This window comes from Megalopta genalis, chromosome 7 (assembly GCF_051020955.1).
Source record: "Megalopta genalis isolate 19385.01 chromosome 7, iyMegGena1_principal, whole genome shotgun sequence".
Lineage (NCBI taxonomy): Eukaryota > Metazoa > Arthropoda > Insecta > Hymenoptera > Halictidae > Megalopta > Megalopta genalis.
Genome location: NC_135019.1, coordinates 2,102,255 through 2,174,343, shown reverse-complemented (window position 1 = coordinate 2,174,343; position 72,089 = coordinate 2,102,255). Strand labels below are relative to the sequence as shown.

General features: G+C 41.1%; 1 protein-coding gene across 1 annotated transcript; it reads left to right on the top strand.

Moving 5' to 3' along the window:
* Positions 1-31,750: 31,750 nt before the first annotated feature.
* On the top strand, positions 31,751-71,613 carry LOC117218593 (uncharacterized). The gene is made up of 5 exons (XM_033467108.2): positions 31,751-32,260; positions 47,759-48,000; positions 64,341-64,481; positions 65,504-65,641; positions 67,636-71,613. Exons 1-5 carry the CDS (start codon positions 31,888-31,890, stop codon positions 67,846-67,848), a joined length of 1,107 nt encoding a protein of 368 aa, XP_033322999.2. The 5' UTR covers positions 31,751-31,887; the 3' UTR covers positions 67,849-71,613.
* The last annotated feature ends 476 nt before the right edge of the window (positions 71,614-72,089 follow it).

Sequence of the window (72,089 nt, the reverse complement as noted above, 5' to 3'; positions counted from 1 at the left end):
ATCGGTCGGACTAGCGATTTAGTTAACGATTTCCGAGGGATGTTCGGCGACCTCGCTCCTATCGAATCGCAGTTAATCCTTTCCGTACTTTGGCGCGTCCGACTCGTCACGAAAATTTCTAGTAATATTTTAGTAATAATTATAGATATATTAGATATAGATATTATTCTGTTAAATTGGAATTTCTTATTCTTAAAATTGGAATAAAATTCTAGTCTGTTGTCATCGATATTTAAGCATTCAAGCAAATTCAGGCACACGATAAGCATATTATTCTGTTCTAAAAATAGAACGAAAATAATCATATTAAATTCATATCATATTCAATTCGGATATTTGATATAATATTATATATCATATTAAATTTGGATTTTATATAGTTTAATATTATATTTAATATAATATTATACTATAATATAATATTTATAATATACTATATTATACCATAATATAATATTTATAATATACTATATTATACTATAATTTATATACTATAACTTATATTATACTATAATATAATATTTATAATATAGTATATTATACTATATTATACTATAATGTAATATTTATAATATAGTATATTATACTATATTATACTATAATATAATATTTGTTTAATATAACATTAAATATCATATTAAACTAAATATTATATACAATTTTATTATAAATAAAATAAAATTCTGACCCAGACACACGATAAATATAAATCGTCTCTCCCTTCCAAGAAATAATTGCGATCGAAAAGCGTCTGATCGCAGTAACTGCGAAGAAAACGGTGTGTCAAGGGGTTAACGGTCGCCGATACATGGGCCCACATAGAGGAACCGATCGGTCGACGCGGTCCACCATAAGTTCGCGTTGCCGCGGATCGTGGCCGCGATTTTCCAGTAGCTCGGCTCAGCTGATCGAAGACTCGTGCCGCGAGAAAAGACGCGGCAGTGCGTGGTTGAGTGTGCGATCGTGCAAACGACATTCACGGTCGGATAACGTACGTCGAGTGAAATGCTCGAACGTGATCGCGACGTGAATGTTCCATGGCGTGGGACTCGTCGTTGCCTGAGGATCTACGCTGCAACGGATCGAGGAATGCCACCCGTGAGTCTTGCAAAACGATGACGATTCTTTGTTCACCTGGCACTACGGGCGCGCGAACGAGCCACGTTCGGTGAACCGGAGTCTGCCGAGGATTTCCCGGCGAAAACGAAACCAAACCAGCCGCGCCGCGCCGCGCGTTCCATCGCGTATTTACCTGACGATTTCGTTCCAGAAATAGCAGCGATCTTTGTTATCAATCTTGCAGCAAGCTACGTACATTTGTATCCGCGAGAGAGAGAGAGAGAGAGAGAGAGAGAGATGCGGAAACTGTTACAGAGATTTAGCAAGATTTGCGATTTCGAACGGTTCCTTCGGATGCCGATAAGTTTTCAAGTAGATCATTTAATGGAATATGGCTGGCTTCGAGATATTATTTCGCAATATTATGCGAAATGTTATTGGAATTGTTATTTGATGTGTGCAGGTTGCAGGTTTAGAAATATGGACGATATATATAAATATATAGTCGATAGGTTTTAGTTATTTATTGAATAGAATGTAGATAGCTTTGAGTATTATTAGGCAATATTATTGGGCAACATTATTCGAAATATTATTAGAATAGATAGATAGATTATTAGAAATAATAGGTTTAGAAATATATAGTCGATAGGTTTTAGTTATTAATTTAATAGAATACACAGATAGCTTTGAGATATTATTTGGCACTATTATTTGCAATATTGTTGGAACTATTTTTAGAAATATATAGTCGATAAGTTTTAGTTGTTAATTTAATAGAATATAGCTAGCTTTTTGAGATATTATTTGGCAATATTAGTCGAAATATTATTAGAGCTATTATTAGAAATATATAGCCGATATATACAGAAATATATAGTCGATAGGTTTTAGTTATTAATTTAATAAAGTATAGCTAGCTTTGAGATATTATTAGGCAATATTATTCGAAATATTATTAGAACTATTATTAGAAATAATAGGATTAGAAATATATAATCAGTAGGTTTTAGTTATTAATTTAATAAAATATAGATGGCTTTGAGATATTATTAGGCACTATTATTCGCAATATTTTGGAATTATTATTAGAAATATATAAGCTATAGGTTTAGAAATATATAGTCAATAGGTTTTAGTTATTAATTTAATAGGATATAGCTAGCTTTGGGATATTATTTGGCAATATTTTATTCGAAATATTACTAGAACTATTATTAGAAATATATAGATTATAGGTTTAGCCGATTATAGAATTATTATAGATTAGAAATATGTAGCCGATTATATAGAAATATATAATCGATAGATTTTAGTTATTTATTTAATAGGATATAGCTAACTTTGAGATATTATTTGGCAATATTATTCGAAATATTACTAGAACTATTATTAGAAATATATAGATTATAGGTTTAGCCGATTATAGAATTATTATAGATTAGAAATGTGATTTTAGTTATTAATTTAATAGGATATAGCTAACTTTGAGATATTATTTGTCAATATCAGTCGAAACAGCACTAGAACTATTATTAGAAATATTAATAAAAATATCACACAGTATCATTAGAGATATTATTAGGCAATAACATTAGAAGTATTATCGAATGACTATGTTACGTCTGCGAAAAGACCAGTACTTTGAACCCAAGAGGAAGTTACTCAATTATATTGCTAAAAATAAACCGTTGAACTGCGAACAATGTTGCTGTCACTATCGAACTTACGAAGAAATCCTGAATAATCTATTCTTGATATTTTACAATGCAAACTTTGGTGACTCTTTCACGGGAAACGTTCGAATAAATTACACTACTGCGGCAAGTTTAATAATAAAAACACAAAATCTAAACGAACTCGATCTTCTCGCTTCCACAAGGCCAGTACACACGTTTAAACAACCGCTAATATTTAATTAGGTCACGCCAATAATTACGTTGTCTCGGTAATCACAGTTGTAATATAACTCGTGAACAAATTAGAAGGAGAACGCGCGGCACATCAATGGCATAGTAAGCTCTCGATAGTAGAACACGCGAAAACAGCCGATGTTTGTGTAGATACCATAATTCAGTTGTGACAGAGAAGATCCATCTCGACCTTGTTACTATTTACGACGCCGAGGCTCGTCGTGAATTCGAAGTAACAACATCAATGGCTGTTATAAAAGCATCGGAATCGCATACGGAAACGGGCGGCCGGTCTTGTAAAAATTTAATTTTTGATTTCGTTGCCCTGTTTAGTAAAATTCGATCGCGTGGAAATTCCGAGCGAGTCGAAAATTTGGAAATCGGCCGTAAAATTCAAGCGATAATTACAATTCTGAAATGAACTCGCGAGAGAAACGATAATTACGCGCAGCGACGTAATGTTTTCGGGAGAAAACAAACATTCGATTCGAAATCGTTATTGAGAATTTTTAACGTGTACAGGAATATATTTGTAACGTTCTGACACCTTGTACGGTCCGGCAAGGTTGATCAAATTATAATGAAAATTGACTTCGAAGTCGTGCAGCAAAATAAAATTGTACCAGTCATACATGATTTACGTTAACGCTAAATCCGTTCACAAGTTGATTAAAAATTGGAATCGAAACGAAGTTATTTTCCTTAACGAAAAAATTACTCGTGGTAAAAGTAAAACAAAAATACCATTAGACTTCGTTAATTTACAAAGTCCAAATAAATTTGATCTTGTCGTTTCTATAAACTAACACGCGTCGGTCACTTCAGTGCTCTGTAAGTAAGTTTAGTATGAAATGACGATCAAGATGTCGACGATGTTCATCGAAAGCGTCGCAACAATTCCAACGATTAAAAAATAAAAATCGGAGAACGATCGGTCGGACTAGCGATTTAGTTAACGATTTCCGAGGGATGTTCGGCGACCTCGCACCTATCGAATCGCAGTTAACCCTTTCCGTACTTTGGCGAGTCCGACTCGTCACGAAAATTTCTAGTAATGTCTATAGATATGTTCTAGTAATATATTTTAGTAATAATTATAGATATATTAGATACAGATGTTATCCTGTTAAATTGGAATTTCGTATTCTTAAAATTGGAATAAAATTCTAGTCTGTTGTCATCGATATTTAAGCATTCAAGCAAATTCAGGCACACGATAAGCATATTATTCCGTTCTAAAAATAGAACGGAAATAATCATATTAAATTCGGATATTTAGTATAATATTAGATATCATATAAAATTCGGATTTTATATAGTTTAATATTATATTTAATATAATATTATACTATAATATAATATTTATAATATAGTATATTATACTGTAGTATACTATAATACAATATTTATAATATAGTATATTATACTATAATATACTATAATATAATATTTATAACATAGTATATTATACTATATTATACTATAATATAATATTTATAACATAGTATATTATACTATATTATACTATAATACAATATTTATAATATAGTATATTGTACTATAATATATTATAATATAATATAATACTATAACATAATATTTATAATATAGTATATTATACTATAATATACTGTAATATAATATTAAATATCATATTAAACTATATATTACATATAATTTTATTCTAAATAAAATAAAATTCTGACGTGTACACGTGATAAATCTAAATTGTCTCTCCCTTCCAAGAAATAATTGCGATCGAAAAATGTCCGATCGCAGTAACTGCGAATTAAAAACGGTGTGTCGAGGGGTTAACCCTTTCCGTACTTTGGCGAGTCCGTGACTCGTCATGAAAATTTCTAGTAACGACTATATATATAATCGGCCGTAAAATTCAAGCGATAATTACGATTCGAAACGAATTCGCGGGGAATCGAGATCGCGAGAGGAACGAATAATTACGCAGCAACGTAACGTTTTCTCCCGAAAACATCCGATTCGAAATCGTCGTTGAGATTTTTTAACGGAGAATAAACTGCGCTTTTCGTGGACCAACGGTTTACAATTTATCGGCGAATGGTGCGCGAGAACGACACGATTCTGCTCACGCCTAACTGTCACTGGCGCTCATTTGTTCACCATCTTCCCCGTCCGCCGTCTTCATTGACACATGCCCGCACGAGCCAGTGTCAATTTGTCGTCCCTTTAATCCGCCCCGTCGTGGTGTATCACTGCACCGCCTCAAAATTCACTGATATAATAATCCTGCGCGGGTACGCGTCCCCGAATTTCGTTCTCCAGCGGCGGCGTCGCGCGCGAAACCGTATGGTAAATATATCCTCGGACGGCCGACGAGGGAACGGCTCGCTGACAGGAACACGCCAATAAATGAATGTTGACTTTACGGCACAGAAAATTTTTAAGTCGCCGCTGCCTCGATGCTAAACTCTCCTCCCTGCTCCGGTAAGCTGTTCTTCATTTTTTCATCGGCCGTATTACGTGCGCGCGTGTGTCCGTGAGCGCGCGCGCGCGCTCGCTCGCGACAATGTCTCGATGTTTGCGATCCCGTTTAGCGACGGATTCTCTTCGCTCGTCGTTTTCCCAAAAGTATTGAAAATCGTCGACGTCTCGAATCGCGAGGTTTCATTTCTGGCCGATCGCGATCGATGATTAATTGAATCGCTCTGTTCGTCGGAACAGAAAAGTCTCCGACGAACGACGTTTCGCGGAGGATCGCGCGATAATTAACCCTTTGCACTCGAAGCCGAATTAACGCAAAGTTTAATATAGTTTTTCTGACCCATGGTATTTTCATTTTATGTAACCTGGTGCATTTTGAACGTATGAAATCGAATTTTGTGACTCGTACAGCAGTTACGATTTCGACAGTTCTTTAAATATAAACGAATTTGAGTCGAGTGCAAAGGGTTAATCTGTTAGGTGATTAGGGTTATAGGCGATTTTAGCCGATGTGAAAAGCCGCGTTCGTGAAAGCGGCTTTTTTTAATATAATATATTATATATAATATATTATATTTATTATTTATATGTATTATATATTATATAATATAAATAATATATTATTATATATTATTTATATTATAAATATTATATATTATATAATAAATATTATATTAATATATTAATAATAATTAATATTATATTATAAATATTATAAATAATATATTACTATATATTATTTTTATTATATTTTAATATAATATATTATATATAATATATTTTTCAATATAATATATTAAATATCGTGCGCAAGAACGTAATAATTAATACGAAAATACCACAAGAGAAGTAAAAATCTATATCGAAAGTTCAATTTTTCCTCGAATTAACGATTAAACAAGAAAAACAGTTCTCCACAGCTCGCGTTGTTCTTAAAAAAAGCTTCGAGTAGCTCGATTCAATTACCTGTCGCAGGTTTCTTTTAATTTAACATTCGAAAACGAAGTTGGACAACACAATTAATAATAATAATAATAATAATTCTAAGAACGTTGTTAACAACAAACCATACATATAAAAACCTTCATCGAATCGTTCGTCGTCGCAATTTTCTCTCACGTAATTCCTGAAAGCAATTCGTGCGGGTTGCTGTGTCGAAGAACAAAAACAAATGATTTCCTACAATTCGGGGCGAAATGCCAAAGGTCCCGGCAAATAATCCACCGTAGCTATCTCTTAATGAATTCTCGAAAACGACGTCCCCCGTCGTCTTTCCAGCAACGTCAATCCGATCACGCGGAACAAAAGCAGCGGAGGTGTACTTTTATAATTAATTGGACTGATTAACCGACCCGCGTCGAGCCATGCGCGGCCGTTCTTGTAACGAACGCCGTCCCGCGCTCAGGCGATTCCCTATTTTTAGAAAGTCGTTTTTATAAAAAGATCTAGTCGCAAGTCGAACCTTCTAATGGCTATCGAAAACCGTCGGCGTCGACCGGCGTTACGACCTCGCGTGTCGTAAAACGCACGAAAGTTATTAACCCTTTGCACTCGAGCGGTGACTCTGAGGCACCACTGAAATTCGTTACGTCACGTTTTAAGATAATTTTTACGTTAACAAAGTTTAGATTTCAATAATTGCGAACAGTGTAACTGTTGCGTGGGATGCGCAAAATGCACTTTGTCATATAAAATAAGAATACTACAAGTTAGAAAAATGACTTTTATATTTACAGTTCAAGTAGCTCCGAGTGCAAAGGGTTAATTATTACCCGTGAATTATCACGGAAAATTAGGGAGAATTAACTGCATTTTTATAGCGTGCCAACAAGGCGTCCCCGGTAACATCACGTCCATCAACCCTTTGCACTCGAGCTGTAACTCTGAGGCACCATTAAAATTTGTTACATCACGTTTTAAGATAATTTTTATGTTAACAAATTTTATATTTAAAAAATTGCGAACAGTGTAACTGTTGCGTGGGTCCCAAGAGTCAATTTCATATGCGCAAAATGCATTTTGTCATATAAAATAAAAATACTATAAATTAGAAAAATGATTTTATATTTACGGTTAAAGTAGCTTCGAGTGCAAAGGGTTAATTATTACCCGTGAATTATCACATAAGAAATGATCGCCTCGATACCTAAAAATCAAACGTTCTGTCGCTGATACTCGGCGATTACGATTAATATACTCTTGCAATAAATCTTAATTTCCTTTCTCGCTTAAACAATATTATTAACGGCAGAGAAATTCTAGCGAACGTAGCTGCGACGGAAATCGTAACGAAACGGTGGGGTTAATGGTCGAAGAATGCGTCGATAATAGCGAACGAAAATATTAGGTTGGAAACTATGAAACGGACGTTTTTGTTTAGTCTGTGTTCAGCCGCGACTGTGTTCATCGTAATGTGCGCTCGTTATTTTCATTTATAAATTTTATCCCTTTGCGCTCGAGTGACGACTCCGAGGCATCACTAAAAAATGTATATTTCACATTCCAAAATAATTCTTACTTGCATCAACAAAATTTAAATTTGAAAAATTGTTAAAAGTATAACTGTTGTATTGGGTTGGCAACTAAGTAATTGCCGATTTGTTCAATGAAATAAAAAATTTCTTTTTACTTGGAACGAAGTTTAATCTGTAATGTATTTTCCATTTTGTTCGATGACCTTTTGCCATCTCTCTGACAACTTGAAAATCCCACGCTCGTAGAAAGTCTGATCCTTTTCGGCCAAAAACTGAGTTAAGTGAGATTTTACAGCGTCGTCGTCGTTAAAAGTTTTACCACGAAGGGAGTTGTCCAGGGATCGAAATAAGTGGTAATCCGATGGCGCGAGATCAGGGCTATATGGTGGGTGTAACATCAATTCCCAAGCAATATCCATGAATTTTTGCCGAGTGGACAAAGACGTGTGCGGCCTAGCATTGTCCTGCTGGAAAATGACACCTTTACGATTGACCAATTCTGCTCGCTTTTCCTTGACCGCTGCATTCAATTTACCCAGTTGCTAACATTCACGGATAATAAAAAATAACATAATAATAATAATAATAATTTTATAATATAACATTTACGGATATCATAAAAATGGGAGCGAGAGTCATCTATAACTGAAATCAGCAATTACTTAGTTGCCAACCCAATAAATAATCGGAGCGCCAATTAGGGAGAATTTACTGTACACGGTATATGTATTCGATTTGAAAACGGTTCTCGGTCTCTTGTAAACGAGTATAAGTAGTTACAGTAATGTCTCTCTAATTGACGTTCAGATTGTCCATAAAAAATAGACAGTTTGGGAAGAGGAGATACGATTATTCGAGCCTTGCTGTTCGTTTTTAAAGTTACGAATTGTCAACAACTATAAAAACGAGCTGCAAGGCTCGAATAATCTCGTATCTCCTCTTACCAAATTGTCCATTTCTGTGCAGAATCTGAGCGTCAGTAAGGGAGACATTAGCAATATTTTAACTTCGAATCTGTGACGCGAGATTTTAATCGAGCGTTCGCAGAAAAATAGAACTATGATAAAATAACGATGTAAATACATAACCGAGATGATGGGATAGAGAGTATTTGTGAGAAACGGTTTCAAATATCATTCTGAAAGGGACATTTACAGGAGCAGCCTGTTACGTGCTTTTCCGAAGATAATAAAAAATAACATAATAATAATAATAATGATAATAATAATAATAATAATAATAATAATTTTATAATATAACATTTACGGATATCATAAAAATGGGAGTGAGAAACATCTGTAACTGAAATCGGCAATTACTTAGTTGCCAACCCAATATAAGCCACAAGACTCAATTTCATACGCGTAAAATGCGCTCTGTCGTATAAAACAGAGTCAACGTAGGTCAGAGAAATTATTTTAGTTTTACAGTTAAAGTAGCTTCGAGTGCAAAGAGTTAAAGATACTCTTCTTACTCATTTCGTAAAATTTTCATCGCGTTTGCATCCCATTTTCATTTGATTTCTCTCCGAAACCAGATGGAAACAAAACGCGATTTACATCGTTCAACGACCGTTCCATAGTATTCTATAGTTTCCAACGTAATTCTAGCGAAACGGTGAACAATTTATTTGTCGGCGGTAGAATTTATATATAAAATTTAGATGTGAAAAATTGTTGGAAGTATAACTGTTGTAGAAGTCGCAAGACTCAATTTCATACGCGTAAAATGCGCTCTGCCGTATAAAACAGAGACAACGTAGTTCAGAAAAATTATTTTAGATTCACAGTTAAAGCGGCTTCGAGTGCAAAGGGTTAAAGATACTCTTCTTACTCATTTCGTAAAATTTCCTTCGCGTTTGTACCCCATTTTCATTTGATTTCTCTCCGAATCCAGATGGAAACAAAACGCGATTTACATCGTTCAACGCCCGTTTCATAGTATTCTATAGTTTCCAACCTAACGCTAATGAAACGGTGAACAATTTATTTGTCGGCGTTGCGACAGAAAGTGTTGGAGGATGCCTCCGGATGCATTTTCGTCCCCGCTATCTGTTTCTTTGGGCCGCGCGCGGCCTGGTATAGAGCTCGGGGTATTGAATATTGCGCCAGACAACGAGAGTGGTGTCTGGGTGGTCCTTGTGCGGCCGAAATGTTAAACAGAAAGGGCAAAACGGACAGCAAGATGGTCACACACGCACGCACACAGACACACAGAGCAAGACAGTGAGATAAAGAAAGAGAGAAAAGCCCGAGGTCCCTATTGGGTTCTTGGCGTGCCTTTCGTACTCCTGGAATGTGGCCGATGTCTCTATCCGCTTCTTGCAACGGTCGCGATCGCGGGGACCACACCAATCGATAATTGCCTCTTTCGAAAAATTGCTCCCGCCTTTTTCACTTGGACCAGTCAAGCCTCGTTTTTCTGGGGAATACGCCGCGGCAGAGTGTACGCGCCACGAATTCGATCGCGTAATACCCGTGCGCGATATCCCCGACCGGTTGTTAGGTCCTTGTACGCGGGTCCCGCAGAAACCTACCCCGGAACACGGAGTCCAACGAACCCGCTTGTCAAATCGCGCCACGTTGAAAGTCTCTTTACCTCGACCCCCGGTCGCGAATAATCGCCACGGACCGCCGTGGAATTCGGTTCATCGGACCGTTCGATTCCTGCGGGCGACCTTGATCCGAGGGATGCTTCTGCCACGATTGTTGCTAGACTGCGGATGTTCGTGCGAGAATGCATGAGTTTGTAGGAGAGAGAGGTGAATTGATGGGACTCGGGGAGGAATTTGTTTTGTCTTCAGAGGATTCCAGACATTTTTTTATTTGCGTATTAACCCTTTGCGGTCGAAGCTACTTGAATTCGAAATCCGAAACACATTTTCTGATCTGCGATTTATTTCTATTTTATACGATTTATCGCGATTCGTGCGTATGAAATTGATATTTTCTGCATATATCTATCTTATTTTTGTTGTATATCGTATATATTTGATTCTAACTAGATTCTTATTCATTGGGAAACATTATTAGGTATTATTATACATGATATTAGTATGATTAGATGCGATTTTAGATATTATAATAATATATTATAATAATATATTATTATATTATTATTAAACATGATTAGATACTAGCACCACTGTACGTCTATTTTTGCAAGCGAAAATGTTCGTTCGATTCTCCTTTTATCTGAAATTCGAATCATTTGATTAACCAATTGTTGCTATAAATATGTAATAACCATGATCTAGTTGCGAATCGTCAAACATTGTCAGTTTATTCGACCATGTTTTTAGAACGTATTTTTGGAAGTTTCTTGAGATTCGATTCGAAATAATCACGCAAATCGAGCAAAGGCGACTCTAATTCGAGAAAGCGACTATCACGCGCATCGTTCTCGAACTTCCCGAATTTGTTCGACTAATTTTCGAGATCATATAGAGTTACTGTGGGTATTACTGCGGCCGTTCCAAATACTGCGGTATTTTATAAAAGTAATAAATTCTAACATCTTACAGTGTGCAATCTTCTAAAAATGAATCTCGTAATTTTTTATGTGTTTAATATTGATAATTTATGACGTACGTCGAGTCTTATGATAGCTTTGATCGCTTATTCGATAATATTAATTATTATTATTATAATTATTATTATAATATATTATAATATTGATAATTTATAAAACGTCGAGTCTTATGATAGCTGTGAACGCTTATTCAAACAGCATTTATATTTTGGTGATTAATAATAAACTATTCATTGTAGCGTTATTCAGAATGTCCACAGTATTTGGCTCGCAGTAATAGGTACATAACCGCGGTAATATATGCATATTATTTCTTTATATTTCGCTTTTTAATGAAATTCGTGCTCTCAAAGATCCAACATTTTGAGAAAAATAAATATCCAAGTTGAAGAATAATAGGTATAGCTCGAATTATCAATTTATTGGCGTCAAAGTTCGCCTTCGTTGAGAAAGTAATGTCTCCCTTACTGACGCTCAGATTGTGCACAAAAATGGACAATTTGGGAAGAGGAGATACGATTATCCGAGCCTTGCAACTCGTTTTTGTAGTCGTTGACAATCGATAACCATAAAAAGCGAGCCACAAGACTCGAACAATCGTATCTCCTTTTCCAAAATTGTCCATTTTCGTGGACAATCTGAGCGTCAATTAGGGAGACATTACTGTAATACCTACGTTTACTCTAATAGCTTTTACAAGAACATCGAGCACCTGCCTCCAAAGAAGCTCTTCCCGGTTGCGATTCTATGACACGAATCGTATCTATTTTAACCCTTATAGGACCAAAACTATTTATTTCCAGTTTACACACTGCCAAGTCCAGACTGTTTTTCAGACGAATAGAAATGTTTTACTGAAAATTTTTCTATCAAATATAGAGAAGAGATATTCATTTTTTTCAAATAAAACTTCGTTGATATATTTTCATCGAAACGATCGTGCCTATTCTTCCAATGTTTCCTGCCCAGATGTTACGGTTTTCTTGATTTCTGCCGCATTATGTATGGTGGCATTGGACCGTTAAGGGTTAAACGCCGAGCTCGGAATAATTTTTCAATATATGTAGAGGGGAATTAGGTACATATATCGGTTTAGCTTGAAGCAATATTTCACTTGACAGCGTGCAATCGGATTGCACAATTCTGACGATTGTGTTCCACTTCCATCGAAGCAATTATCGGTTGTGAGGGCAAGCATTACTCGACTATGCTTGACCGCACGCGTAATAGTGTAACACGTAACTAACGCGTGCATATCGGGCATTATGCGTCACAAGACCAGCAAAACTCGTCGTCGCGATGATATTTCGTCCGTGTATCCCCGCATCCGGTGAATTTTCGACGAAAAACAAGCTCGATTCCGTGGAAACGATGAAACCGCCTTGACTCATTAATTAAATGCGCCCGTGTCACTGTGCTCCCGTTTCGACGTTTTTTCCTCGACGATGACCGGCCGCGCGCCGGAGGGAACGCGCGCGTTTTCTGCGTAAACTCGACTAGTCACCACTTAACCCTAGCGCGGCGAGTTTTAACCAGTTCAAAAATCTTAGCATGCAAATAGCGAATAAACTCCGATGCTGACGCGCGGCGATCTAACGACACGGAATCATTCTGCTTTCGTCTCTTTTTGCAGTTTGATACCGCGTCAATGTAAATGAAGATCGCGTTTGCTGGAAACTGGAGCGCGCGATTCGCTGAAGCGAACGAGGACCTTCGCCCTTTTGTTCATTTCTACACGTTTCGATACCGCTTCAAAATTGGTCGTACAGTAATGTCTCCCTAATTGGCGCTCGGATTGTGCGCAAAAATGAACAATTTGGGAGGAGGAGACACGATTTTTCGAGTCCTTGAGGCACATTTACACAGGGTGTCCCAAAAATGTCTCGCAATCCGAAAGTGGCGGGTTCCTCGGGTCATTCGAAGCAACTTCTTCCTTTACAAAAATTTTCTCCGAGGCACCGTTAACGAGTTATTAACGAAAAACAGTGACCAATGAGAGGCGAGCTCGGCTGGCGCGAGGCGGCCGAGCCAATGAGCGGAACTGGGCTTCGCGCGCTGGTTGGCTGGACCGCCTCGCGTCAGCCGTACTCGATTCTTATTGGTCACTGTTTTTCGTTAATAATTCGTTAACGGGGCCTCGGAGAACACTTTTGTAAAGGAAGAAGTTGCTTCAAATGATCCGAGGAACCCGCCATTTCCGGATTGCGAGACATTTTTGGGACACTCTGTATAGTTATTGATTTTCAACAATTATAAAAACGAGGTGCAAGGCTCGAATAATCGCGTCTCCTCTTCTCAAATTATCCATTTTTATGGACAATCTGAGCGTCAATTAGAGAGACATTACTCTATTCGCTGGCAACCGGAGCGTCCGGCACGCAGAATCGAATTAGGACCTTTTGCATCCGTTCATTTGCATTTTGATAACGCTTCGAAATAGACCGCGTTTGCTGGAAACTCGAGCTGGAAAATTCGCTTCCGCGAATCGCGCGCAGTCGCTCGGTCTTCTTACGTCCGGCTTGATTGGAAATTTCGTAGAATCTTTGATTTTTCTATGGTTCTGCCGACTTTTATTGACTCGCTTAGCATACAATATCACGAATAAAATGCAGTTGACTGTGCGGATTTTGTGCACTTGAGTTTTAAAAAAAAGCGTTCCGTAGAAAGAGTAGAAACAGCGGAAAGATATTTCAGTGTAATTATAAATACAACAAAAATTCATGAAATATCGCTGACGGAATTTCCACGAGTATATGAGAATTAAAAATGAACGGAAGATTATTATTCATCTTGTTCAAAGAAAATCGGTAAAGGCTGTAAAATACGCAGACGATCTCCTCCAAATTATTGAAAATATTTCTCTTCCCAATCACAGTGTGTTCAATAAAGTCCTTAAAATTATTTAAGCAGGGAACATATTTATTTCAATGTATTCATGAGAATTAAAAATGAACGAGATATTATTATTTATCTTGTTCAAAGAAAATCGGTAAAGGCTGTAAAATACGCAGACGATCTCCTCCAAATTATTGAAAATATTTCTCTTCCCAATCACAGTGTTCAATAAAGTCCTTAAAATTATTTAAGCAGGGAACACATTTGTTTCAGTGTATTCATGAGAATTAAAAATGAACGAGATATTATTATTTATCTTGTTCAAAGAAAATCGGTAAAGGCTGTAAAATACGCAGGCGATCTCCTTCAAATTATTGAAAATATTTCTCTTCCCAATCACAGTGTTCAATAAAGTCCTTAAAATTATTTAAGCAGGGAACACATTTGTTTCAGTGTATTCATGAGAATTAAAAATAAACGAGATATTATTATTTATCTTGTTCGAAGAAAATCGGTAAAGGCTGTAAAATACGCAGACGATCTCCTCCAAATTATTGAAAATATTTCTTTCCCCAATCACAGTGTTCAATAAAATCCGCAAAATTATTTAAGCAAGCAACATATTCGTTTCAGCTTATTTTTTATGTTCGAAGATTCTGCGATTTCTTGTAATCGAGCCTGTAGCTTTGTACGTCCATCTTTCAGTCGATATCGAACATCGTAAAATAATAAATAAAAATGCGGAACGTGATCGCCTTGATAATTTCGCTGAACGCTATTGTCCGGGAGAACGGCTCGATGTTTACTAAATATTTTTACACGGAAACGAGTGTCCGTGTCACATATTTACAATACAAAAGGAAGGTTGCAGGAGCGATTGTTTAACGAGATACTAATAAGAGCGCGACATTAGAACCTTTAATGTAGCTTCTACGTTGCACGTAGAACGGTCACGTATGCCTAAATTTCTGCGTTATCGTTCAGAATTATAATGCTGATGCGGTGTTTCACATAAAATGCGCGAGAGCATGCGTGTAGCACGGAGAACGGTATCTCTAATGGACCCACTGTCAAAGTGCGTGAGGACGGTCACGTACAAACCTCTGCGTAAATTAAAATGCTACACCTGGCCGAATGTATCACGGTTCAAACTCGCAGCTATCTATCGAACATCTATGTCGATTCCGGAGTTCTCGAATGTTTCGTCAGCTACGCTCACGTAAATCTTTATCCTCGTGGATAAATGAGCGGGTTCGGATCACAGCGGCGTATGTCACATTTTTCTCATCGCGAGGAACAACGAGCGTTATTGTTTAAATTTGATTTAAATTTGATTTAAATTCAATTTAATTTAAATTTTTAATTAAAAATTGATTTCAATTTAATTTAATTTAAATTTGGTTTTAATTTAATTTAAATTTGGTTTCAATTTAATCAAATTCTTTAGTTTAAATTTAATTTGATTTAAATTTGGTTTCAATTTCATTTGATTTAAATTTGGTTTCAATTTCATTTGATTTAAATTTGGTTTCGATTTCATTTGATTTAAATTTGGTTTCAATATAATTTAATTTAAATTCGGTTTCAATATAATTTAATTTAAATTTGGTTTCAATTTTATTTAATTTTTTGGTTTCAATTTAATTTGATTTAAATTTGACCTCAATTTAACTTAATTGAAACTTGGTTTCAATTTGGTTTCAATTTAATTTGAACCAAATTTATAGTTAAACTAATTTTAAGTTATTTTACAATATATTTATTATCGTCCTTTGTCGAGATTTTGGCATAAGTCATCATTTTCGGAAATGTGGCTTTCATTACGATTCTAACCCACTCGAATAGCAAATTATTATTTAATCGTATCTATTTTAAATGGATAATTTAATTAATTTAAATCAAAAGCTTTCGGTATCGTTTTGTTAAAATCCGCGCGATATTTTTCACGAATATATAAGGATTCTGTGATTTGTGTCAAGGTCATGTTTATTTTGAACGCGCAATTTAATTAACTCAAATTAAAAGCTCGCCGTCTTCCGGTGCCTCGTTTTGTGGAAGTCCGCGCGATTTTCCACGAACGTATAAGGGCCCGGTGATTTATGTACACGTGTCGATCGTTGCAAGAACGACAAACACGAGTCACGTGTTTACGATAATAAACATAATATAACATAAGCATTTCATAGTAATCCCGAATTTATCTCGGAGCGAATAACATCCGCGTAAGTCACGAAGGACCATCGGTGCTACACGTGACTTTATTGACTACGCATCTGTAAAAGGCCGCGGGAACTTTGTTCGTCCTTTTTTCACGAGATAGTCACGTATCAACAGAAATTCTTGTAAGGTTGCTCCATTCGATATTTTCCTGGTTCACACAACGCGCGCACGTGTAGATTGTTTTCGTTTATCGGACCTTCGAAGTCACGTATAATTCATTATTTTTCTTCGGAATCATTTCTTCGCGACAGTTCACGCTATTATCATAATTCGGTCGGACTAGTTTCGGATACGGAAACCTGTTCTTCTAGAACGGGACGCTTCTATTCCGCCGACTTTTCGTTCCAACGATCAACGTCTCTTGCCGCGAAATGAATTGAAACGATTAATAGTGTACGTTTTGTCTGAACGCGAATTGCAATTATGGACGACCGAGCGAACCTCTCTGGTATAGTATAGCGTGCACAAAAATATTTGAGGAGAAATATTTATACGAGAAGATATTTTTGTACACGAACTAGAAATAATTCATCTAAAAAATGAACACGTTTCTGTAGCTGTTCTAAACACGTAAACCTACTGAATAAAAGGTACAGAAATATTATGTGTAAATTGCGGATTTCTATTGAAAATAAATATTGCCTCTATGCGAATTCGTAAGAAACGTAAGTCGGTTTGATAATTTAGATAAATTGTATATAAATATTCTTTCAACTTCCTTACGATCTCGTCTTTGACTTAATCACAGTACTAAAAGCGTAAATGTCTATACATGGTGTCCCAAAATTATGGTACTTCCGAGAAATAAGGGGTTCCTGAGGTTATTTCAAGTAACCTTTTCCTTAGCGAAAATGCGATCCGCAGCTTCGTTTACGAGTTATTAACGAAAAACAGTGACCAATGAGAGACGAGCTCGGCTAGCGCGAGGCGGCCGGGTCAACGAGCGCGCGAAGCCCAGTTCCGCTGGTTGGCTCGCCTAGCGCTAGGCCTCGCCCCTCGCCTCTCATTGGTCACCGTTTTTCGTTAATAACTCGTAAACGAAGCCGCGGATTGCATTCTCGCTAAGGAAAAAGTTCCTTCAAATGACCCGAGGAATCACCCCTTTCCGGATATTAACATAATTATGTTAATTATAAAATGATATTATAATATTTAATATTATAAAACAATATTATATTTAATATTATAAAATAGTATTATATTACTTAATATTATAAAATAATATTATATTACTTAATGTTATAAAATAATATTATATTACTTAATATTATAAAATAATATTATATTACTTAATATTATAAAATAATATTATATTACTTAATATTATAAAATAATATTATATTACTTAATATTACAAAATAATATTATATTACTTAATATTATAAAATAATATTATATTACTTAATATTACAAAATAATATTATATTATTTAAAAAATATTATAGTAATAATATATTAATATTAATATAATTCATATTAATTATCTCAGAAACTATACGCCGTCTAATCATGTTGTCCCATAATTATGGGACACCCTGTATATTTTAACAATGGCGACGAGCGATACAAAAATTTTCGGCCCTAACAGTTCTCAAGTAATCCGACGAAGTAGATTTACTGTTAACAAAACAAGGGTGCAAGTGGGCGGTCTCGCACGAACAAACATCCCTTGCGGTACACGCGAGAGCTTACAGTTGCCAGAAATCGTAATCGGCACGCGTGCTTTCCTAAACGGCCGCGTAGAGCCTGCAAGAGCGGGACAATAGAAGAAAGGGCCTGGCGATTGTGCGGCGTCGAGTCCGGTTAAGTCGCCAATCCTTGCGCTTCCGGTCGACCTGCTGGTGTTTACCCCTTTTATGACGCGGAGCGATCGAAGTTAATCACCGGTGTAAACCTTCGGGCTTCCTTAGTAGGGTCCTTAATACATTGGCAGGCGCGATTTCAGGGGTTGCTCGAGCTAATCGAATTAAACGGAACAAGAATACGTCAACAATTACAAATTGAATCGTCTTACAAGGAGAGAGGTTTCCAGGGTTGGTGCTCACTTTTTGATGAGATTTGGCACAGGGATGGAGACTGTAGTGCTGAATCCAGTGATACTTGGTTTTCGGGGCAGACGGTTTGTTGTTTTTGAGATAATCATTGTTAATGTTGGTAACGAAAGGCTGGAAAGACGCGCTGGTGCCTCGCGCGATAATTAATATTAATATTAATAATTGATGCTAATATTGAATATTAAATTAAACTAATCAATATTATATTAATTAATATTATAGAACAATATTATATTATTTAATATTATAAAATGATATTATATTAATTAATATTATAAAATGATATTATATTAATTAATATTATAGAACAATATTATATTATTTAATATTATAAAATGATATTATATTAATTAATATTATAAAATGATATTATATTAATTAATATTATAAAATGATATATTAATTAATATTATAAAACAATATTATATTATTTAATATTATAAAATAATATTATATTAATTAATATTATATTACTCAATATTATATTAATTAATATTATATTACTCAATATTATAAAATAATATTATATTACTCATTATTAAAATAATATTATATTACTCAATATTAAAATAATATTATATTACTTAATATTATAAAATAATATTATATTATTTAATATTACAGTAATAATATATTAATATTAATAATTGATATTAATTATCTCAGAAACTATACGCCGTGTGCCCCCAAAATTATTGTGTTCAGATTTACAAGCTCTATTACTGTACCAAATCTCATAAAAAAGTGTGCAAAAATCCTAGAAATCTCTCCTTGTTATATCGAGGACGTCGCCATAATTTCTGATCTCGATAAATGATCTATGAAACATCCTCGAAATTATTTGGGATTGGCCCGGCCAACGTTATCGCTGGTTTAACCTGGTCAGTCGATTGTTAACTATTTTTTTTAATTGTTCGGTCGAATTTCATCTTCGACTAGACGCTGACTTTTATGCTTATCTACGAAAGCGAGTAGGAAAATTGATGATCAACAAGATTGCTTAGAATTTTGTTAAATAGTATAAATTGAATTCTATATGGACAACGGTTTTTTTTTCTAAATATTAAAAATATATATTTAATACAGAATGTTACACTTAAGCGATTACATTATTCGATCGCAATTTAATCCGTTTCGAGAGCGATTACGCGTTTATGTTTCTCTCGTCGATATCCTAATGGATGCAAATTTATTAAAATTCATGGGCATCGTCACAAAACCTGCAAAAACGATTTGTAGCGCCAAGTGACTGCTCGCTGCTTTTACTGTTAGCTATGTATGACAAGTACACTCGACGCGAAGAAATGGAAATTTGTCGCGTTACGATGGATAATATACCGTTCGTTTGTTATTTAGGAAAATGTATCGTGATCGTTTCGAGCGGTAACTATAATTTTTGTCAAACTTGTAGCTGTAAATCGGAATATAGATTCTGATCGATGTGCGTCCAACGCGAAATATTTGTTAACGTTTGCGAACGATACGTTAGCTTCTTCGTGTCATCAAATCCAAATTTTATTACTTCACTCTAATTCGTAAAATAACAAAAAATGAACTGAATCCGTCTCTCGGGTTATTCGGTTGATTGGTTCGTCAGATCTGTGAAAGTTGTTCTGAGAAATGTAGATAAAGTTGCAAAAATTGTTGTTCAAAAGTATATACAAACAGTTCCTATTTTATTAAACTTTAATCATTCTTATTAAAATCTTAATTCTTATTGGAACTTTAATTCTTTGATTAAATTATTCACATTTTAATTCTTCGATTAAATTAATCAAACTCTTTAATACTTCAGTTAAATTATTCAAACTTCAATGCTTTGGTTAAATTATTCAAACTTCAATTCTTCGATTATATTATTTAAACTTTAATTCTTCGATTAAATTATTCAAACTTTAATTCATTGATTAAATTATTCAAACTTTAATTCTTCGATTAAATTATTCAAGCTTTGATTCTTCGATTATGTTATTCAAACTTTAATTCTTTGGTTAAACTATTCACGCACACAAACTTTAATTATTTAATTAAATTATTCAAACTTTAATTCTTCGATGAAATTATTCAAACTTCAATTCTTCGATTAAATTATTCAAACTTCAATTCTTCGATTAAATTATTCAAACTTCAATTCTTTGATTAAATTATTCGATTAAATTCTTCAATTAAATTCCTCGATTAAATTCCTCGATTAAATTCTTCGATTAAATACCTCGATTAAACTGTTCGATTTAAATTCTTCGATTTCTTACAGAATGTCATTAATTTCATCTAAATGCGAACAAAATATGATTCATCTTTTACCAAAATCTATAAACGAAAGTAAAAGTGGACACGCAGGCAACAGAAATCGTCTCGTTCTATCGGCAAAATGATCAAGAACGAAGATTCGCCAATGAACGAATTCGAATTGCGAAAGAAATCGTAGCTGCGATGGCACAAATGGACCGCAAGCATCGAGCTCGAGTTACTCGAAATAATTCACGTGCACCGCGGAGTTGCGTACACCGTACGAGATAATGATCCGTTCATTATATAACAAAAGATCTAGCCATTTATCGAGGATCGCGTATGCATGTAGTCATACTCCGTGGCATTTCTTGAATGCTGTGCACTTGACCCCGAAAATTAAACGTGACGTAGCCGGCGTACGCGTCTGTTCACCGTGGGCAGCCGTCCTTTCGCAACTATTGGCGACACCGTCGTAATCGACGTTGCGAAAATCGCTACGTCACTCCGTTAACAAGCGGACGCGCCATGAACCGCTTCCAGCGAAAGTAGGAGGAAGCGATCGTCGAAATGGGCGACCTTCGTTTCGAATTAACGCCTTTTACTTTTCGGATCGGCTTTATTTTTATCCGCGGAGCGTCCCGAGACGTCCCGCCGTCGACGTCGTCGCTGCCGCAGCCTTCGACTCCGTCCGTGACGTCAGTGGTGCCGTGTGATCTGTGATGCCCGTAACCCAGAAACCGTTATTACGGTGTCCCACTAACGCGATTTCCTAAGTTGATGTAACAGAAATCGTTTAGTCACCGCGAACATTCCAGTTACAACCCGTGGCCGGCCGCTTGTTGCGCTCGATCGAGCTCCGTCGAACCCACGAATCGACGAACGAAGAGAAAAGTTCGTGACGGAGATGGAAACTGCAAATAGGAAAACTCGAGAAATTGGTTACCGAAGTTTTCGGTAGAAAATCTGAAGTGTCGTCGAGAGTTGCGACGAATCGCAGAGCTGCGAGTTACACAGAACGATAATATGATGTTAATGAAAACGAAACTAGTGTAAAAATACTTACTAGTAGCAATAGTAGTTATTTTACAGTTATTACTACTATAATCTTATCAGTAGCAATAAGTAGTAGCAATACTTATCAGTAGCAATACTTACTAGTAGCAATAGTAGTAGTAATATTAGTAGTAATACTAGTAGTAGTATCTACTAATTTAGTAGTTACTTTATAGTTGGTGCTACTGCTATAAAGTTACTAGTAGCAATAAGTAGTAGTAGCAATAATTACTTTAGTAGCAATAATATTAGTTACTACTACTATAAAGTTCGCGACGGTGAAGGAAACTGCAAATAGGAAAACTCGAGAAATTGGATACCGAAGTTTTCGACAGCAAATTTGAAGTGTCGTCGAGAGTTGCGACGAATCGCAGAGCTGCGAGACACGCAGAGACGCGTTGGTCTTTAAAAAATGATGTTAATGAAAACGAAACTAGTATAAAAATACTTACTAGTAGCAATAGTAGTAGTAATATTAGTAGTAATACTGGTAGTAGTAACTACTAAATTAGTAGTTATTTTATAATTACTACTACTATAATCTTACCAGTAGCAATAAGTAGTAGTAATAATTACTAGTAGCAATAGTAGTAGCAATATTAAAAATGATGTTAATGAAAACGAAACTAGTATAAAAATACTTACTAGTAGCAATAGTAGTAGTAATATTAGTAGTAATACTGGTAGTAGTAACTACTAATTTAGTAGTTATTTTATATAGTTACTACTGCTATAATCTTACCAGGAGCAATAAGTAGTAGCAATACTTACTAGTAGCAATAGTAGTAGTAATATTAGTAGTAATACTAGTAGTAGTATCTACTAATTTAGTAGTTACTTTATAGTTACTACTACTATAAAGTTTGCGACGGAGACGGAAACTGCAAATAGGAAAACTCGAGAAATTAGTCACCGAAGTTTTCGGTAGCAAATTTGAAACGTCGAGAGTTGCGACGAATCGCAGAGCTGCGAGACACACGGAGGCGCGTCGGTCTTTAAAAAATGATGTTAATGAAAACGAAACTGGGAGGTTGCAATTTACCTCTGGAAATATTCGTTTAACTCTGTCACATTCCACAAATCCTAGTAACATTCTTTTCGTTCAATATGTTACAATAAAAATTAATTTCGAAACTTTAAAAATTAGCGTCACCCATACGAGACTCGCGCAGCGCTCAATGCATTTAAAAACCCGTCTTTTAAAGTGCGTCTGCTGTGCGAGACTGTTTCGTGTGCACGAAATGCACTGTATCATACAAAATGGAAACACTATAGGTCAGGCCTGGGCAAATAGCGGCTCGTGAGCCGCATACGAATTCTTCCGCCGCTGTTCTGCGACCCCCACTACGTCGACGCCGGCCAGGCCTGTCGCGCACTCTACAGTATAATACAGCCTATACTGTACACAAGATCGTCGTGGCGGGGATCGCAGAGCAGTGGCGGAAGAAGTCGCGCGCGGCTCGCGAACCGCAAATCGCTCAGGCCTGTTACAGGTCAAAAGACTGTTTTGGATTTAAAGTTAAAAATGGCTTCGAACGCGAAGCGTTAATATTGCATATTTGCAGTGATTCTACATATTTCTGTTTATTAAATTAGGTTCGCAAGCTGTAGAATTTGTTTAGGAACGCGAAACAGCCGAAACCGATGCGTCACATTTAATATTAGATTCATGGAATTTGTCAAAATGACGGGTCAATAATTTTTTAATTTACTATTTTTAGTGATTTATTTGTAGTAGTAGTGATATTAATAGTAATACTAGTAGTAATATTAGTAGTAATACCAGTAGTTGTAACTACTAAATCAGTAGTTAATCAGTAGTATTATACTACTACTATAAAGTTAGTAGTAGCAATAAGTAGTAGCAATACTTACTCATAGCAATAGTAGTAGTAATATTATTAGTGATACTAGTTATTTATAGTTACTATAACTATAAAGTTACCAGTAGCAATAAGTAATAGCAATACTTACTCATAGCAGTAGTAGTAGTAATATTAGTAGTGATACCAGTAGTAGTAACTACTAAATCAGTAGTTGCTTTATAGGTACTACTACTATACAGTTACTAGTAGTAATATGTAGTAGCAATACTTACTACTAGCAATAGTAGTAGTAATATTAGTAGTAATACTAGTAGTAGTAACTACTAAATTAGTAGTTATATTATAGTTACTACTACTATTAATAATAAGTAATAATGACTACTATTAATAATAAGTAGTAATGACTACTATTAATAATAAGTAGTAATAATAATAAGTAGTAGCAATACTTACTAGTAGCAAGAGTAGTAGTAGCAATACTTACTAGTAGCAATAGTATTAGTTACTACTACTATAAAGTTACTTTATAGTTACTACTACTATAAAATTATTAGTAGCAATAAATAGTAGTAGCAATACTTACTAGTAGCAACAATAGTAATAACTACTAATTTAGTAGTTACTTCATAGTCACTACTACTATAAAGCTACTAATAGCAATACTACTAGTAACAATTACTAATTTTGGTAGTAATTACTTTCATTTATCAAATTTTTATTCACATCGTAAAGATACATCTCTGAGTTATTTATTCAATTTACAATGCCACTCACGGCAAACGTTACCACAACACTCGTTCAAAATCCGAATAAACGTCCCGTTGTTGCTTCTAAAAAAAAACCACTACGAAACAGCGTTAAACAGAAAACCACGTAGGTACATTATTTTCCAAAGAACGATTTTTTTTCCTCGATCCGGTTTCCATAAAAAAAACCGAAAGATTTGCATAGACCGCCGCGTTAGTTACTCACTAGGCATTGTGTTCGCGACAGGCCGAATGAATTATCTAACGACGGTCGCCGTGACGTTCGCCGGAATGATTCAGTAACCGTGGACCAATTCGCCATTATTAAGGAAATTTCCTGTTGAAATTTCCTGGTAGATGAATCGGAGCCGGGAAACTCGGCGCGCGGAAATATTTATTGTGTTTCGAGCTAATCAGGCGGTCTTCGATCCGAAATCAGCCGGGTTCGAGGCGTTTCGAGCGGGCAAGCCGTGCGCGGAGAAGGTCCGCCGGCGAATACATAAGCGACATGCGTAAGAGCCGGTGAAAGGAGACGTCATCGCCGATTTCGAGCGGCATTTCAAAGTGTCGGATCGGTTCCACGTGGTGGCCGCGGGTGCGACGCTAGGGTGAAAAGCCCTCCTCGGAAGGTCTGCGCGATCGTCGCGAAAACGACGCGCGACGTTCGCGAGCGACGACAGATTGATAAACGAAACTCGCGTCGTCGGCTCGGCGAGAGATAAAAGGACGACGGGTGGGAGAAGAAGCGTTAATTGAGGAGCTATTACATACTTTCCGACGCGGCGTTCTAAAACGTGCGTAAACATTTTACGTAAAGTCAACAATCGCGCAAGTCTGTCGACTTCTCGATCGAAACGAAACGAAGTGCGACGACGACAACGATAACGACGACGACGACGAATGCTCGCGCCGATGCCCGCCGCCGAAAATTTCGCTCGGCCGGCCGGCCGCCACGTCCGACGATTACAAATTAATCCCGGCGAAGGCCGAGCGGAATGAAGGAATGCGCTAATGATACATCGGGATTTATGCACCGAGGCGAATGAATCATACGGGCAACGACGAGTTTACTCGGACAACCCGTTCGAAAAAAGCCGCGCGAATGGAAAAACGGCCGTCATTGTCGTCTTTATCGAGCGGCGCCCGCGACACGCTTGTTATCACCGTAATCTCGGGATGCAATTAAACGACGCGGCGCGTTTCACGAGCCGCGAGACGTCGTAATTATTACCATTACCGTCATCCTCTCTATTATTAGTGTGCTCGTCGGTGTTACGTACGCGGCCGCGCGTATACGCGCAAGCTCGAGCGCGCGCGTACTCGCGCGCACGCGGCCGCGAAAGCCGCCATTCGTCCGCTTATTAATTACGAGGAGACGACGACGACGACGAAGACGACGATGAAGACGACGATGATCTCTGCTCGTCGATGACGCGTAAACGATCGGTGTTCGACCGTTTCGAGAACAATCGCCGGCGCATCTTTGTCAACACGACGATAACGAACGAGCGAGCGCGCGGTGCATACGATGGCGCTAATGACGCGCGTTCGTACGGCCACCTGCGCGGGATGCCCCAGAAAAACCACTCGCTCGGATACGATTCATTTGTAAAAACACATTAACGTACCGCCGATTCTCACGGAGGAAGCGAACCGGCTAACGACGTGTCTTCCGTTGCGGCCGCGGAAAAAGAGCTGCTCGCGTGCCAACCCGCGGCGGTACGTTCCTGCAGCTGCGAGGACCGAGCCTCCGCAAGACATACCATCTCCGCGAGGCACACAGCGGCTCCGAGAACCTTCAGAAATTTGTCCAGTTACGAAAGAAGAGAGTCCTTTGTGTCCTTAACCCCTCGCCGTGCTTCCACGAGTCCGACCGGTCGTCGTTGAAAATTTCTAGCGATAACTTCTCGAGTGTACCGGCGATTTTTCCTCCAATAATTCGTGCTCGGATTGCGCACGAAAGTCGACATTTTTCAAAGAGGACGTGCAACCTTGACGTAACCTCGTTTTTATAGTTACCGATTTTTATAGTTACCGATGACTGCCAGGCTGTCCCGAACTTGTGGCGTTTGCGGGAAACGAGAGGTTGCCGAGGTCATTTTTGAAGTACATTTTTTGCAATGAAATTGTTATTCGAGATCACTTTTTACGGAGGCCTGCGAAACGCTTTGTCTAAATTTTCGGTATAAACTCGGAGACGAAAATGGAGGAGTGGGAGTTTTTGTTATACTTTTTTATTAGATTTACGGTCTTCGAAAAATCTGCAATACTTTCTTTCTCGAATTACGGTAAATTCTCTCTAACTGTTACTTGGCTTGTAAATAAAAATGGACAATTTGGGAAGAGGAGATACGATTATTCGAGCCTCGCGGCTTGTCAACGACTATAAAAAGTAATTGAGTAAAGAGTAATAAAAAACTAAAGAGAAATTGTATTTCCTCTTCTCAAATTGTCCATTTTTGTGCGCGATCTGAGCGCGAATTAGGGAGAAATTGCTGTAGATGTTGTTCCGTTCTTTAAAATTGGAATAAAATTCTGTTCTCTTGGCATCGATGTTTCAGCATTCGAGTAAATTTAGGCGTGCGATATTAATTTCCTTTCCCTTCTGAGACATTATTGCAATCGAAATATTTCTGATCGCAAAAGTATCTTCGCATAACTGCGAAGAAAATGGTATATCGAGGGATTAAGATACAGTAATGCCAAAAACGTTCTTCAAACCGAATTGACTCGAGAAGACGTTTCGATCTATAAACCGAAAAGAATCGATTTCTTTCGTTTTACCTTCTTTTTTCAAGTGAAAGCTTGACGATGAAACGCTCTACGTTTTAAGCGCGTTTTTCTTGAAATTCGATTTTCTGAAACGAGCAACGCGTTGCCGTAATATCTAATTGAAACATGAACTACAGATATTAAGAGAATTTTCTGGTACGCATAAGTTAGGATATTTTATCCTATTCACGTCGAACTGGTAAAAAATCCAGTTTACTTTCTGTTTCAAATGATCAGAGCGTCTCTAAACGCGTCAGCTAATAAGAGAACTTTCTTTGAAGATATTATTCGAGGAAATGCAACTCTTTCGATTTTACGTATCGTGGCTCGAAATGCGTATTGTATACTTCAAATAATAGTAATTACCTATATTACAAATTAGTATAATAGGACAGTGTCTTTTGATCTCCAAGAAGGCCTAAAAAGTAACGCTCTATACTAGAATACCGCCTTTAACGTGCAACAAGTATAAAAATCCTCGAAAACGTTTCGAGCGAAGGAGACCAATTGTATACGAATCGTTAATGAACAAGATGAAAATCCTGAAAAGAGTCTCTCGATAGCAAGTCCCAGTATTCGCAGGAAGTTCCGCGACCGAGAAGCATCGTTCCCGAAACGCAGAATTGCGTGAGAACAGATCTCTTTCGGATATAGCAAGCGCAAGAGTCTTTAGCAATTCGCCTAGTGAGCAGGAAACGTTCTCGAATCACAAAGTTAACCCTTTGCGCTCGAGTGGTGACTCTGAGGCATCATTAAAATTTGTTGTTTCATGTTCTAAGATAATTTTTGTATTACCAAAATTTAGATTTAAATCATTGTTAAGGGCGTAACTGTTGCGCGAGTCATAAGAGTCAACTTCATACGCATAAAATGCAGTTTGTCGTATAAAATAAAGATGCTATAAGCCAGAAAAGTTATTCTAGATTTGCAGATTGAAGTAGCTTCGAGTGCAAAGGATTAAAACAGCAAAAAAGTCGCAGCTTCAGCTCGGAGGACAAGGTTTCCTTAAAATAGAGCAAATCGGAGAGTGTTCGGGAAGCGTAACGATCGGGAAAACTGCTCCTCGAATTGCAAAATTGCAACGCAAGAAGGATCGCCGCCTGCGTCTTCTATCTCGCGAGAGATAATTTCTCTTCAGAACGAACTAACAAGACTTACAAGACTTACAAGACGAGCGGTTTTACAAGAAGAACGCCGAATGCCGTTGCACGTATCCATGTCTTCGATATTTTAGCTTCGTTTCGAATTTCTGTCCGAGGTGAAAAAGATATATACGCTGTCGAACTGAGAAAAATAAAGGTCCGAACACGCTTGATCTAGCATCGATCTCTGATTTCGGGCTTCTCGGGGGGAAATCTGGCGAAGAATCTAGAATTTGTGGTTCCTTAAAGAATAGAAGACTGTCAGAGATGGTCGGAAAAGAGGTTCGAAGTAGAACTTGGCGAAGGAACGATATCGTTGGCTCGTGTAGGAGGGGAGAAAGATTCTAAGAGGGAATCGAGGAGAGTCGATTGGAAGAGACTCGAAGGAATACTTCGCGAGGAATATCACCGTAGACTAGCCTAAAACTGGAAATGAAACTGAAATCTGCACGCAGAAGTGGAGAAGACTGGCATAAAAGTGAAGAAGCCTTGCGTGGAAGTGAAGAAGACTCGTGCAAAAGTGAAGAAGACTCGTGCAGAAGTGAAGAGGACCAGTGCAAAAGTGAAGAAGACTCGTACAGAAGTGACAAAGTCTCGTAGATCATCGAGAGGAGGCGATCTAGAGATGCTCGAAGGAATACTTGATGACAAATATACACCGTGGATTCGCTTAAAACTGAAAAGGATCCACGTAAAAGTGAAGAAAACTTGTATAAAAGTGAAGAAGCCTCGCATAGGAGTGAAGAAAACTCGTGCAAAAGTGGAAAAAACTCGTACAGAAGCGACAAAGTCTCTTAGATCATCGAGAGAAGGCGATCTAGAGATGCTCGAAGGAATACTTCGCGAGAAATATACACCGTGGCCTCGCCTAAAACTCGAAATAGCCTACATAAAAGTGGAAAAGACTGGTATAAAAGTGAAGAAGCCTAGCATAGGAGTGAAGAAGACTCGTGCAAAAGTGAAGAAAATTCGTACAGAAGCGACAAAGTCTCTTAGATCATCGAGAGAAGGCGATCTAGAGATGCTCGAAGGAATACTTGATGACAAATATACACCGAGGATTCGCCTAAAACTGGAAATAACTCACATAGAATTGAAAAAAAACTTGTATAAAAGTGAAGAAGTCTCGCGTAGGAGTGAAGAAGACTCGTACAAAGATGAAGAAGCTCGCCTAAAACCGGAAACAACCCACATAGAATTGAAAAAAAACTCGTATAAAAGTGAAGAAGCTTAGCATACGATTGCAGAGAACTCGTGCAAAATTAAAGAAGTCTCCTACAAAAGTGCAAAAGCCTCGTACAAAAGTGTCCAAATCAGACGATCGAGAGACCGCGATCTCGAGAAGCTCGCGCTAACTGTTCGCGAGAAATATCCACCGCGGACTCGTCTAAAGCTAAGAAAGAACTCGCGTAGAAGCAACGAAGACGAGAATACGTACATACATACAAGATCGGAGAATGTCTCGTAGGAGACTCTCGTGTAGAAGGCTCGTAGAAGATTATCGAGCGTAGACAATCGAAAGAGAGGCCCCGGCGGAGTGGACGGGGCGCGATGGTAAGGACAACTGGATCTTCAATGATCTGTGGTAGATGGTATCGCGGTGCACCTGTGAGAGAGAGCAAGGTTGGCCGAGCCGTGTGGAGCGTGCCGGTATAGCATCGAGTTTCCAGCAGGCTGATCGTGAGACGAAGTCCAGATCGTTTCGTTTAGATGCCCGGCTTCTACTACGGGCGGTGGGGATAAGCCCATGGATTGCGGTTTAGTGGGGATGGTTGGTCGCTCGCGGGGAGTTATGAATGAGTCGTGGAGTCCTGACCCACGAGTCACACGGGTGGTGGGGGGACGCGGCGTTGGTGAGCGTGAAATAAAGAGGAGGGAATTCGACGGGTGCCGGAGGCGGAGGAGCAGAAGGAAAAGAGGTTCTTCGGGGGAAGAGAAGGAAGAATAGAAGAGACGAGTAACAAGGAGCCAGAGGGGAAAGGAAAGAGAGAGAGAGTGGGAGAGAGACAGAGACGGATAGAGAGAGAGAGAGAGAGAGAGAGAGAGAAAGCGAGGGAAGGAGAGCCGAGGAACGGTGGGGGAACGCAGGATTGACCGAAAGCGGGGTACGGGCCACGTGCTACGGTGGCTTTACAATCGTATATAGGCACCGGCGAACCGAGCTGCCACGACCATACACTGATAGTCATATACTCGGGGCGCACCAGATAAAAACGGGAAAGAACGACGCGGAGACGGCGTCGAAGAAGGGAGAGAGGAAAGAAGGAAGCAAAGGAAACGAGCAGCAAGCTGGCGAGGTAGGAAGGAAGGAAGAAAGGAAGGAAGGAAGGAAGGAAGGAAGGAAGCGAAGCGAAGGAAGGAAGGAAGGAAAGAAGAAAGGGAGCGAAAGAGAATACACAGGATAGAGGGAGAGAGGGAACGGACAAGAGAAACGACCTACCGACAACCGAGACAGACAGAAGTCCACCTTCCACTTCCATTCCCTTACGCAGGTTCACTCCTACTATAACGACGAGCGAACAGCCTGCCTCTGCTCGCTCGCCTGCCTATAGCTGGCTTCTCCTTCTCTGTTTCTATACCGACCTACCTACCTACCTTCTCCGCGCCGTGGTTAACTCGACAGAGAGACGACGAGAGGTGATACACTCGATACACTCGGCCCGAACGAGGGCGACGAAGACCTCTCAGTCACCTCTTGACATTCGGTATGGTACGACCTTACCCCACCGGCGTGCGAGCGCGACCACGTACCGGCAACCGGGCCCGACCAGTCCCGAGCGCCGCTTAGAGGGAAAAACCAGCCGAAAGACCGGGCGGAGGGATAAACCGGCGGATCAACGGCGGAAACGGCGGAGAGAACACGAACGGGAGACAAAAACCGGAGGCGCTGAGGGACCACCCCTAACGGCGCACCGAGAGAACCCAGCCTTTTTTCCTCTCCTCTCCTCTTCCGTGTCGCCCCCCTCTCTCCTCCTCCTCCTCCTCCACCTCCTCCTCCTCCTCCTCCCCCTCCCACCCCGCCATATTCTTAAACACCTACATCGACTCTGACCGAAACCCCCCACCCACCCCCTCCCTCTCTCCTAAGGACAGCTCTCTCACAACCCCCTTCCCCCCTCGTATAAGAATCACTGCATCGGTTGTGTTGGAACCAGTGCCAAATGGGTTGTGATTCCGTGCAGACAGTTTCCGATTGTGATTATTACGCTGCCGATACACGGTGTGACCGGTGAATCGTTTTTCCGCTACGCTCGGAGCTACGAATTATTTTTGATTCTGCGGCGAGGTCGTGCGTTTTTACCTTTTTTCTTTTTCGTCTTCTTCTTCTTCGCACAGTATTATTAGTTAGTGCCGATCGTAGAATCTCGCTCTGTCGGCTCGCTTCACGATCGGATCGCCGAGCACCGGTACATACGACACACGGATTGATCCTCGTGCCGTCGTTTTTTTTTGTATTAGCATCGATCGCTACGCGTTATTATTATATAGTAGACCGATCTTTTCCTTCGCGCATAATCCGCGAGTGCCCTGGGTGCGACCGGAGTGATCGGTAGAGTGTGCTATGCGAGCATGACAGCCATGGAGGACGGAACGATCGCCGACGACCGAGAGGAGGCGACGATGGAGGCGATACTCGGCCGCGACCAAAGGACCACGTCCCACAGAGTTCACGATCACCGTCGTGACCCGCTCGACGGCAACGTGACAGCGACGACGACGACGACGACGACACCGGCCGCCGCCGTGAAAACGTCGTCGACGAGATGGTGCCGGGGCCTGCCCGCGAACGGCCGCCGCGCCGACGTGATCGGTCCCGGGATTAATAAAAATGATCATGCACAGAGACACTCGGATAGTGATTCATACTACGTACCTGCATTTTACGACGATCGAAGGATACGATCGAGACACAACGCATCCATCACCGCGACCACGTGGCTGAGTAAGTCGAACTACTGACTTAGATTGCCGGGGGAACATGCGCGACAACTGTTGCTCCTATCGCTCCCCTTCTCTCTCTCTCTCTCTCTCTCTCTTTCTCTCTCACTCTCTCTCTCTTTCTTTCTCTCTTTTCTCTTTCTCTTGCTATACCACTCTTTCTCTCTCTATCTTTATCTCTCTCTTTCTCTTCTCTCTTTCAGTCTCTTTCTTCCCTCTCGTCGAATCGTCGACGGAGCGACGTACGTCAGCCCGGATTTCTGCGATCTTCGGTGCTCGAGGTTCGCAAGCGACGATTTCCCCTCCATAGGAAAACACGGGGTTAGCCAAAAAAGTCCATTCTCTGTCTTGGTTGTCGTTAAGCTTCCTTTTTATTTCTCTCTGTTTACGTTGCAGTTCGATGAATCGGTCTAAAAACGTGACACGAATCGAGCGCAATCGATGAACGTCTCGTCCCATCGTTTTGCAATAATTTCGCAACGGAGAAAGGAAATGCATATGAAAGTACACATATTCGAGCGCTTAGATATCGCGCTCGAAGGAGAAGAATGGAATTTAACCGATGCTAATTAATACGTAACAAGCTCGCCGCGAGAAATCTGCATCGCGCGCGAGTCGAAGTCCGGGCCAAACCGAAGCGCGAAACATTTCCCGAGAGGCGAGTGCGAGAACGTGTGTACAGTAATGTCTCCCTAACTGACGCTCGGATCGCGCAGAAAAAATGGACAATTTGGGAAGAGGAGATACGATTATTTCGATAGCCTTGCGACTCGTTTTTGTAGTTCTTGACAATGAAAACGAACCGCGAGGCTCGATTAATAGTATCTCCCCTTCCCGAATTGTCCATTTTTGTGCGCGATCTGAGCGTCAGTAAGGGAGACATTACTATAAAAGGAATACGATAATGTCTCTCTAATTGACGCTCAGATTGTCCACGAAAATGGACAATATTATTCGATTATTCGCGAGCCTTGCGGATCGTTTTTATAGTTATGAATTGCCAACAATTATAAAAAGCGAGCAACAAGGCTTGAATAATCGTATCTCCTCTTCCCGAATTGTCCATTTTTGTGCACAATCTGAACGTCAGTAAGGGAGACATTATTGTACTGCGATTTCTCAACGAAGGCGAACTTTGACAGAGAAAATGAGACCTTTTACGCCAATAAATTGATAATTCGAGTTATTATTCTCTTCATCTTGAATATTTATTTTTCTCAAAATATCGGATCTCTGAGAGCATGAATTTCATTAAAAAGCGTAACGCAAAGTTGTGTACCTATTACTGCGAGCCAAATACTGTGGACATTCTGAATAACGCAAAAATGAAAATCTGCGCAATCTGAGCGTCAGTAAGGGAGACATTACTGTATTGCGATTTCTCAACGAAGACAGACAGAGAAAATGAGACCTTTTACGCCAATAAATTAATAATTCGAGTTATTATTCTTCATCTTGAATATTGATTTTTCTCAAAATATCGGATCTCTGAGAGCACGAATTTCATTAAAAAGCGTAACGCAAAGTTGTGTACCCATTACTGCGAGCCAAATACTGTGGACATTCTGAATAACGCGAAAACGAATAGCAAATCTGCGCGATCCGAGCGTCAGAATTGCCAATTAGAGAGACATTTACTGTATTTCGATCTCGTCGAAGAACTCGTCGACACGTGACGTTATCGGCCGGCCTATCTAAACACGTTGTCGGAGTAAAAGTTGCATCCTCTTTCCGGTGGAGAAATGGTTTCGCCGAATTGATTCGGAAATCGCGGCAAGATATAATACCCGATTTCGCTCCTCCTCGCAATAATTTGTGCACACGTTGTCCGTTCCATCGCTCGCGACCGGCGAACGAAGGAGGAGACTTAACCGAGCGCGGCATTAAAAAATTGCATCATCGATTGGCAATCATCGTCGATCGTTCAATTAATTTCTCTGCGAACCGCGGCGAGGTTTGTGCTCGCTCAAATTACGTCTTACCGGATAGCCGGCGCTGATCCGCGCGCGGCTCCTCGCGTAACGAGATTACACAAACTAGAAATTCATTATCATTTCGCGTATCTGCGCGTCGGACGCGCGTCCTCGCGGCTTGACTCGCCGAAAATTCACGTTCTCTTACGTAATTTCCTTCGGTCTAATCCCCCGTTTCTCTGTTCTCTCGCCCGAATCCGGCCGCCTTTCTTCCCGAAGATTCGGCCGCGCCGGCGAGAAACAACGCTTCGAGTCGACGTTTGTGGCAGCTCCGACGCGACTTCTCAATGACTTTTCGTCAATGATTCCACTCGGACAGTAGCGCGAAGCATGTATTCGGCAAAAGCGACGATTAGAGCGACGTCGTCGCGCGTCATCCGGCCGTCAGACGTCAGGAACGGCGGTTCCGACGATGGGACGCGTCGGGAAATTCGACGATAATCCACGCGTGTAGCCGCGACAACGTCGATTCGACAGGTGTCCGACGTGATCCGGCGACATTCTTCCGTTCGGTCCGTCGTCCTTACCGTTCCTTTTTCCGATTCGACGTCATGTTTCAGAAAGTCGGCGGACACGTTAGTCATCGCACCGCGGTTCCCTTATCGGAGATCGCTCTCGCGTTATAGCGACCGCGCTTCGTTGTTCCTTCCCGTTCGAAAAATCCCCGAAATTCGGTGGAAACGGACCCGACACATCGCAGTTACGTTCTTTCGTAATTGATAAGCCTTCTAGAAGTCAGAGAAACGTATTCGTAGCGTCTGTCATCGAGCAATCTGCGAAATCTGGAGCGAAAACTGAATGAATCTCGGCGAAATCAAGAAATCGTCGTAGAAATGAATCTCGTCAAAAATCCCCGAAATTCGGTGAAAACGGACCCGACACATCGCAGTTTACGTTCTTTCGTAATCGATAAGCCTTCTAGAAGTCAGAGAAACGTATTCGTAGCGTCTGTTATCGAGCAATCTGCGAAATCTAGAGCGAAAACTGAATGAATCTCGGCGAAATCAAGAAATCGTCGTAGAAATGAATCTCGTCAAAAAGCCCCGAAATTCGGTGAAAACGGACCCGACACATCGCAGTTTACGTTCTTTCGTAATCGATAAGCCTTCTAGAAGTCAGAGAAACGTATTCGTAGCGTCTGTTATCGAGCAATCCACGAAACCCGGGGCGAAAACTGAATGAATCTCGGCGAAACCGAGAAATCGTCGCAGAAATGAATCTCGACGGACAAGTAATTCTATTTGCCGTTGACAAGTTCAGTGTCGCGTGTGCCACGCGTGGGTGACACTAATTTGTAACTAGCTTTTTGAAATTCATTTTTATTGTATTATATTGAACGAATCGAATGTTACTAAGATTTACAAAATACCAACTAGAGTACCGAATCTATATTTCCTGTGGCAAATTTTCGCTTTCTAGTTTCGCTGTCATTGATTAAATGACTGTGATACTTTTAATGTTCCTCTTTTAAATGACTTTGACTTCTTCGAGTTGATATTCGGCACTCAACGCGTCGATTGGCCGGAAAAACTGCGACGCCGGCGCTCTAAAACTGCAGAGAACGCCGCTTCCGATCGCGTCGAAGCGTGCGAAAGCAGCGAAAAGCGCGAGACCGCGGCAGAGGAGGCGTGTGCGTTCAAAACACACCCACCTGTTGAACATTCTCAAATCTACAGGTAGGCCTGCGCCATTCACAGGTCCCGGAGACCGTGCAGGAACCTCGCGCTGCTCGAACAGTACGGTCGAATCGTTCCGTGAAACGTTCGCTCGAAAATCTCGATGAAGCATTAAATTCGTTCTACTGAAACCTAAATGAATCTTTAACAGATACACTTTACTTTCTAGTAAAAATTCGTTTAGTAAAAATTCGATCGTTGTGTTTATAAGCAAAATTATTAAGCACGTGCATTTGCGATAACGCGTTTAGAGGACTAATCTCGAGAATTGGCTGCTATCTTCTATCGATCAGCGAAACAAAGAGTCTGCGAGCCGGTGAGGATGAAACTGGACGATCAGAAGCGACGTTCTTTGCACTTTCAGAGTGCCGGCGTGGCAGTTTTCTGGCCAATTAATCGGCAAATGGAATCACTTGTACGTCGAGAATTCATTTTTGCGACGATTTCTTGGTTTTATCGAGAGTTAAAGTGCGCGTTAAAGTGCACGTGACACGCTGAAGTGCCGGATATTAACTCGAAAAATTCAAAGTCATTTAAAAAAGGAACGTTAAAAGTATCACAGTGATTAAATTAATGAAACCGAAACTAGAAAGCGAAAATTTGCCACAGGAAATATAGTTTCGGTATTCTATTTGATATTTTATAAATCCCAGTAACATTTGTTTCGGTCAATATATTACAATAAAAATGAATTTCACAAAGCTAGTTAAAAATTAGTGTCACCCACGCATGACTCACGCGACACTGAACGTGTCAACGGCAAATAGAATTACAGTAATGTCTCCCTAATTGACGCTTAGATTGTCCACAAAGATGAACAATTTGGGAAGAGGAGATACGATTATTCGAGCCTTGCGGCTCGTTTTTATAGTTATTGACAATCGGTAATTATAAAAAACGAGCCGCAAGGCTCGAACAATCGCGTCTCCTCTTCCGAAATTGTCTATTATAGTGAACAATTTGAGCGACAATTAGGGAGACATTACTGTACTTGTCCGTCGAGATTCATTTCTACGACGATTTCTCGGTTTCGCCGAGATTCATCCAGTTTTCGCTCCGAGTTTCGTAGATTGCTCGATAGCAGACGCCACGAATACGTTTCTCTGACTTCTAGAAGGCTTATCAATTACGAAAGAACGTAAACTGCGATGTGTCGGGTCCGTTTCCACCGAATTTCGGGGATTTTTGACGAGATTCATTTCTACGACGATTTGATTTCGCCGAGATTCATTCAGTTTTCGCTCCATATTTCGTAGATTGCTCAATAGCAGACGCTACGAATGCGTTTCTCTGACTTCTAGAAGGCTTATCAATTACGAAAGAACGTAAACTGCGATGTGTCGGGTCCGTTTCCACCGAATTTCGGGGATTTTTCGAACGGAAAGGACAACGAAGCGCGGAAAGCAACGAAGTCGCTATAACGCGAGAGCGATCTCCGATAAGGATTTCCATTTTCCGCGGCGATGATTGACGAGTGAAAAATCGCGATTCGGATAAGAGAGAGAGAGAGAGAAAGAGAGAGAAAGAGAGAGAGAGAGATCGGCGGTGTTTAATCCCGGCGGCGAAGACCGTCGACGAAGTCGGCTCGCGGTTCGCCGGCCCGGCATTCAAAACCGCCGCGCGGAATTAATGACGAGCGTAGGGCAGCCGGGATCGTGGAAAAATGGTCAGAAAACGGCGTATAATAAATCGACGAGCGTATATACTTACCGTGTACCGCAACCTACCGCAACGCGCTCCGGTCCGGGCATGGACACGATCGCGAAGATAAGGGGGTGGCGGGACGGGCGTAATGGGGTATAATTGTCGCAAGCAATGCGAGGACAGTGCGTCATTACCGCATTTTTCAGCATCTTCTTGCCGGCGAACGGCGGAGATGCGTCTTGCACCGGTGTTCACAGGCTCCGCACGCCTTACTTTTTTCCACGGAGCCGCGGGTTCTCAGGAATTTCGTTGGAACGCCGTCGCCGAGCGTTGTCGTTGAGGTAGGCCCTAGCTGTACCGTCGACACCGTCCAGAGGCCACACGGGGCGAAAGTAGAAAAGACGCGGGTACCGACCGTTAGATGACCGTCTACCAAATGTCCACGATTTAATCCCGTGTGTCGCGCGCGATCCTCGAAAAACCCGCCGGTTTCTTTCGCTCGATCGTCCGCCGCGCCGTACCGCGCCGCGCTCAGGCCAGAGACGCGCGAGCACCGTATTTCTCTCGATAACTGTCCCAACCTCGGGTCCGCCGGGTGACAGTTATCGCGGAGGTGCCGCGGTTTTTCTCTCCCTTTTTTAAGTCGCGTTCCGATCGCAAAGAACAGCGATTGTGGAAGAAACAGCTCAGCCCTTTAAATCGAAAAATCGGTGTTCCTCGTGCTTTTCTTTGGCTTTTCGTCGATGAAACTTCTCTGCTGTCGCGTTCGTCACGGTTTCCCGGTTCAAATAACACCGATCGCGATGCCGTTACGATTATGATTACTTATATATATATATGTATACTTATGTAATAAGTGGAAGCGCGAAGGTTCGATCGCTTGTCGCGCGAGTAATTACGATCGAAAGTTTTTAGCGTGCTCGGTTTATCAGACGAATACGATGGTAAATGTTTCGTATAAGAGACTCGAGGGTGAGAAAAGAGGAAACGTTTTGATGCTTCGCTGGTTCAGAAAGGATTTCTGCCGGATTTCTGGCGGGAATAGGGATTTTGACAGTTACGGTAGAGGTAGGGTGAAACTTCTCGAGTCGAGTCGAGCGTTGGAACTTTTCCACGGCATCCAAAATGCCACCTGTTGCTTTTCTTCGATCCTGTGGACAATGTGCTGTTCCAAAAGCGCCACTTGTTTGTTGCTATACATTCTTCTATTAATCTCGGAAGTAATTATGCCAACGATACTCGTACGATGCTTCGCTTAACTCGATTCTTTCCTCGATGATATCTATTATTTCCTCAATAGTGTGTTCGATTAGTATTTGGTGGATTTGAATTCAGCAAAAGTATCGACGTTTTGTATGATTTGATGATGGAAAGATAGTCTTAAAGTTCGATATAGTAGATATAGTATAATTTGATATAGTAGAATATTTAAGAGCAGCTTCGCATCAAGTCACGCGAAATGTTGGTATTTTTGGAGAATTTATTAAAAGAAAGCCGAGTACAGCGAATTCTCTCCAATTTTTCTTCAGCTTGTAAAGAAACATGGACAATTTGGCACAATTATAAAAACGAGGTGAAAGGTTCTCAAATAATCGTATCTCTTCTTCCTAAATTTTCCATTTTTTTGTTTACAAGCTGAAGGAATACAGTAATGTCTCCCTTACTGACGCTCAGATTGCCCACTAAAATGTATAATTCGGGAAAAGGAGATACGATTATTCGAGCCTTGCGGCTCATTTTTATAATTGTGGACAATTTATAACTATAAAACTAAACCGCAAGGCTCGAATAATCGTATCTCCTCTTCCCAAATTGTCCATTTTTATGGTCAATCTGGGCGTCAATTGGAGAGACATTACTGTATTATGAAGAATTTACTGTAATTCTAGAACTAAAACAGTTTATTTAAGAATTGTATTTAACATCGGAGATAATCAACTGTTTTATCGACGATAATTCAAATAAATTTAAAACGGAAGAAAGATTCTTGAAGTACGCATGATTGTGCATAAGTTAATCATCTTCGATTCCAAGAAAATATTCAAATCTCGACGGCAAATATCGCAAATATAGATACATTCAAAATGAAAAATAAATCAATTTAAAATCACTACGAATTTCGTTGCATTATTCTAAAGCAGTCGCTAAGGAAATATCCACATAAAATAAAACCTTTATTTTCACGAAGAACCGTAGCTCGTTCGTTGTCGATTTCGTCTATCAAGCAACAATTCTATTAAAAAAATGTATGCAAAGAGACTCGGGTGCACAAGTGATGACAAATAAAACGAGCATAACAAAAGTTTTCTCGCGATCAACGTAAACACGCTATCGTTTACGTCAATATAAATATTACGACATACCGAAGTGGAAGAAAGAAAATGAGCTGTTAGCAGAAGTTGGCAAACACGAACGGATGAGTTAATACTTTGTAGCATCGTCCGACCGCGTGGACACGCATCGGTCTTTCGCATTCTCTGCTTTCTTTAAAAAATATCCACGTTACGATTTTGCAAATTGTTCGATTCAGAACAATGCGTTACGAAGACTTGCTCTTTCGCCGGTTAACAGATTCGAAGATTCGCGAGAAATGGGCGCAAAAATGGGTGACAAACGGGCGCAAAAATGCGCGAAAAATGCGCGAAAAATGGGCGAAAAACGGGCGAAAAACGGGCGCAAAAATGCGCGAAAAATGGGCGAAGAAATGAAGCGATTCGGTAAACAACAGCTGTTCGACGCGTCAGACTCGAATGCCGTTCGAATCGTAATCGCACGAATTCGCGGGAACAAGGCGAGATTAGAGGAGGCGCGTTCGATCGTGTCGCGAGTGTCGCGCGAACAAATGTATCAACGATGTGTCGTCGTCGTTAACGAGAAAAGTTTGTCAGCGGATTCGCGACGCGGCCGAGATAAGGGGTGATGCGGCCCGTTTCGCGCACAGCAAATCGCGTGCGGTGATGCATTCCAGGTGTACTGGCAATGTTGCAAGTCAGAGGCGAGAGTCCACAGGTGGGCTCTTTCGGTTTCTTACGGGGCGAAAGAATGCGAACTTGCTCGAAAGCGTACACCTATCGCGGCGATTCCGCTCGCGCGGACAAATTTGGCCGAGCGTTCCCGTGGCGGGCATATCGCGCGGCAATTAAATTCCATTAGTACGAAAACACCGGCGCTCTGGCTCCCGATTAAAGGAACGCGCCGCGCCGCGGCGAAAGTACGCGGCGTCGATGCGTGCAAAACGCCGCGCGCGAGACAAGTAAGGAAACATAATCGCATACGCCGCGATCATTTACCTGGATCACCGCGCGACTTCTGGTACGATAAAAATACTTTGCCGCATTATCGAACGGAGCCGTGTTTCTCGAAAGTACGCTGTCGCAGAGACAAACGCGCCTAACGATATCGTTCGAACGCGTGGCTCTGTCGCGCGCCGTAATTGCCCGCGCGTTTGTCGTTTCAATCGTCGGAAAGCAGACGGAAATCGAAATATCGAACGGTTCACCTTCGGTTTCGATCGTGCCGCAAGGAACCTTCCGTCGGCCGCAATTGCGTACGACCGGTGCGCTCTGATTTTCTCGTCTCGTCGATGTTTACTTTTCTATGTATATGGTAAATTATTTCTAATTTTTCGTCGGCTTGTAAACAAATATGGACAATTTGGGAAGAGGAGACACGATTATTCGAGCCTCGCGACACGTTCTCATAGTCGCCGATTCTCGATATACAGGGTGTCCCAAAAATGTCTCGCAATCCGGAAATGGCGGGTTCCTCGGATCATTTGAAGCAACTTCTTCCTTTACAAAAATGTTCTCCGAGGCACCGTTAACGAGTTATTAACGAAAAACAGTGACCAATAAGAATCGAGTACGGCTGACGCGAGGCGGCCCAGCCAAGCAGCGCACGAAACCCAGTTCCGCTCATTGGCTCGGTCGCCACGCGCCAGCCGAGCTCGCCTCTCATTGGTCACTGTTTTTCGTTAATAACTCGTTAACGGTGCCACGGAGAAAATGTTTGCAAAGGAAGAAGTTGCTTCGAATGACCTGAGGAATCCGTCACTTTCGAATTGCGAGACATTTTTGGAATACTCTGTATAAATGAAAAACAAAGTGCAAGACTCGAATAATTATTATAATAAATTAGTCGAGCCTCGCGACAAGTTCTCATAGTCGCCGATTCTCGATGTATAAATGAAAAACAAAGTGCAAGACTCGAATAATTATTATAATAAATTATTGGAGCCTCGCGACACGTTCTCATAGTCGCCGATTCTCGATATATAAATGAAAAACAAAGTGCAAGACTCGAATAACTATTATAATAAATTATTCGAGCTTTATCCGAGCCTTGCGGTTCGTTTTTATAGTTACGAAGTAAAAATTGAGCTACACGGCTCGAATAATCGTATCTCCTCTTCCCAAATTGTCCATTTTTCAGCACAATCTGAGCGTCATTTAAGGAGACATTATACTTCGAACATTACAAAACACATAAGGATTTAATAACAGTGCCGTATACTTTCTTGCGCCTCGTAAAATCAAGCATAAACGCGCGATCATCTCTGCTCGAAGCGAATTATACCTAAACCCGTTAAAGAGACGTCATCGAACGTCAACGCGAACGATCGTCGTCGACGCATCGATAGCTCGAAACCGCGATCGAATCGGGGGCTGGACAAAGTGTGTGCGTCCGAAGGGAAACGAATTCGATTATAATGTGCATTACGCGTGATGCAACGCGCGCGGCGGCTTGTGCTAGTCGCGGAGGAGACAAAATCAACGGACAGGGAGAGAGAGAAAGAGTGAGAAAGAGAGAGAGTGAGAGAGAGAGAGAGAGATGAAGCACGAAGAAGGGTAGAAGAGGGAGGCCGAGGAGACATCTCGGACACTTAACGCATATTAATGAGCGGCTCTTAAGTGCGTTTCGCGTCTCGGTGAGAGAATCATTTGCCGCGGGGAAGTTCGCGCCCCAAAGTAACCGTGAAAACCGTGTCGACGCGTGCACCGGCTAACGGTGGTATCTTTTCTTCTGTCCCCGCGGCCGGTAATTGCATCGAACTGTGCGCTTCACGGCGAGTCGGCCGCCGGCGCAGCACGCGTGTTCCTTCTTTGTCACTTTGTCGGCCGGTCGACCAGAAATGTTCGACGATAAGCGGAGAGACACGCGCTTCGATTCCAACCGTGCGCCGATTGTATTGGAATCCGTTCAAACACAGATAGACCACACGCCGCGACGCCGCGCGACTTTCCTTGCGCTCGTATGCACCGCCACGTGACTCAGACGCTGCATCCGCGGTCACACTTCCTGCGATTCGTCTCCGCCGATTTGTCTCGTCGCCGCCGAAAACTATTAATAATACGATGATTAATGCCGAGATAATTGGTCAATAATTCGGAGTGTGTTACAGACTGCTTTAGTTTCGTGACTTTTTCGCGACGCTTAAAATCGTGATGCAGGTACGGTAATGTTCCTCTAATTGACGCTTAGATTGTCCATAAAAATGGACAATTTAGGAAGAGGAGATACGATTATTCGAGCCTTGTGACTCGTTCTTTTGTGGTCGCCGATTATCAAGAACTGTAAAAACGAGCTGCAAGGCTCGAATAATCGTATCTCCACTTCCCAAATTTTCACTATCTGAGCGTCAATTAGGGAGACATTACTGTACATAGTAATGTCTCTCTAACTGATGCTCGGATTGCCCACGAAAATGAACAGTATTATTCGATTATTCGCGAGTTTTGCGGATCGTTTTTATAGTTACGAAGTGTCAACAACTATAAAAAGCAAGTAACGAGGCTCGAATAATCGTATCTCCACTTCCCAAATTTTCACTATCTGAGCGTCAATTAGGGAGGCATTGACGCTCGGATTGCCCACGAAAATGAACAATATTATTCGATTATTCGCGAGTCTTGCGGATCGTTTTTATAGTTACGAAGTGTCAACAACTATAAAAAGCGAGCAACGAGGCTCGAATAATCGTATCTCCACTTCCCAAATTGTCCATTTCTGTGCGCAATCTGTGCGTCAATTAGGGAGACATTGCTGCACTTAGTCTAACACTTTGTGTCTCCATTTCTGTCTCCGTCGGTTCGTCGAACGTTATTGCACTGAACAACAATATCAATCTTCGCGTACATATTATTCGCAAAGAAAAGAACTATCTCACACAGACCGCATTGTTTGTTAAATTCGCGAGATACGAAGGGTTCGAACGGCATCGAAAGAAAGCGCACTCGATGATCTCTCTCTGCACCGAACAACAATATCGATCTTCGCGTACAAATTGTTCGCAAAGAAAATAACCATCTCACACAGAACGCATTGTTTGTTAAATTCGCGAGATACGAAGGCTTCGAACGGCATCAAATGTAAACGCACTCGATAATCTCTCTAAATCAAAAATACGATTCTTTTAGCTGTTCTTCTAACTGTTCAATTTATGGAATAAACACGGACCTACGCTAAATACGTCGACTATAATAAAAGTTGTCGACTATGAAGTACCTCTCGAGGTGAATCGTTTGAGTCCTAGGGGATATTGAAAAAACACTATTGCGGTTTGCTTTTATAGCCACGAATTGTCGACGATTATAAAAACGAGCTGCAACGCTCGAATAATCGCATCTCAAACTCTTACGCCCATCGGAGCGTGCGTGCAAAAGCCCGACAAGACGCCGTGTTAACCTTTTAGGAACGACGCGCCACTATAGTGGCTTCCGCGGATGTCATCTCTCTGAACGACGCGCCACTATAGTGACTTCCGCGGATGTCATCTCTCTGAACGACGCGCCACTATAGTTGGCTTACTCTAATAGCTCGCTCGGTCATCGTTTGAATCAAATAATCGTCTTCATATGCATTGTTTCACACTTCTTTTGTCTTCACGTCGATTTACAATATACAGACTTATCTTAACAATATAACCGTTAACAATATAACTGTATCTTAACAATATACAGACAGAATACACAGACACTCTGTACAGTACACATATCAGAGTCTGCCGTCCAGAGAAATAGCCTCGCGCAGAATTCAGCCGTACCTAAAAGCTTCATTTCCTCCGAATTGCTAGAACTCGCGGCATCGACGGAAGATGCCGGCTTGTGCGACGCGACGATCGGATTCCGTTCGATGAAACTCGTAAAAAACGGTTCGCGAAACCTCGTCGAAGAGCTCGCGCTGCCGTGTCTCGGACAGGTGCGAACACGAGTGGAAATTTTCGGCTGGTCGTATTCGACCGAGTTATCGGAAATTAATTCGCAAATATTGCGGGACAGAGGAGGAGGAGGAGGAGGAGGATGCTCGATCGGAGGATGCTCGGTCGGAGGCTGGGCCCAACCGCGGTTTTCGATGCCGGTTTTGGGACGTATTATCGGCTGGTTGCGTGTGCGCCTAGAAACATTGACGTCGAATAACACTGTTTAGACGGCCGGACGAGATGTTAATACGGGAGCATCTCCCTGTCCGAGGCGGGGGGAGGGAGGGGGGAGACCGTTCGCTACAAATCAAGCACAAGGTATGCATTCGCTCGGAAACGAGCATACCGCGCGCAACAAAACTGTATCACGGGGTAGAGAGAGACGGGGCGGCGTTTAAACCGAGAGAGAGAAAAGTTGCGCCGGTTATACACATCCTCCGAATGCGTACGCGACTGCTGATGGTTTGTCGTCGGTAGCGGTGCACGTGATTCCAGGCCCCTCATCAAGGGTCGTAACTCGTGAAATAATGCGACGACGAATTCGCGTGGTTGTAATTCGACGAGCGGTGATCCCGAAACTGCCGGATGATCATAAGACGGTCTCGATCGAAATCTACCATTTAGGCGCTTACTATCGACGAAGAGAGTGTACCCGAGGGTGGGGCGAGAACGGGGGAAGGTCGAAACAACGAGCCGGAAGCTGCGCCGCGATGATTTTCTTTCTCTCTCTCTCTCTTTCTCTCTTTCTCTCTCGAGGGTATTTCGGCGGAGTTTCACGTCAAATCCACGTTCGTTCCAACGTCGTCGCTCGCTCCTTATATTATCCTCTTAATACAGGAACAATTCGGTTAATAACGCGTCCCCGGTTGGCCACACCGGGTCCCAAAAGCGGGGACCCAAGCGAAGACGCGAGAAATCGTGGCGCGTTTGAACGGCCAACGCCGATCTCCGAATCCCGCGCGTTCGTAACCTGCGGTTTTACGCGTCGCTGTTTTAGCGGTGCTCCGAATAGGAATTCCGAAATTACACGGCGATGCCATCGTCGTTTAGGGAATACATCTTCGTCTACGTGGGCTCTGATATTCTCATCGAGGCTCTATGTTTGTTGCGAGCAGTTTTGAGCTTTGATGTAGGAGAGAAAGTATTTGAAGGCATTTTTAAAAGCGTTCTAATCGTGTCTCCTCTTCTCGAAATGTCCACTTTTCTGCGAAATCTCAGCAGAAATTAGAGAGAATTTACTGCAATTTTTATCAGACATTTTGAGAAGAGGAGGTACGATTAGTATGCTAGAAAGTATTTGAAGAAATTTTTAGAAGCGTACTAATCGTATCTCCTCTTCTCAAAATGTCCACTTTTCTGCAAAATCTCAGCAGCAATTAGAGAGAATTTACTGCAATTCTTATCGGACATTTTGAGAAGAGGAGATACGATTAGTATGCTTATAAAAATCGATGAGTTGCAGACAGAAAGACGAAGACTCCGATTACAGGAAAGATTGAATCAATGTTGAGGAATCTTGTTTAGTTACTTAAGCCGATTTTCCTTCGGCTTGTCAACAAAAATGAACAATTTTGGAAAAGGAAATACGATTATTGAAGCCTCGCGACGCGTTCGCATAGTCGCCGAATCTCAATATACAAATAAAAACAAAGTGCAAGGCTCGGATAATTTTATCTCCTCTTCTTAAATTATCTATTTCTGTTTACAAGCTGAAGAAAAATTTGGAATAATTTACTGTATAACTCGACTCAGCCTATAGAACCTTCATTAACCCTTTGCACTCGAGTGGTGACTCTGAGGCGCCACTAAAAACTGCTACACTATTTTTCAAAATAATTGTAACAGTATCGGACTCGTTCATATCTAAAAGACTCTTAAAACTGCAAGTTTTGTACTTGCCAATAGGCTTTCGTATGCGTAAATCGCGATAAATCATATAAAATAGAAACACTATAGATCAGAAAATATGTTTAAAATATAATCAACAATAAACCTACCAAGCAGTAATACTAACTGGCATGTACCGCTTCACAAAAGTGAGAAGACCGAATTTATTTGGAGTTTGTAAAGTTTTTATTATAAAACTTGCTCCAATAATATAACTTATTCAAGCGTTTTCCACGAAAGAGTCTCGGAACTTTGCAGAATTGCAAAATAAGAAAGCGGCCACTTTGACCGCGCTAGGTTTAGTGTTAAAATATAATTAAAATAGCTTCTCGAGTGCAAAGAGTTCAATACCATACAATCTTGACCAACGTGGCCTACAAAAGCATACATTTAACCCTCCAAGTAACAGTAAACACGCGTGCAAAACGACCATTCAATTTCTCTTGAAAATAAATCCGAAAAATCTCCCGTAAAACAGAAAATATCTACTCTACTATTGGGTTGGCAACTAAGTAATTGCCGATTTGTTCGATGAAATAAAAAATTTTTTTACTTGGAACGAAGTTTAATCTGTAATGTATTTTCCATTTTGTTCGATGACCTTTCGCCATCTCTCTGACAACTTGAAAATTCCACGCTCGTAGAAAGTCTGATCCTTTTCGGCCAAAAACTGAATCAAGTGAGATTTTACAGCGTCATCGTCGTTAAAAGTTTTACCACGAAGGGAGTTGTCCAGGGATCGAAATAAGTGGTAATCCGATGGCGCGAGATCAGGGCTATATGGTGGGTGTAACATCGATTCCCAAGCAATATCCATCAATTTTTTCCGAGTGGACAAAGACGTGTGCGGCCTAGCATTGTCCTGCTGGAAAATGACACCTTTACGATTGACCAATTCTGCTCGCTTTTCCTTGACCGCTGCATTCAATTTGTCCAGTTGCTAACATTCACGGATAATAAAAAATAACATAATAATAATAATAATAATTTTATAATATAACATTTACGGATATCATAAAAATGGGAGTGAGAGACGTCTATAACTGAAATCGGCAATTACTTAGTTGCCTAGCCCAATATAATCGCAATAATAATCGTTTGATTTGTGTGCCGTTGGTTTTCAGGGTTAGGCAGTCTCCTGGTGACTCTGCTCGTGGTCTCGGTGCAGAGCGCTCCGACGATGACCTTCGAGAATAGACGACTGAGCTTGCCCCCGAAGTGGGTGAACCCCTGCGGCCTCGCAGACGAAGACCCCACAACCGGTGAATTGGACGTGGTGCAGCTAACGGACTCGCAGCTTCTGGAGCAGGTCGTCGTGCAAGCGAAAACGGCGCTGATGCACGCGGAGCTTTTTCGCGACAACTACGTGAGTACACGAATAATCATCGCTCTTGCCCGGCCTTCGTCGACGTCATCGTCAAAGTCATTGTCATCGTCATCATCACCGTGATCGTGATCGTCGTCGTCGTCATCGTCGTCGTCGAAGCGTAGCTTTCGCTCCAGAAAGAAAAAACCGCGTTCGCTAGTCCGCGCATCGTCGCGATATCGACGATCTAACAGACGAACATTAAGTTCATCAATCGTTCGATAATTACTAACGTGACTTCTGGTGGGGATCGGACGGGGAAAGGGGACATCGAGCGGAAGGCGGTTATGGTAGTACTTCCGGTCGTACGGACGTTGATCGTTGAATCCCAGAGACCTTCGAAAGAGATCTTCGATTTACCAAGTGGCTCGATGTACTCGATTCAAGATACGGCTTTACTTTTGCCAGGGTGTTCGCGGAAACCGGCGATTTCGGAGCGTGTAACGAGCTCGCGGCGAACGAAAGCGAAACGCTCTTCCCGAACGCGCTTCGAATCGCATTCGAACGGCGGGGGAAAGATGGAAAAAAGAACGAGGCGAAATTTAATATGTACGTATCGCGAAGCGGCGGCGGATTTGTTCGAGTCGTTTGATTGCACCGTCGTTCTCTCTTTTGCTCTCGCGCGGAGCATCGGGATCTCGCCGGTGCATCGAAACCGGCCGCCGCGGTTATTATTGTTCGCGAGTTGTCTCGCGCTTTATCGCATGAATATTGAAACGCGCCGGGTGCTTCCGGAACGGCGACGGCGGCGACGGCGGCCGTGGGGCTCGGATTTTCGGTCGCGCAGCGCGCGGTCGGTCCTATCCTTTCTTCTTTCAATTACGCTCGCCTATATATTTATATGTTTCCTCCGGGCGAACGGTTATTCATGACAATAACTCATTCCCGTCACGCAACTGATCGGCGACTACAGACGATCCGTCCGTGTGTTTAAGCATTCGAGCGTTCCTCTTAGCGAACGATGGCTCGGAAAGTGGTCGCGCTGACGGGATTACCCTGTTTCTCTGATTGCCGTTGCGTTCGCGCGCGCGTGATATTTATTGCGCGTAATTACAGAGATCGAAAATGCACTTTGTAATCGAGCCCGGATCCCCGGCGAATCTAGAGAAAAAGCAGAGAGAGAGAGAGAGAGAGAGAGAGAGGGCGGTCCGCGCGGCTTCTGTGTGTCCGACGATCGGTTGAAAGTGACATTTTTTTTCTCGTCTCAGCGCCGACAACGCTCCGCTTCCTGTGCTCGATTTGCTCCCTCCCCCCTCCCGGGGGGAGGGTGTATTATGAAATGTGTAAGCGATCTCTCCCCGCGACCCCCACCTCCTCCTCCTCCTCCCCCCTTGTCCAAAACGAAAAATAGATCCGTTCGACCGCGCACGAAGATCCTTCGTTTCGAAAGAATCTTCCCAGCCGATCGTGCCTTATTATCTCTAACCAAGGACAATAAATCACGGTCCCGGTTTCGGCCTGTGTGTTGCTCAAGGTTCCTGGCTCTTCTGAAACGATCCGAAAAAAGAGACGTGGAAACCGCAGGACCGAAGCTACGGTTACACACGCGAAACTCTAGTCTCGTTTTTTTCCCGGAATAGATTAAGCCCGGTCGCGCCCCGGCTCCTAGTTATGCATCGTGCACACACACGTGTCGACATGATTTCGGGGCCTATAACTTGCGCGAACGTCCTTACATGCCCGCCGAGTTCTTGGACCCGCACCTGACTCATCCGCTGACAGCCGCTCTACGCGTTTCCTGTTTCTCCGTTGCCACGGGACGCCGTGGATCGTTGTATGCACCGTGCAGCTTGGATTACATTGTTCGTTTAAAACCCCCGCTTTCGCGGTCTCTTTCGCAACTGCGGGGCCCACGGCTTAACCTCCACGCTCCGACTGACCCATTTCGAGGCACCCTATCGAGGTCCCCCTTGGTTAGGCGAAACGCGAACGCGATTTTACGGTGAAAATATCTTTAACCCGTTCTTCGCGTTTTATACGGCGAACTTGTCGAGTATCGACAATCGATCGACATGTGTCGCTTCGTGGAAATGATCGCATCTTTGGTTTTTGGTTTAAAATGATCCAATTGTGTGTACCTAGATGTTGGCATATTTTTGTCGGAACGTGTATATTGTGATTGAGAAAATTCTGTGAGTTTTTGATGTTTGCTTCAGCTGCGTGTCAGATTCGAATCTTCTTTTAATAGCGGACTTAGTTCCAAGAGGTCGCATTATTAACAGAGTTGAGGTTTTTTTAACCTCTTTGAGGTCGTTCGAATTCCTGAGATCATTTGAAGCAACCTTTTTCCTTAGCGAAAATATAACCTTCACATAACCTTGACATAACCTCTTTGAGGTCAATCTCAGAAATTCGAATGAACTCAAAGAGGTTATGTCAAGGTTATGTCAAGGTTATATCAAGGTTCTTTTATTCTAAGAAAAAGGAATAAAAGATCCTTGACATAACCTCTTTGAGGTCATTCGAATTCCTGAGATCATTTGATCATTTTCCTTAACGAAAATATAACCTTGACATAACCTTTTTTTTAAAGAATAAAAGAACCTTGACATAACCTCTTTGAGGTCATTCGAATTCCTGAGTTCATTTGAAGCAACTTTTTCCTTAGCGAAAATGCAATCCGCGGCTCCGTTTACGAATTATTAACGAAAAACGCTGACCAATGAGAGGCGAGAGGCGAGGCCTACCGCTAGGCGGCCGAGCCAATCAGCGGAACTAGGCTTCGCGTGCTCGTTGACTGGACCGCCTTGCGCCAGCGGAGCTGGCCTCTTATTGGTCAGTGTTTTTCGTTAATATCTCGCAAACGAAGCCGCGGATTGCATTTTCGCTAAGGAAAAAGTTACTTGAAATAACTTCAGGAACCCCCTATTTCCGAATTGCGAGACATTTTTGGGACACCCTGCACACAATCGGCGACTATAAAAATCGTATCTTCTCTTCCCAAATTGCTCATTTTTGTGCACAATCTGAGCATCGATTAGAACGTTGTTACTGTTCTTACTTCGAATATTACTATTGCGCCAATCCGTTATAATATTATTGTATATATATAATATTATATATATATATATATATATATTATAATATTATTATACATATAATAATATTATAATATTATAATATTTATATAATATTATTGTATATATTAATACAATCGCGTTTGCTGAAGCGATAAAACGATCCCAATTTCCAATGAGTCCGACAAAAAAACTGAGGTCGCATTAATACCGTACATACATACAGCACCCAACTCTTGTCATACTCGGGTCAATCGCGTCTTGCACGTGCTACTCGATTCGTCTCTTTACAACAACGTTCCCAGCGTTAATGATAATTGTGCACACACGGTGTCTCTAACGCGAATACACTTAGCTCGCGTCAACCGGTGATCGGTCATTAGCGGTCTCCGCGTACAACCGAAGTTAGCGCGCTGTTCCCTTCCAACCTCGCTAATTAGCCGCCTTTCTATCTTATTTACCCGGCCGAACTTTCAGGTCTCTGCTTTCGGCAAATTAACCAGCGAGATACGTTCCATGCCGGCGTCGCGAATGCGGAGCCTGGCGCACGGATCGGGCGCGCGCGTTCGTCGAAATTGGGATTCATAGCGCGCGACCGCAAAAGGCGTTCGCCGTCTCTCTGTGCGTATAGGGTTCGTTCCGCCCTATTCTGCGGCCCCCGTCGTAGTCGTCGTGGAAACGGTCGCCGTTACATCATCGCCGGACGATACTCGATACCGATGTTTTCTAAGTCAGCGCATAATCTGATATCGTTCGGCTATTCTTCCCCCTTCTGCTCTCCTCCTCCACCTCCTCCACCATGGTCCTCCTGCTGCTTGGGAAAACGAACATCGCCGAGTGAACAGACCAAATATACATACTTCGCTCCTCTCCTCTCGACAGTCACCTTTCCCAGAGACTCGAAACACTTCGCCCTCGGTGGTGGTTCGCTTCTAAAGGACGTCCCTGAGGTGATCTCGCCTTCTTCCCGGTCTTTCTCACCGAGAGACGCTCCCGGGCGACGCACTGTCTGGTAGCCCAGTGACGTCACCAGCTAGGCCTCGTTATCGTTTCAGCGTCGCGGACACCGCGACGAGAAAAAGCAGATTAGACAGAGGGTACGGAGAAGCTGGCCGGCTTTCTCGTGCGACCGATCGCAGACCCACGCGCAGGTGGCCCGCGATAACGTTCCGATCCGCGAATTCCTTGTTCGTTATCAGCACCGCGACGCTCGACATCTGTCAACCCCTTTCACTGTAACCGGTCGTCGGGCTAGCCGGAGGAAGATTTCCGTTCGCAATCTGATAAAACATGCGAGGGCTATGGTAATGGTTGACAGAAGTGATCGTTACAGTGATGACCGCTTTCTAATCGATGCTCAGATTGTACATGAAAATGGAGAATATTATTCGATTATTCGCGTCAGGCGAAGATAAGTTAACGCTCGGATTATCCACGAAAATGGAGGATATTATTCGATTATTCGCGTTAGGCGAAGATAAGCTAACGCTCAGATTGTCCACGAAAATGGAGAATATTATTCGATTATTCGATTATTCGCGTTAGGCGAAGATAAGTTAACGCTCAGATGTCCACGAAAATGGAGAATATTATTCGATTATTCGATTATTCGCGTTAGGCGAAGATAAGTTAACGCTCAGATGTCCACGAAAATGGAGGATATTATTCGATTATTCGCGTTAGGCGAAGATAAGCTAACGCTCAGATTGTCCACGAAAATGAAGAATATTATTCGATTATCTGCGTTAGGCGAAGATAAGTTAACGCTCAGATGTCCATGAAAATGGAGAATATTATTCGATTATTCGATTATTCGCGTTAGGCGAAGATAAGCTAACGCTCAGATGTCCACGAAAATGGAGAATATTATTCGATTACTCGCGAGTATTGCGGTTCATTTTTATAGTTACGAATTGCCAACAACTATAAGAAGCGAGCAACGAGGCTCGAATAATCGTATCTCCTCTTCCGAAATTGTCCACTAAAATGGATGATTTCGGAAGAGGGGATGCGATTATTCGAGCCTTGCGGTTCATTTTTATAATTCTGGACAATTTATAACTATAAAAATTAAACCGCAAGGCTCGAATAAGCGTATCTCCTCTTCCCAAATTGTCCATTTTTGTGGTCAATCTGGGCGTCAATTAGAGAGACATTACTGCATTTGCTTTCTTTCCAGGCGGAAGCGAAACTTGACCGTTCCGTTGTCGAAATTTAGGATTCGAAGTTCAGTCAACTCTTCCTAATTCAAGATCAGATTGCGCACAAAATTGGACAGTTTGGGAAGAAGAGGCGCGATTGTTCGAGCCTTGGACTCATTTTTATAGTTGTCTGTTGTCAACAGTTACAAAAAGCAAAGTACAAGACTCGAATAATCGTGTCTTCTCTTCCCAAATTGTCCAATTTTGTGTAGCTGAGCATCAGTTAGGGAGAACTTACTGTAATCTGAGCGTCAATGAGGGAGAGTCTACCGTAGATCGGGAAACCAAAAGTGTCTTCTTTTATCAGGGACATTGTTAAAGACGATAAAGCGCTAATTGACCAGTAATTAACCCTTTGCACTCGAGTGGTGACTCTGAGGCACCACTGAAATCTGTTATATCACGTTCTAAGATAATTTTTACAAAAAAGTTCAGATTTAAAAATATTGTCAAAAGTATAATCATTATGTAAGTCGCAAGACTCAATTTCGCATGCATAAAATGCACTTTGTAGTATAAAATTAAAGTACTATAAATCAGAAAAATTATTTTAGCTTCATAGTTAAAATAGCTTCGAGTGCAAAGGGTTAAGTACTCTTCAATAACTATGAAACATATCGTATCGCAATGACTCGGGGTCAACGAGTTGCGTAGCTTCTGGTCCACGAACTCGTTGTTACGATATGCTTGTCCCTTTCCGCTTGATAACGCAGTTTCTTTTATCAGATCGAGCTTTCAACGGTTCGTTGATATTCGTTGGACGATATCGGAAACATCGTAGCACAATAGAAGTCGTTTAGGTTGAAAGATTACAAGCGTCGTCAGTCTCTGTTTCGTCGACGCGATCGTCTCGGACAGAGAAATGCAGTAGAACTTAATCGAAGTCTACGCATAGAATGCGCGAAATATTCTTCAAACTATTGGAGAAACATTTCCGCACGATAATCAGTTAATCAACCGAATGCCTCGAATAGCAGAACAGCAACAGGCATTCGATATTCTTGGAGGAAAAGACCGTGAAACCGTTGCGGTGTAATAAAAAGGCAATTAAGATTGCTCGATACGTCCGAGTTATGTATGAATTTTAAAATATGTGCATCGTTTTCCTCGATCCAGAAATCGACGTTCGATGATCTTGGGAGAACGATTATTACGGCGATAAGAGCATGCATCTCTTTCCGCGACTACGAATATATTCGGTAAATAGAAATATTGCAAGACCGGTGTAACCATAAATAAACAGCTTTCGCAATGATATCGCTAGACCTCGGATGTTAATGCATTCACGAGGAACATTAGTTGATAGATTACAGAAGGATAAAAGTCGATCGTGTACAGCCGATCACTTCTTACACCGATCGATTATCACCACTGTTATCCGTTATTTCATCAAATTTTTAATTAGCTTGATAACGAATAACGAATAAAATTTTATTCGTACAATTTATTCGAAATATTATTCGAAGAATTCGTTGAAAATATTATTCGAAGAATTTACGTGATATATTATTCGAATCGAATTTCATTTGTAGAATTTATTCGATAATACAAATTCATTCATTCGAATGAAATTGTATTCGATGCATCATTCGAGGAATTTATTCGATATATTATTCGAATAAAATTGTATTTGATATATTATTCGAATAGAATTGTATTCGATATATATTATTCGAATAGAATTGTATTCGATATATTATTCGAATAGAGTTGTATTCGATATATTATTCGAATAGAGTTGTATTCGATATATTATTCGAATAGAATTGTATTCGATATATTATTCGAATAGAATTGTATTCGATATATTATTCGAATAGAGTTGTATTCGATATATTATTCGAATAAAATTGTATTCGACATATTATTCGAATAAAATTATATTCGACATATTATTCGAATAAAATTGTATTCGATATATCATTCGAATAAAATTGTATTCGACATATTATTCGAATAAAATTATATTCGACATATCATTCGAATAAAATTGTATTCGACATATCATTCGAATAAAATTGTATTCAATATATCATTCGAATAAAATTGTATTCGACATATTATTCGAATAAAATTATATTCGACATATTATTCGAATAAAATTGTATTCGACATATCATTCGAATAAAATTATATTCGACATATTATTCGAATAAAATTGCATTCGACATATTAATCGAATAAAATTGTATGTCGCAGAATTTATTCGATATATCATTCGAATGAAATTGTTCTCGATACATCGTTCGAATAAAATGAATACTCGATGTATCGTTCGAAGAATTAATCCGACGTATCATTCGAACGAAATCGTAATCGAACAATACCGAACTTCGGCGTCGCGAAAAGAAATAAATGTCGGCGCGTCGGGGCCGTGTCTCGCGATCTATGCAGACAATGTTTATTTAGCACAAAGATCCTCCGCAGTGGCCGAGCGCGCGACCGATGTAGTAGGATCGTTTCGGTCGAGCGTCGATCGAACGAGCGCGTATACCGCTACGACGATATTCGTTCGTTTGGCCGTGTGCCGACGAGTTAATAAGCGGCGGGAATCAATGGATCACCGCGTACATGTGATTACAGCCGATATACTATTGTTAGGTGGATAGGAAGTTCGACGTCTATGAGTCGGTGTATACGCGCATCGTGTAGTACGTGAAGGAATCGGATAAAATATCGGAAGCGGAGGATTCCAATAAATCAGAATCGGAAGCTGCCCCTCTCCCCGACAAGGATGGGGCATCTATACCCCGGTACTCCGCCTGCATACTAAAACGCAGACCGGATACACAACCCGCCAGTGCATTTACTTGCCTCGATACATTCAATACGCACTACGACACGTATTTTCTGCTACTCCAATCGCTGGATGTCGGTCCGTACGGTTTCATTCAAGGCTGACATATTTTTCGAACACGACGATTCATCGGTGCCCGTTCTTCTACCTACCTTCTTTTTTTTACACTACGCAACGCACAATTATTCTCGTTTTTCTTTCTCTTCGCGCGACGCCTAGCACGGAATTATGTATGTATATTATCAGATTAAAATATTCGTTACGTTTTTCCATCGACGTGATCTCTGGCAAAAGTTTCGGGAACTTTGCGATCCTTTTTTTCTTCTCTCTCTGAAACGCTTTTGATATTTTGTTCGAGGAAAGAAACGTTGTTCGATATTTTAACGTCTCTCGTACGATGATCTCTTTCACGGCTGTCGCGATTAACGATTTTTTTGTTATTAATCGTTTTTCTTATGGAATGAGGCAATTGTTGTGCCTCGTCTCGATTTGCCGTTGCTTCTAGATTTTGGTGATAGAGAGTCAAGTTTTGTTTCCATTTGGAGGAAACGAATAACATTTGTATTTAGTTGATTGTTGTATGTGTATATTGATTCTATAGATTGTTGGGTTTATGTAGATTACATAGATTATTCGATTCAACAATTACAGAGATTATTGGATTCATCGATTATGTGTATAGATTATTGGATTCATCGATTATATGTATAGATTATTGGATTCATCAATTACAGAGATTATTGGATTCATCGATTATGTATATAGATTATTGGATTCATCGATTATATGTATAGATTATTGGATTCATCGATTATATGTATAGATTATTGGATTCATTGATCACGTAGATTACTGGATTCGTTGATCACGTAGATTACTGGATTCATTGATCACGTTGATTATTGAATTCATTGATCACGTAGATTACTGGACATATTATTATTATACAAGCAGATCTTTATGCGAAATCAAATTTTTGATCAGCGATTGTACGAAACCTAAAGCTAAAGAAACACGTATTTCTTCTTTCAATAGTTTTAATCGAACGAGACGAAGAATTCTGCCTAATTTTCCTTCAGCTTGCAAACAGAAATGAACAATTTTGGAAGAGAAGACGCGATTATCTATTTTCTTTTCGAAAAAACAAAATTAACAATTGCGACGAGCTTGTTCAGAGTTTCCTTTTAATCGAGCATATCGTTTTATCGATATAAAGTATCAAATATAAACATAAATAATTCCGAACTCAGCTATCAATCTGTTTTTAATCCGAAGAAGCTATTAAGCTTTCTAATTTGAATCTTTCGATAAAGAAGCTTCTGTTTAATAGAAAATGTATCGAATACGAAGAAACGTATCCGCGCTCGATCTCCCATAGAACTTCGCAATTTTATTTATTAAAAAAAAAAAAGACAGAACCGATTAACAAAGTGGAGCGATCGTAATCTAGACGCTTTCCGAACGTAGCAAGATTTCGAGGCGGTTGCGTCAGTGTTTTCTCGATCGTGGCGAAGACTCGCGAACCCACAGTCGCCAGAAAAACTGATCCAAGGTCCTTCGATCCCATCGAACCTGGTTAAGAATCGATAAAATCTTAATCTTAACCAGTTAACTGTGGCGCCTCCATTTCAGAGCACGCACCTATACAGAGTGTCCCGAAAATGTCTCGCAATCCGGAAATGGGAGATTCCTCAGGTCATTTGAAGCAACTTTTTCCTTTGCGAAAATGTTCTCCGAGGCTTCGTTTACGAGTTATTAACGAAAAACACTGACCAATAAGAGGCGAGCTCGGCTGGCGCGCGGCGGCCCAGCCAACGAGTGCGCGGAGCTCAGTTCCGCCCATTGGCTCGGCCGTCTCGCGCCAAATGATCTCGCCTCTGATTGGTCACTGTTTTTCGTTAATAACTCGTAAACGAAGCCGCGGATTGCGTTTTCGCTAAGGAAAAAGTTGCTTCAAATCACCTCGGGAATCCCCTACTTTCGGATTGCTACTCTGAATTTTTGTTATAACTTCTTAATAAAGCTCTATATGACCTGTGTTTACATAACATTCTTTTCTTACTTTGTGCCATAGAATACACTAACAAAGTTTGAACATTAAAACCTGGGACACCCTGTATAATGGCACTTTGCACGTCGAACAACGATACCGTGATTCTTTTCTAATATTATTTTTATAACAATGTAAACAACTTCGTGCACAGGATTGGCCTAAAAATATTCTGAACATCTTGAAATTTGAGAATATATTTTTCCTTTCCTTAAAATTACAATTTAAATAGCCGATGGTCGCTACTTCTTACGCACGACGAGTATACTCGTCGTGTCACAAAATATTGCTGCATTTCTCCACGACGAGTATACTCGTCGAACGCACAGCTAACCGGTTAAAATACTCCAACATTTTCGAAGATCTCGCGACGCGTTGTCGCCGGGTACATTTTCGAAGATGCAAGAAATCGATATTTTTCGATTCCCAGCTCGGCGAGAGAACGGATGTCGGAAGAAAAATCGATGAAACCGAAACGCGGCGTCGATTTTTCTGCGAGGTGTTTCTTTGGTGGCCGCGCGAGCCATTGGATCGGCTCGCGGCGGTCGCACCGAAATTTTATAACTTCTAATAAGCGGTGGGAGCGGTGAAGCCGCGCTAGAAGAAAGACCGAGAGACTAATTGATTTTGACGGGTCCTCGAGTGTACCGCAGCGACCATGCCTACTCTTGCCAGCCTACTTCCTGTCAGTTTTCAGCCTGGTTTTACGATTATTCGTGCTCCGGTGTGGCCGAGGAGACTTTTACGAGGCACAAAAGACCCGCGCGTCTCAGATTTGTTCGCCGCCAGTGGTTGTTAGCGACAATTCCTTTCATTCTTCGCTTTTTCTTCATCACCCCCCCCCCCCCCCCTCACCCTCCCTCCTCTCCGCCCTTCCTCGTTCCTATCCGTTCTCTCGCCGCGTACTTTTCGTGATTGTCTCGAAACAGCTGTGGCCAATACGAGAAAACCGGCAGATATTCGCGGCTTCTCCCGGCCTCGGAAATTGATCGAACCGACCCCGGGGGCCCTTTAAAAGACACGCGCGCATTCCTTGTTCCGACGGCGCCCAAGTATTTTGTATCATCGGTGTCCGGGAGCCCTGGATAACGAATCGCCGCCGGTATCGAAACAAGCTATAAAACTCGACGACGGAATTTCTACGGTTCCCTTTCGACCGATCCGCGCTCGTAAGGAAACCGGTGATCGATTAATCCCGGAACGAGACCTAAGGGACGAGAGGCGGTGTGTTTTAACATATTCATTGGGAAACCGTTCGCGTAAAACGACTGTAAAATCGTTCGACCGTCCGTGAGGTCCCAGATCGCCGGACCCTTCGCGGACGAAACTATTTGTTACGCCGATAATAATTAACGTTTCTCGTACGGTTTCTCCCGTTTCGGGAGATCTCTTCTCGCCAACGAATTTCGTAATCGCCGTTTCGGTTCATCCGTCGTGTTTCGCTGCTTCTTCGATCGATAGATTGGATCATTCGGTTCGGACAGTGTTTCGAGCAACGGGCTGTCAAACCTTTGCACTCGAAGCCATTTTAACTCGAAGCCGCGATTTGCATTTTCGCTAAGGAAATAATCGTATATTAAATCGATGAAATCGAGAATAATCGTATCTTCTCTTCCGAAATGGTCCAACGAAGCTCGCTGATCAGCTCGGCCGAGTACTTAATATACTATTAATATACTTTACACTTAATATACTATTAATATACTTTACACTTAATATACTATTAATATACTTTACACTTAATATACTATTAATATACTTTACACTTAATATACTATTAATATACTTTACACTTAATATACTATTAATATACTTTACACTTAATACACTATTAATATACTTTGCAATATGCAAAGTATATTAATTGATTTATTCCAGTTTTTAAGTGTAAAATAAATTCTCCCTAATTTTCCTTCAGCTGGTAAACAAAAATCAACAATTTGAGAAGAGAAGATACGATTATTCGAGCCTCGCCACCTTGTTTTCATAATTGTTGGCAATTGGCAACTATAAAAATGAGTCGCGAGTCTCGAATAATTGTATTTCCACTTCCCAAATTGTCCATTTTTGTGGACAATCTGAGCGTCAATTAGAGAAACACTACTGCACAGTAATTTCTCCCTAATTCGCAGTCCGATTGCGTACAGAAATGCAGAATTTGAGAAGAGAACTGAATCGTCAACAACTATAAAAACGAGACGCAAGGCTCGAATAATCGCATCTTGTCTTCCAAAATGGTCCAACGAAGCTCGCTGATCAGCTCGGCCGTCTCGCGCCTCTCATTGGTCGCTACTTTTCGTTAATAACTCGCAAAGGAAGCCACGAATTGCATTTTCGCCAAGGAAAAAGTTGCTTCGAATAAACTCAGGAACCTCTCATTCCCGGATTGCGAGACAAGTTAGCATCCATATTTTTAATCGCGTTAAAACGCGATATATACTTAAAAACAAAGTGACTTATGCCACTTTCAAAATAAACGGCTCAAATATTGCTCGGAAGCTCGGGCGCCAGGCCAGTAAAGCTAATAGCTGAACGCTTCGAACGCTCGAGCCGCCATGAATCATCGGTAACAAGGTGCCCCGATCGTGACAGAAGGGAGAAGCCCTCGTTCCCCGTGACAACTTGGAAATGGTCCATTAGTACGCGTTTCGTGAAACCGCGAGCACCGCGCACGCGTCGCAGAAAAGTGCCTAAAACGACTGCAAGGTCGGTTCACGGGTCAAAACGCGATCGAAAAGCATAGGCATTCGATCGAGAATGTTAGAACGCGTTCGCCGATCGGAGATATCGACTGATCTCGATTGAAATTACAGTAAATTCCCAGAATTTTCCTTGAGATTGTATCAGTTTGATCGATGTAAAATATCAGATATGAACGTAAGTAATTCCGGACGCAGATATCGATCTGTTTTCAATCCAAAGAAGCTATTGACCTTTCTAATTTGAAGCTTTTAACAAAGATGCTTCTGTTCGATAGAAAATGTATCGAATACGAAGAAACGTATCCGCGCTTTAATAAAAACGTGACAACAAAACGAGCCCCATTTTTCGACCGGAGTTTCGAGACTGTTGCTGCGAAGTTTTCAGCCGAAGTTGCTTAAATCGGCAAAGCAAAGCCTACTTGTGATATTATTTGTAAGCAGAATGTCTTTGCAGCTTGTTGCCACGATTTCGGAGAAGCTATTGCATCGAACGATTCAAAATCGTCGCTGCACCTCGAGAAAATATCTGTTCTCCGCAGAACATTTTACAATTTTGCACCGAACGCGCGGTGAATTCCAACTTTGACAGTAGTCGCGTAAAAATCGCCTAGAATTATCAGAGTAAAACCGATTATGGTAAATTCTCCCGAATTTTCCTCCGGCTTGTGAACGAGAACGGGCAATTTGGGAAGAGGAGAAGCGATTATTCGAGCCTCGCGGCTCATTTTTATGCCGATCGTCGACAATTATAGAAACGAGGCGCGAGGATTCGAGAAATAAGGCTCGAATAATTTATTATAATAATTATTCGAGTCTTGCACTTCGCTTTTCATATATATATCGAGAATCGGCGATTATAAGAACGTGTCACGAGGCTCGAATAAGACTCGAATAATTTATTATAATAATTATTCGAGCCTTGCACTTCGCTTTTCATTTATATATCAAGAATCGGCGACTATAAGAACGTGTCGCGAGGCTCGAATAATCATATCTCCTCTTCCCAAATTGTCCATTCTAGTTTTGCAATCCGAAGGACAAATTCGGGAGAATTGACTGCAGTTACCTACGACCTCGGTCTCCCCTATTCGAGAGCCTTGCACCTCGTTTCTATAATTGTTGACGATCGACATAAAAATGACCCGTGAGGCTCGAATAATCGTATCTCCTCTTCCCAAATTGTCCATTCTAGTTTTGCAATCCGAAGGACAAATTCGGGAGAATTGACTGCAGTTACCTTCGACCTCGATCTCCCCTATTCCCAAAAAAGTCAGCGACTCGAGGCGGACGCGTGCGGTTCCGCTCGCGATGGTGGCTGCTTACTCATCTGTCAGCGCGTTCGTTCCCATCGTACCAGGAACAAGGGATATCGAAAGCCTGATCTCGTGCGAGGCGCTGCTCCCTGTTTAATCAGTGACTAAACCTGTTATTGAACCATATCGCTCCCCCAGCGAAAGAGGTGCGGAAACTTTTGCATACAGCATTGCGCCGAGCATGTTGCATCACGGCCGAGATCCTTTTTAACTGAAAATGAAGACACTCATCTCGTTCATGACCTATCATTCCTGCTGCCCTTCTCACACGCGAGCGCAGCCCATTTGCATGTAACTTCACAGTTAATCCCGGCAAAACGAATTCTTTTCCACCGTGAACCCATTTCTTACCGACCGTATCCGCACAGATTGCACCGAATTATCTCGTTATTTTTCTCGCACGATCTCGTTATAAGGTTACAATGTCTCGATGAGCATGCTTGTTGGTCTTCATTTTGTGCGACAGACATAATTTCGTTGTGAATAATTATTAATGTGAATAATTTTCTTTCTCGGACCAACCTTTCGTTCCGGGCATCTTTGATCAGGTTTCGAAGAAAATTGATTACGAATGTCGCTGAAATAAGTGTACGTTGTTCGCGCAAGATTTGACTGTAAAGATGGTAAAATGACGTGGCAACGTTATAATATAATAATATTTATAATAAATATTAATATACAGCGTGTCTCAAAAATGTCTCGCAATCCGCAAATGGCGGGTTCCTCGGATCATTTGAAACAGCTTCTTCCTTTACAAAAATGTTCCCCGAGGCACCGTTAACGAGTTATTAACGAAAAACAGTGACCAATAAGAATCGAGTACGGCTGACGCGAGGCGGCCCAGCCAACCAGCGCGCGAAGCCCAGTTCCGCCCATTGGCTCGGTCGCCTCGCGCCAGCCGAGCTCGCCTCTCATTGGTCACTGTTTTTCGTTAATAACTCGTTAACGGTGCCTCGGAGAAAATTTTTGTAAAGGAAAAAGTTGCTTCGAATGACCCGAGGAATGATCCTGTATAATATTATAATACATATTAATTTAAGGACTTGCGGTTATTTTACTATCTTTGATTAGATCTCGTATCTGTCCATTCTAAACCTTCGTATTCTTTGATTTTATAACTGATGGATAACTTTCCGTACAAATTGAATAAATAAGTAAATAAATAAATATTTGTACAAACGTGTCTGTTCAAAGGAACATAATCCGAATTTTAAAGCAGTCGTCGGAAGACGAAGACGATGGCGTCTTGCACAAAAATTGCACGAAAATTGCATAGAAATTGCACAAAAATTCCACGAAAATTGCACATCTTTCGGCGGCGTGTTCAAAATTGCCATTTTTCCTCTTCTTCTCCCTCCATAGCAGAAATCCGCGGGAAGACTGCCCGAGAATAATTGCTCGACAATTTCTGTCCATCGAATCTCGCCGAAGGCGCGCGGCTTCGACAATAATTTCGACAACGTAACGAACCCCGTCGCTTCTAGTCCGCAGTGAAAGTCGCCGGATCCGAAGCGGCAAGAAAATGGCAATGCAACGATTGTTAACGAATCGTCGGGCGGCTAGGAAACGTGGTCGAAGAAAACTCTCGATCGAAGACGGAAAGGTTTCGCGAGCCGGGGCCTCACGGTCGATATTCTTTTTAGCTGAAAATAAAGACATTCATCTCGTTCATGGCCTATCATTGGTACCCTCGGCGCGCGAATATAGGCCATTTGCATGTAACTTAACAGTTAACTCCGCGGCAAAACGAATTCTTTTCCCCCTATAAACCGATTTTTTCGGGCCGCCGGCCGGCCGCCGATTGCTTTCAGCAAATTGTCGGTTGTGTACGCGAGAGAGCACCTCCTCGTTGGCGAACCACTTATTAAGTTTCATGCAATTAAACCGCGGAGAGGTTACGTTGTGGTCAATTTGTACGACGATAACAACGATAACGCACGCTAGGATCCACTTCTCTCGGCGAACCCGCCGTGTAACTCGGGACTATTTTCTGCTCCGTTCGAAGCGTTCGCTGCCGGGATAATGCAACGTTTACGACTAGTTCGGATCCGAGAGATGACGACGACGACGACGACGACGAATCCTCGCGTCCCGAGGACGGATCGATCCGCGAACGATTAAATTCGCTCGATTTGTTCAGCCTTATTCGGCTCAGTTATAATTAGTTTTATTCGGTCTTAGAAGCGAGCGTTGCTTTTTTCCTGTTTTCTTTTTCTCTTCGTTCTTTTTATTAAATCCGCGGTTCTCTCTCGTTTTGCAGGCGAGGCGAACCTTCAACGTTGACTTCGATGAAATTCTTTCCTCGTTCAAAGAGAGCCACTACGATTGGCTTCCGGGGCCAAGGGAGATTCCAAAGCAACTCAAACAGCAACTGGATCAAGAGTATCTTGACAGGTTGGAGGTAAGTGCGAAGAAAACGAACGCTACGTTGTTGAAAATGCTTTGAATAAATGCGGTTTCTTCGTCGTTGGAGAGTTCAAATTTGTCGCAAGAATAGCTGGTACAAATTTAACTTTTTTAATTTACGATTACTCGATGAAATATTCGATGAACATTTTGTTGAATTTCTTCAGTCAAGTATACGTTGCAATAAGAATCGTATGATTTAAATTTAATTCGTATACAAATTAAATTATATATATAATTATTATTATATATATTATTACATATATAAATTAATTTATATATATGTAAATTAAATTTTAACATTAGTATAAAGCAAATATATCGTATATACATTTCAATATTTCATATATGTAGAGTAGTTTTTAGTATATTTATATTATTATATTCATATATATATATATATATATATATATATATATATATATATATATATATATATTCATATAATATTATATTATTCATATTATATTCATATAATATTATATTATTTATATTATAGTTATGTTATTATAATATACAGTTATATTATAATAAATAAAAGTAGTTTTATTATAATTTAAATATGAATTCATATGAAATTATGTACACAAATATAAAATTCATAATTTATGAGGATTTGAATTTGTTCATAAATGTATAAATTTATAAGGGTTTAAATTTATTGATAAATGTATAAATTTACAAGGGTTTAAATTGATTGATAAATTCATAAATTTATGAGGGTTTAAATTTGTTCGTAAATGTATAAATTTATAAGGAATTAAATTTATTGATAAATTCATAAATTTATAAGGATTTAAATTTGTTCATAAATGTATAAATTTACAAGGGTTTAAATTTATTGATAAATTTATAAATTTATGAGGGTTACACATTTATTTAAAGATTTACAATAATATTATATACAAATTTGAGATTTCCGGATGAAATTGTGAACGCGTACCGTAGTTCTCTATCGTCGAACGATAGTATCGAATGAATTGTTTTTGACTATAATACTACGAATTCCATTCACAGCTCGACACTGCTCTGATCGATGCGTACGAATACATGCAGAAGTATGCAGTGGGCTTGGAGCAGATCGTTTGGGATCAAGAAGATCTTCAGCTCGAGTTTCGCAAGCAATTCAAAGAGGCGGAATACAACCTGCGAACGGTAAGTGCACGCGGTTCTAGTTCCACTTGTTCCGTAGATTTTTACAATGAGAAGAAACGAAAAAAAAAAAGAAAAAAAGAAAAAGAAGGAACACCTTTCACAATGTTGCCGAGCACAATTAGCCTGAATTATATTGCCCGGCGCGGTCGTAAAAAAATATGCCGCCGACTTTACGAGTTTTACGTAAAGTCGCGTTTTACTAAACCTTCCGGCTGTGAGCGCGAAAAAATTTATGGTTCTATCCTGACTAACGCTTTGTCGAATCTACAGCCGATCTCCTTAGCACTGGTCGCGCTTCTATTCTCGATATTTCCATTGTTCTTTGAATCCTTCGCGACGAGTTCGCGCGGTCTTCGCAATTTTCATCTCGTCTTTTCGAAGCGAAGGTGCGTTTATTGACTGCAATTACGAGGCTAATTGTGCCCGAAAACAAACCAAGGGCACAGCAATTGGTCGCCCACAATAACCGCGTCCGCTATCCGGTAATACAAAGAATTCGAGAGCAGTCGTTTCGACGCGAGTAGTTCCATTGTTTACAATTTGTAATAACACGTCGTCGAATGCCAATCGATGATCGCATTTTTAAGAAGATTTTAACGTGAATTAGGATCGGTTTTCGTTGCAGTGTGATCGCATAACTGACCGATATGACGGTCATAACCGATAAACTGGATCTGAATTATCTAACATCACCTAAATTATCGATCATCTCTTCAGGTCTGCTATGAAATTAATAATAAATATTAATACGTGTGAGTAAAACAGCTTTCGACGAGTTAGACTCGTCAAAGTCTACAGTGGCATATGAAATAAACGACGACCCCCAACTTGTCATTGTATGTCAAGGGGTTAACAACAATAGCGATAAGATTGACATATCTGCAGCCAATGTTACTAGGTCTGAAATGAGTCTTTATAAACCGTTCACCTGATTCGCTAATTCTCCGCCATTTAACACGAGTTATGCTTTCTTCTTGTTATTGTAAAAATGGATACTTACGCGTACATATAAATAAATTAAATGCAATTGAACGAAGTGAAATGAAATTGAATTGAATTAAATGAAATTGGATTAGATTAAATTGAATTGAATTCAATGAAATTGGATTAGATTAAATTGAATTGAATTCAATGAAATTGGATTAGATTAAATTGAATTGAATTCAATGAAATTGAATTGAATCGAATCGAATCGAATCAAATCGAATAGAATAGAATTGAATAGAATCAAATAGAACCGAATAGAATCAAATCGAATAGAATTGAATAGAATCAAATAGAACCGAATCGAATCGAATAGAATTGAATAGAATCAAACAGAACCGAATAGAATCGAATCGAATAGAATTGAATAGAATCAAATAGAGCCGAATAGAATCGAATAGAATCGAATAGAATCGAATTGAATCTAATGGAATCGAATCGAATCAAATTGAATTGAATCAAATCGAATTGACTCGAATAGAATTGAATAGAATCGAATCAATCGAATCGAATAGAATCAAATAGAGTCGAATTGAAACGAATTAAATCTGACGGAATCGAATCGAATCGAATTGAATCGTATAGAACTGAATAGAATCAAATAGAATCGTATAGAATTGAATAGAATCAAATAGAATCGAATAGAATAGAATAGAATAGAATCGAATCGAATCGAATAGAATAGAATTGAATAGAATCAAATAGAATCGAATAGAACAGAATCGAATCAAATTGAATCGAATCAAATTGAATAGAATCGAATAGAATAGAATCGAATCGAATAGAATCGAATAGAATCAAATTGAATCGAATCGAATAGAATCAAATTGAATCGAATCGAATAGAATCAAATTGAATCGAATCGAATCAATCGAATCGAATAGAATCAAATAAAATCGAATCGAATCAAGTAGAATCAAACAGAATCGAATCAAATAGAATCGAACAGAATCAAGCATAATCCGATCGAATTGAATGATCTCTTAACGCAACGACGACGATGGTTGCAGGTCCTCTGCGAGCTGCAAGTGGCGCTGGTGGAGCGTCAGCTGTCGCCGCGGCCGGACGTGACCCGTGACATCATGAAGTCCGAGCTGCGGGCCATGTCAACGTCGGAGACGTTTCGGAACCTGCGTGACTGGGTGATCTTCCGCGACTACATGAACGGCCTCGAATACGTGGTGCAGGTGTTCAACTACCTGCTCCGCGGTCTTCAGTCCTGAGGATGGCAAGGCGAAAGCCCTCGTAGGGTAACCAGACGTCGACTCGCCCATCTGAGGAAGCCGGACCACCCTAATCCGGACGGTCATCGCTGAGGTCGCGCCGGCCGAAAGGGGGCGGTTAAAACGGAGGAGGAGGAGGAGGAGGGCCCCGAAAGCGTGCTCCGTCAAGCACGGCCGAAGGGGCGCTGTTTTGTTGTCATCCGTCCTCGCGGCGATCAACGAATCTATCTATCGGCCACCGAAGCAGCTCCCCCGAAGGACGCTCCCTCGACGCCGATAGATACTTCTCCCGTCGCCGACTCGCACAAAACCGTCCGTGCCGTAACGGCCAGCCGAAAAACTCCGACGACCGAGGGATTAAGGGAGACGATGGGGAGAGAGAGGCAGAGTCGCACGATTTACGTAGCCCGTTGGCTTTCGCCGCCCAGTTCACGATCGTGCAACACGCAAACACACACACACATACACAGAAAAACACACACACACATACATACGGAAAGAGAGAGAGAGAGACCAACACACCTACACGCGACCAGAGAGGACGTATAATGCACGTTTAGCACGGTACGTGTCGCATGTACCGAACGTGTGCGAGAACGTGGAGAACGACGGACCGCCGACAAGAACCGATTCTCAAGCGCGGAGTGTCGCGTAACGAGTTTGCGTCGGGCATAGACGGTAACCAGAGCGTGTTCGCTAGATTTCCGATTTACGAGACGGTGTGTTATAAGAGTGATGAGATTCGAGAACCGAGTGATGCGCGAGCGCGCGCGCGATCTGGTTACGTGACGGTGGAAAATCGAAAATCGAAAGACAAATCGGAGGAAGGCATCGTCGTTCGCGAGATTATCTATCTGTCTCGTCGACGACGATCGTTCGTCCCGGGATCACGAGATTTCGTGTCTGTTTCTTCGCATTTTCGCGTTTTCCGCCGCGAGAGATTCGCCGAGCGGCCGTGCGCGCCGATCCGAGAGACTTTGCGTTTCGTCGAGGGTCGAGAAGACGAGCGAGCGAAAGAGAGAGAGAGAGAGAGAGAGAGAGAGAGAGAGAAAGAGAGAGAGACGAGCACACGTAACGGAAAAGGATAGAGAAGGGAACGGATTCCGAAGGGATCCTTTTAAACGAGCTTGTGCACCGCAGCGGTATTATATCCTAAGTACACAAGAAAATACAGTATTCGCGCTTTAAGCTAGACTATTCGCGTTCAGCGAGAAGAAAGCAGAAAATTCGTACGCGTATAGCCGATTATTTTAGGTCGCGTACTATCCCACGCGAGCAAATGGCCGGCGTCGTTTCGCGCGTCGACGAAAACCCTCGGCGCCCAGCCCCGGGGGAGCGCTCGCATCCCGGGCCGGGCCTGGGCCGGGTATTTGTGTCTACACAATAATTTATTGACTAACTGTAATATTATTCTATATTCGTATTTATTCAGATTATTTATTTTATTTTTGTAAAGATTTTACATGTCCGATTTCAAGCCTGTATTTAAAGTGTCTAGTTGAGCTTAAAATTGCCTAGAAGTGTAAGAGAAAAAACAGAAGGATATATATTAATATTATTATTATTATTATTATTATTAATATTAATATTATTATTATTATTATTAATATTATTATTATTACTATTATTATTATTATTATTAATATTAATATTATTATTATTATTCATAATTAATATTATTAGTAGAATTTTAATAATATCTTAGCGGAAGAAGATGGTAACGCATCGACGCGGCCCGACGCCATTTTACGTTACGCGCCGCGCTGCTGCTGCTGCTATACTCCCTTCGCTTTAATTGCGGCTTCGCACCGCGCGAAAGATGCGACATTCGAGATAAAGACACCAGCCCCCGTACTTCAATTTATTCTCGTTAAACCGATCGAGCCCCGTGTCCGACGCTGATTCGACGGCTAAACATTTTATATTTCTCTTTTCCCGACGACTTTGTTACGATTATTTTCTTTCTTCTTTTTTATCCGGTTTTTCACCCCGTTCTCCCGCCAAGACGTACCTTTTCGACAGAGTTCTTTTTACCGCGTGACAGAGATCGCAGATTCTCCTCCGTCTCGGACTGCTATCTTTCGTTTTTTTATCTCTCGCGATTTTACACGTGTTTTTTTTTATCGCCACGAACTTTTTGTATTATTCGCTTTTTTATCCGATTTTAATGATTTATTTCGAAGGCCCCTTAAAGAACGAGAAGGAACGTCGACGTCCGAGAACAACCGACACACGGCCCCACACACGTACTTACTTAGATCTCGATCGAAACCTTCGATTTGACGCGCCGTTGCGTGCCACGATCGACGATCGTTTTCGTCGACCGGCCAGAGAGCAAGCAAGCTTTTCTTCGCGGACGGTCCGCGCGAGCTGGATTCGAACCACCTGTACGTACACGCGCCGTTACAACGAAACTGCAATCTCATTTCCATATCGTCTGTGATATGCATCGTCGTCCCACGTGTCGCTAATTGTTATTGTTGGATCGGTCCGCTTCATTGTTCCGAGCGAGAGAAAACTGGCAAGATGAAATCGTGGAGGATGCCGGTGTGTGTGTGCGTGTGTGATTGAGAGAGAGAGAATGAAAGCATGCGTCCAAGAGAGAAAGAGAGTGAGAGAGAGAGAGAGTGAATAAAAGTATGCGTCCAAGAGAGAGAGAGAGAGAGAGAGAGAGAGAGAGAGTGAATAAAAGTATGCGTCCAAGAGAGAGAGAGAGAGAATGAAAGCATGCGTCCAAGAGAGAAAGAGAGAGAGAGAGAGAGAGAGTGAATAAAAGCATGCGTCCAAGAGAGAGAGAGAGAGAGAGAGAGAGAGAGAGAGAGAGAGAGAGAATGGAAGCATGCGTCCAAGAGAGAGAGAGAGAGAGAGAGAGAGAGAGAGAGAGAGAGAAAGGGAGGATTCTGAGTGGCAGTGTCGATCTCGCGAATCGATCTCGAACACATCTCCATTTCATATCATGTCCCATTTCGTACCGTTTTACTTCGATAGACAGCTTTTCGTTCTTCCGGAGCACCGACCCGTTCGTTTCATCTCCTTCACTTTTCTTCTAGCATTTTCGTTCTCCTCCTTCGCGAGCCAGAAAGACTGTCGTTTTCGAATCACCGGTTCTTTTGGATAATCCAGCGCGACGCGGAGAAGTTAGGCGAAACACACCCCGGCGATTACGATCGACGAGACAGACGATCGCGAAGCAGCAGCGCAGCCTGTTCGAGCGTCGTTCAGCAGAACGATTCTGTCCCCGATTTTGCCGATCTATATTCTCTATTTTTTCTCTTCTTTAAATACGACTCTGCGAATTCGTTCAAAATTCATCGGAATCAACGTTCAGCATGCTTTCCGGCGATTTTCCCTATCTGTCGTTGTTAGAAAAAGAATAAAAAGAAACAAACGGTGTACTTCGGTGTGGAGATTCGTGGATCCGCTGGAAATCGATTCGATCGATCGGTTCAGAGTTTTCGATCCGAGAGTTTGTTCGTCGAGATCGACAGCGTCGAGAACGATGGTTCGGAACGTCGAGACTTCGGAGGATGATCCACGCGATCGATACACAAGTGTACACCGATCGATACGCATCGCGTACGGCAAATTTTTTGTGTAAAATAATTACGGATTGCTTGGTATATGTTGTATATAAACAGATCTGATGATATAGAAGCTGCAGAATATAATTATGTATGTGAATATGTAATATGTACACGGGCCCCTTCCCCCGAAAAACGCCCGCTCTGTTGTATCATATTAAACCAAAGACAGTTCGACATGAAACACATTTGCAATTTATTTATTTATTTTCCCATGACTGAGCGAACAAAACGAATACGATCGGCGACGTGTATCTTTCATTCTCTTCTGCATCGATGTTGCTCGAGCCGATAGATAAAGATCACGTGAAACAGGTTCCAAATTTTGCGGAGATTTATTTAAGGCGCGCGGAAGTTATTAAATAAAGCTGCTGCATTTTTTCTAGATTTTTTTTTAACGCGAGGAAATTCTTCACTTTGATTAAAAAGGCGTTTCTGTGTTGCTAATGATATCAGAGTTTTAGGCTATTGGAATTAGTTGGCATAATTTCAGAAAAACGTATTTAAAACGTCTGCCTCCATTATTCGTCGAACAAAGGCTAGACATACAAAGGTAATAAAATATGATACATCTTCAATTTTTCGCAGGAATTGTACAATTTCTCGTTTTAATTGAGCATATCGTTTGATCGATGTAAAATATCAGATATGAACGTAAAT

What these genes read in the sequence shown, in the direction of transcription:
- LOC117218593 (XM_033467108.2), top strand. Translation starts at nt 31,888, where the DNA reads ATGACAGCCATGGAGGACGGAACGATCGCCGACGACCGAGAGGAGGCG. An exon ending in CACCGCGACCACGTGGCTGA is followed by an intron (nt 32,261 to 47,758) that starts GTAAGTCGAACT and finishes GTTGGTTTTCAG; the next exon opens with GGTTAGGCAGTCTCCTGGTG. An exon ending in CGGAATACAACCTGCGAACG is followed by an intron (nt 65,642 to 67,635) that starts GTAAGTGCACGC and finishes CGATGGTTGCAG; the next exon opens with GTCCTCTGCGAGCTGCAAGT.